The 69,305-nt window shown below is 47.6% G+C and overlaps 3 protein-coding genes and 11 non-coding genes across 15 annotated transcripts; 8 read left to right on the forward strand and 6 right to left on the reverse strand.

Moving 5' to 3' along the window:
* Nucleotides 1-5,134: 5,134 nt before the first annotated feature.
* Nucleotides 5,135-5,207, reverse strand: TRNAK-UUU (transfer RNA lysine (anticodon UUU)). The gene has a single exon. It is a non-coding gene; the product is annotated as a tRNA-Lys (tRNA).
* A 706-nt stretch (nt 5,208-5,913) lies between these two features.
* TRNAA-CGC (transfer RNA alanine (anticodon CGC)) lies at nt 5,914-5,985 on the forward strand. The gene has a single exon. It is a non-coding gene; the product is annotated as a tRNA-Ala (tRNA).
* Nucleotides 5,986-6,548: 563 nt separating this feature from the next.
* TRNAI-AAU (transfer RNA isoleucine (anticodon AAU)) lies at nt 6,549-6,622 on the forward strand. The gene has a single exon. It is a non-coding gene; the product is annotated as a tRNA-Ile (tRNA).
* A 962-nt stretch (nt 6,623-7,584) lies between these two features.
* On the forward strand, nt 7,585-7,656 carry TRNAP-AGG (transfer RNA proline (anticodon AGG)). The gene has a single exon. It is a non-coding gene; the product is annotated as a tRNA-Pro (tRNA).
* Nucleotides 7,657-8,771: 1,115 nt separating this feature from the next.
* On the forward strand, nt 8,772-8,844 carry TRNAK-CUU (transfer RNA lysine (anticodon CUU)). Its single transcript has one exon. It is a non-coding gene; the product is annotated as a tRNA-Lys (tRNA).
* A 408-nt stretch (nt 8,845-9,252) lies between these two features.
* LOC129063863 (ameloblastin-like) lies at nt 9,253-10,878 on the forward strand. Its single transcript, XM_054564949.1, is given in 5 exon segments — nt 9,253-9,297; nt 9,599-10,229; nt 10,232-10,786; nt 10,789-10,835; nt 10,837-10,878. Coding segments are annotated over 5 exon segments (1,320 nt in total).
* A 1,822-nt stretch (nt 10,879-12,700) lies between these two features.
* TRNAY-GUA (transfer RNA tyrosine (anticodon GUA)) lies at nt 12,701-12,788 on the forward strand. Its single transcript is given in 2 exon segments — nt 12,701-12,737; nt 12,753-12,788. It is a non-coding gene; the product is annotated as a tRNA-Tyr (tRNA).
* A 1,082-nt stretch (nt 12,789-13,870) lies between these two features.
* On the reverse strand, nt 13,871-13,943 carry TRNAA-AGC (transfer RNA alanine (anticodon AGC)). The gene has a single exon. It is a non-coding gene; the product is annotated as a tRNA-Ala (tRNA).
* A 1,674-nt stretch (nt 13,944-15,617) lies between these two features.
* On the forward strand, nt 15,618-19,804 carry ABT1 (activator of basal transcription 1). Its single transcript, XM_054564830.1, has 3 exons — nt 15,618-15,893; nt 16,903-17,108; nt 17,261-19,804. The coding sequence occupies exons 1-3, from the start codon at nt 15,653-15,655 to the stop codon at nt 17,639-17,641; spliced, it is 828 nt and encodes a 275-aa protein (XP_054420805.1). The 5' UTR covers nt 15,618-15,652; the 3' UTR covers nt 17,642-19,804.
* Nucleotides 19,805-22,688: 2,884 nt separating this feature from the next.
* On the reverse strand, nt 22,689-33,530 carry ZNF322 (zinc finger protein 322). Of its 2 annotated transcripts, XM_054564822.1 has the most exons (4): nt 33,401-33,530; nt 26,572-26,646; nt 25,974-25,988; nt 22,689-25,887 (listed from the first exon to the last, which is right to left on the reverse strand). In XM_054564822.1, the coding sequence occupies exon 4, from the start codon at nt 25,805-25,807 to the stop codon at nt 24,581-24,583; it is 1,227 nt and encodes a 408-aa protein (XP_054420797.1). In that variant the 5' UTR covers nt 25,808-25,887; nt 25,974-25,988; nt 26,572-26,646; nt 33,401-33,530; the 3' UTR covers nt 22,689-24,580. The 2 variants fall into 2 exon arrangements, with proteins under 2 accessions (XP_054420797.1, XP_054420798.1); XM_054564823.1 differs by lacking the exon at nt 25,974-25,988.
* A 9,096-nt stretch (nt 33,531-42,626) lies between these two features.
* Nucleotides 42,627-42,699, reverse strand: TRNAM-CAU (transfer RNA methionine (anticodon CAU)). Its single transcript has one exon. It is a non-coding gene; the product is annotated as a tRNA-Met (tRNA).
* Nucleotides 42,700-46,266: 3,567 nt separating this feature from the next.
* TRNAM-CAU (transfer RNA methionine (anticodon CAU)) lies at nt 46,267-46,339 on the reverse strand. The gene has a single exon. It is a non-coding gene; the product is annotated as a tRNA-Met (tRNA).
* A 539-nt stretch (nt 46,340-46,878) lies between these two features.
* Nucleotides 46,879-46,951, reverse strand: TRNAA-AGC (transfer RNA alanine (anticodon AGC)). Its single transcript has one exon. It is a non-coding gene; the product is annotated as a tRNA-Ala (tRNA).
* A 15,004-nt stretch (nt 46,952-61,955) lies between these two features.
* TRNAS-GCU (transfer RNA serine (anticodon GCU)) lies at nt 61,956-62,037 on the forward strand. Its single transcript has one exon. It is a non-coding gene; the product is annotated as a tRNA-Ser (tRNA).
* Nucleotides 62,038-69,305: the final 7,268 nt, after the last annotated feature.

Consider the following 69,305-nt stretch of genomic DNA (forward strand, 5'->3'; position numbering starts at 1 on the left):
AAACTGACCTTGGTATCTTGGGACAAATCCAACCTCCATCCCCAACTCCACCAAATTTTTCTTCCTCAGGCATGTTTGGTTATGCTTAGCTAGACCAACAAGCTCTAAATCAAGCAAAACAAAGTGCTGGAATTTTATTGGGTTTGTATTGAATCTGTAAATCACAATGTTGAGTCTTTCAGTCTATGAACCTAATATAGCTCCATTTATTTAGGACCTTTGAATGTCTTTCAATAAAGTTTTATAATTTTCTCCATAAATGTCTTATTTTATTACTATTTCTTAGGGACCTTATATGCACTTTTTTATTCTATTTTATACAGTATATTTGTAGTTACTACATTTTGTTTTTAGCTGAAGTTGATGTTTGTATCCAGCAACATTGCTAAACACTCATCAATTCTTATATTTCTAGGATATCAGGTGGATATCCTAGACAACCATAGATTCTGTACATGCAAACAATTTTGTTTCTTCACCACCTGATACCATTTTTCCTTTTTCTAATGCTAGACATTGCCCAAGTGCCCGGGGAGTGGGGAGGGGGTACAGTAGCGAACAAAACAAAGTCTCTGCTTTCATCAAGCTTATATTCTACTGGGGGTGGGTGAGGTAGAAAACACACACATTTATGGGACGGAGATAAGTAAGTGTGTGGGTGGGTACTACTTAAACAGGGTGCTTAGGTGATATTTCAGCAGAGCACTCAATGAAGTAGAACAGGAGATGTGACTGAGGGGAAAGCATTCCAGCAGAGGGAACAGCAAACGCAGAGGTGAGGCAGAACTAGACAGGCTGAGGACGGACTGGGAGGCAGGAGCCGCTGAATTGGTGTGAGGGCAAGAGCGAGAGCTCATATGATCGCAGAGATGACCAGGGGCCAGAAAATGGGTGACTCTCCAGGCTGTAATTTTTCTCTGAGGTGAGATGCCATTAGAATTTTGAACAGAGAAATGATACAATCCAAGGGGTCTGTGTGTGGCCGATGCACTGGCTATAGACTGCAAGGAGGGAAGAGTTAAAGGAGGAAGACCGGTTAGATGGCGGTCACAACTGAATTGCTGGAAACACCACTATATCGGGCTGTATCACCATCCTTCTGCTCAGCTGTGCCCATCCAATTTTATTCTATAAACAAACATTTACCTGTACTTTTTTTTCCTGAACACATCAGGATTAAAGATAAGCATTCTCTATTCTCAAAGTCTAAAGTCAAGTGATACATATCACCACATAACCATGGGCTTCGCGTCGTGATAGTGCTGCAGCAGACCTGACCCGGAGGCCGCAGCCTGAAGAGCTTTAGGAAGGGCTTCCGGGGGGCATTCTGACGCAAGAACAGCAAAATGGAAACAAACAGAAGTTGGTCGAACAAGGAGTGGGGAAAAGGCTTCTTGTAAGAGTAATAACACTTGCAAGGATGTGAATATGCTGCATAGCAGATGTTTAATAAATTGTTAAGTCAAAAATTAAAATGCACAACCAAGTTATGTTAGTTTTACAGTATTTCTTGTGTTTGCCAAAGACTTACATGCCCAATGATTTACATGTATTTTATTTCCATGACTATGAATTCAATAATATTACTATCTCTCTTTCCCTTCAAATGCATGTAATAAAAATATTCTATAAGCTAAACAGATATAATTTCCAATGACGAAGAGTAGTAACAAAAGGACAAGCTGCGGGGGAAAGCGGTCGTGGAATTCACTGCGTTAGCACGTCTCCAGCAGCATAAGGTTAGAAGGCCTGTTTCTCTGCACATTCCCCAAGTGGGGAAGAGCAACTTAGGAAACGTAAGTCAGCCTTTTAAACATCCTCGCCCACCTTCCCGATCCATTAGGCACTTAACTATCCTAGCTATAAAGTCACACACTAACATCATAGTTTACAAACATTTTGAAAATCCGGGTGTCCGATCTGAAATAGCCCGGCGATCCAGAGCCCCCTCTCTCTCAAATCCATAACCCTCAAAACGGAGGCCTTCGCCCAGAAAGGGTTGGGAAGAAGACGAAGGGCACATCTCCCCGTACCTGCCCCTGTCTCTCTTCTTTCCGTTCTCAACTGTGGTCACAGCGATCCCGTAAACCAGACCGCAATTCTGTCGAACACCCTCCAATGGCTCCCAGGCGTGGTCACACGAATGACGTACGAAAGCGCTACCGGAAGTCCCGGAGGACACACCGCCCCACGCGGACGCACTTCCGGCCCTCTCTAGGCCGCTAGGAGGGCCGCCTTCTCGGTGACCCGCGCGCCCGCGGGCCTGGATTGCGCGCTGATTCCCAGGCGGTTGGGAGGCTGTGAGCGTGAAGTTCCCTCCCTGGGTTGTCCCTCCGACCCCTCCGGCCTCTCGCAGACCTCGCTTGGGCTTCGGTGCCAGGCTCTAATGGCACCTGCCCTTCAGAGAAATTCGGGCGGGAGGGGACTGTCCACACCAGGAGGTCGCCTCGGGGCGGGGCGTGGAGCCATTCTTGAGATGACAGTTTACAAAGCATCAAAAATCCAAGACACGGGTAACAAAGAAAACCAAGGTTACTACGAAATAGCATAATTTGCAATATAGTCATATGTGTACATCTTCATTCATGTAATGCATTAAATATCCAACATCAAGACCCCTCGTTGGACACCGTCGTTTAAAAATAGTTAAGTAGAAGAAAATTTCTAGCAATGTGTGGTGACATGATAATATCTGCGATTGTTCTTCGTAACAAAGCCGCAGGTACTTCTGCTCCGACTGTAATTTGTTGCTTACATTTATATGTGAAGGATCTGCTAAATTTCAGTTAGAGGTTAGAGATTTTAAAGATGTAATTTTTTAATTTTTTCTCATCCAAGTTAACCAGTCCCCAAGTTAAAATGCTTAAACCCTGTAAAAATGCTTAGCACGGTGCCCGGCACATGAAAAGCCTCTCCTCCACAATGTAGATATTAGTAATTTTATTACTTTTTTTCACCTGCTTAAATTTCTTTTAGGTGACACGATGGAGTTGATTACATGAAGTGAGAAGCTGGAACAGAGATACACTGAGGTCAGCCGATTACTTCAGATATGTTAACCTAAAAGTAAAAGGCCAAAGTGAGACTCAACAAGTATTTATTTGAGATCAATAAGAATAGCTATTTGGGATGCACTGATTCAGGCAGAAGCCCAAATTGTTCTGATTAGGAGACAAAGGCAAGGGGTATTTATGAGGAAGGGAAGGGAAAGAATTATTGATATATCAACAGAAGGAAGGCTTTGCCGTTGGTGCTCATAAACTAATATAGTGATGTTTATTACAAACAATGCTTTTAATTTTCAGTCCAGTGATCAGTAGGCCAGCAGTCATTACATCTGCTTTCTCGTTATCTTTGCAAGCAGTTCTTTGGGGCACAATGTCGATTTAGGCCCGGTCCAAAGGGTATTTTGTCCTGTTTTAACATCCAAAGGTTTGAGACGTCAGATGTGCAAGGCAGCTCCTCCGGGACGGCAGATCCGACTCCATTTTGAAGTGACTCCGTTTGAATTATTTTACTTTCTCCCCCACTTTTGATTAAGATCTCTCCTCGAAAGCATCACCGATCAATTATTGGAAAGCAGCCCTCATCGGTTATTAAAGCAACATCGGTTCTCCATGGGCAGGTGGCTCGTTTTGGGTACATCATGTCATTGTAGGTCTCTTGTCGTCAGGAAGGCTCATACATGGTGGGCCATATCCCAAGCAGGAAGGAAAGTGGTTTTTTAGGAGCCAGAGCCCGCATTTGAGCAACAAGAGCAACAGAACGGAGGAAGGCGTTTCCGTCAGGTTCTTTTAGGGGCAGGACAATGTCTCCTGTATTTTCTTTTTCTTTTGTCTTCTGTTTGCTTGTTTCTTCTGTAGTTTCTTAAAGTTTCTCACATGAAGTCTCATAGACCTTAGTGATTACCTCAAAAATGTTGAGTAACCATTATCAGAGGGGTGTCTTCGTAACACCGAGCTGTGCAAAACAAACAAAAAGTTGTAACAGCAAAATTTACTGTAATAGTAAAATGCTAAGTACACCTTGAAGAATAGATTTGAACCAGAGGGCAGTCAATTGAAGATTTATCTTTACAGTTAGAATTAAGGGGGAAAAGAAAACAACTATTATAGTGAATATTGGGCCTCTCATTTTATCTGTGAGATGGGAAGGAACTAAAGTAAGAAAAAAAGGAAAAATAAATGTACAGATTACACAGGCCTGGTCCAGAACATTGGGTTAGTTGTCCACAACAGATATCATCTCCTTTATTTCCTAGTAATTTTAATTTCAAACCCCCTATTGGCTGGTCGGTCCAGTTAGGAGGTGTTCTTTTTTTCTACAAATTTAGTGCTCATTTGACGATTTTTAACAGCAAGAAAAAAAAATCTAATTTTTCTGTTATCTTCTGGATCCACTGGGATGAAGCTTCTGTTTTGAACAGTTACCAAGCGAAGTCTCAGTCAAGGGCTGCCAAGCAAGGCAGGGAAAATGCCCGTGCCCGCGGGCACTAGGTGACTTGAGTCTTTGGGCCACGCCGGGACAGGGGCCTTGGATTTCAGAGAAGGGGTGGAGCCGGCAGGTCACTCAGCGCAGCACCCATCGCTCTGTACCGTGTTCCATTTCATCTTCATCGTTACCCTACAGCCCCGTGCTTTCCAAGGAGGAGAACTTAGAAATCAGCTTCATGGTGGGTAGAAACCAGCATTTGAAAGACTCCGACTCTGAAATAGCACAATGCAGGGCATGTGGAAGAGTTTGCAACCTTTGTGTCTGTAGCCTGTGTATTCCTGGTATAGGAGTAAACTAGACCTCAAACTGGTCCTGGCCAAAAACGTTTGGGAGCCCCTAGGCCATGAGCTCTGAGCGGCGGCCCCACTACCAGTGTGCAGTTTACCCGGACGTCCCCAGAGCTGAGCAAAGCCGGCGATCAGAAAGGAGCTCCCTCATGAGCGCGCGAGGGAGCAGTTTCACGCTTTTGTTGCCTTTGAAGGACGGTTTGACTTTTAATAACAGATGAGCGCTGTTAATATAGCTTTTACTGATGCTCCAGATGAAATATTTTGTGTGCTGTGGCTTCCAATCACTTTACTAAAAAAAAAAAAAAAAAAAAAAAAAAAAAAAGCCTTATATTCCAAAAAGAAAAAGGAAGCGCCCGAACAGGGACTTGAACCCTGGACCCTCAGATTAAAAGTCTGATGCTCTACCGACTGAGCTATCCGGGCTCACACAAAACCTATCGCTCACAGCAACTATGTTTAATTTAAATAGAAAAAATAGAAGAAACACGTCATTTCAGAGGATTTATCTGTGATCTTTGCATATGTATATGTGTATATATGCGCTAAAACATATGTATAGATACTGTATATAGTGCATATAAATACAAACTGGACTGCGTAGAATTCAGGTCAACAACTGCCGAACGCCGGCCTTCAGTTCCTAAGCTCTACTGAGAAATAGCTCAAACATTCCACACTTGGACCCCGGCAGAGCTCTTTCAAAAGGAAGCCGATCCTACGATGTGCTTTAACGGTTTCTGTAAATCGCCCTCTCCTCGGCACTTTGGACACCTAAAGAGGGACGGAGGAAACGGTTTTATTTTGTCCTGGGTTTCAGTTGTCTTTGGGGAAAAGAAAAAACACAAGAAGTAAGTTTTTAAGGGAGAGCTCCACTCTCTTTTTCCCGGGAGGTTCAGGCGTTTAGTTCTATCCCGGTGTCTCTGGGTTAAGCATCGACAAGAGTCCGATGACTTCAAGGCCTCCTCCACTTAGAATACAGATAAATGTTGTCTTGCCAACCATTTTAAAGATTTTTCTGACTAAATAAAGGAGAATTTAGCTTGAACACACGGAGATTATTAGAACTGCAGAGGGGGGAAATCGGCTTTAAAAAGTTGGGGAGAACAATAAAACGGTCACCAGTAAGGCAGGGGATGTAGCTCAGTGGTAGAGCGCATGCTTCGCATGTATGAGGCCCCGGGTTCGATCCCCGGCATCTCCAAGCCTTTTTTTTTTTTTATTTTCGTGCCTATATAATCAGAAGTTACGTTCTTAAAATATCTGATTATTACACGCTGTATCCTCGTCTTCATTAATTCCCTACAATGACTTTTTTTAGTGTCTACGTATAGAACTATATATAGTGAAGGAAATTAGATTGCTTTACAGTATTTGGGGATCTCTTTTTCTGATACAAAATTGAAAGAGAAAACACATCTAATGGAGAGGCCGAAGAGGGGCAACCTGGAGCTGTATCCCGGATTCATTAATTTGATTGTCGTCTCTGGTGTCTGCCAGGCTTTTAGGACGGAAATAATCTCATCCTTAGAACACAGAAAGAGAAGAATGCCAATTTTTGTCCTCTGGCTGCTGCGTGGCAGCACGAGAATATAGGGCCAACACTGGAAAGAGGAGGAGGCCAACTTGGTGTGGTCCAGTTAGCTGCTGGGATACGCCCCAGTGTTGGCAGCTAAAAAATAAAAATTAAAAATTAAAAAAATAATAATAATAAGGTCAGGACCAAGATTCCCCTCTACTGAGTTTTGGCGAGAGTGGTAGCTAGTCGGCCGGTTAGCTCAGTTGGTTAGAGCGTGGTGCTAATAACGCCAAGGTCGCGGGTTCGATCCCCGTACGGGCCAAGGACACTTTCTTTTTCTCTTTTGCACAGCTACGCCTCTTCCGAGAGAGCCCAGAACTCGCTCGCAGCGTTCGCTCTGGCTCAGCAAAGAAGCCGCAGGAAACCTTAGCAGTTATTAAACTCATCAGGAGGAAAAAGTGCCATCCTGTTAGTGGCCAAACTCTTCTCTCCAAATACTACGACACAGATGCCTGTTGAGCGAGTGGAACGAACGCCCGTGGTGAGCAGGCAGGACTCAGTATCTCCGATCCCAGTGAAGGGTTTCCATCGGGGTGATCATCAGAGGAATTCCACCTTGAGTCTTTTTCCAGAATCTACCTGGTCCTCTGGCACCGACCTGTCCCCCTCTATTCTGTCATTTCCTGAGGTGACGTCTGTCGAATCAGCCTCATTTTCCACAAAAACAGATTTTCAGCGCCCTATGTATCTCCTTGTTCCTCACAAGGCCCATATCCTTTACTTATTCATGACCTTACAGTTTCTTAACCTACCGAGTAAACTTTACCTGTTTCTACTGTTTTCCGTGGGAGATCCGAGGCCGAGTCAGGAGTTCCCCGTGGGTTTGGGAATGCAAACAAGGCCCGGTTAGCCTCGCACTTACGGCTTCAGGCGCCTTAGGGATCTTGTCAAAATGCAACCTGTGGTGCCTCGCTCCGGAGAAATGGCAAAGGTTTCTGCTTTTCTGACAAACGCCACGGTTGCTTCTTACAGAGGATGGGTCAACGACTTTTGAGAAACAGTGCTTTACACAGTCTTTAGAGATTCGGGTTGCGGGAGAATCCGCGGAAGTTCTGAGAGCAGTGCGGGTCTGGTTTTCCAAAGAGGAGCGAGGGAGGGGGAGAAAAAGAAAGTATCAGCCATAATTACACTCATTTACAAATGAAATGAGGAAAAAAAAAGAGAGAGAAGAAATCCAGAAATTTACTATATATTTAATATATTCAGGAGGAATATCAACTATGGGGCTCGTTGGTCTAGGGGTATGATTCTCGCTTAGGGTGCGAGAGGTCCCGGGTTCAAATCCCGGACGAGCCCAGCTTTTGTTGCCTATTGGACCTTTGTCACTCCGTTTCTCTCGCAGCACATCTGGGATAGCTGCCTTTTAATGGAACCAAATTGTTATACCTCCATGCAGGAAATGTGAGGCTTGAGCCCAGCAAGTAACTTGGTAACTCTTCTACAAAAGGGACAAGTAACTGGCCTATTTTGTCTTGTATTCAATTTTCCATCAGCTGCACAGTAACTCTTGCAAAGGCAAATGTTTCTGCTCTTCCTGAGGTTCAACCTCCACGTTTGTAATCATATAAAATGTACAGGAAGACCATGGCCACATCTCAGTTCAGTGTTATCTATAATTCATTCACCACATCAGACACATGGATTTTAAAGGGAAAACTTCAACACTGAACTACAGAGTTGGGGTGCTGGAAACCTTTGCATAAGCAATTTCCTCGTGTGTATGGATTTGAGTATTTCCCATAGTTCAGGAGACAGGATTCTGCATCCTTACTGAGAAGGGCCAGATCCATTATATTCAATAAACGTTTGCGGTCAGTGGTAAATAAAAAATACAAAAATCACTGGATTCGATATATTTCAGTGGTTGTCAAGTATTTTATAGTAAAGTAAAATTGCAACCTCCCTCCCACCTCCCTTTTTCTGTGTGTATCAGGCTACCGTGTTAAGGACAACAAACAAGCAAAGGGCGCCTGAAAAGGAGGGCGAAAACCGCGGAGATTTTCTGCACAGCCATGTCCACGTAGCGTGGCTGGAGGGGCGAGATTTCACAGGCAATGGGCACAGGAGAGGGGGCCTCAGTGGTCTGCATAGAAGGCCTGGGGTTGTGTCTGGGCGCCAGGACCTGGGCCTCCTACGCTGTGTGCGCAGCCACCTTGGCAACCAGGCTGGAGCGCTGGGAATGCGAGAGCTGGGGTCCCTCAAAGCGTTTGTGGTCTGTCACACTACAGGTTGGTGAGAGCAGGGCAAAGAGGGAAGATGTAATCAAAATGGGTGTAATGCACGCTAATAAGGTCATAGAATGTCTGCCTTTGAATTTCGTGTTATCTTGCCTATAAAGCAAAAATAGGCAGTTAGAAATAGTTCTAAAAGAATTCTGATATTAGAGTATATGGGCAAGAGGCACAACAGGCGCCCGGCTAGCTCAGTCGGTAGAGCATGAGACTCTTAATCTCAGGGTCGTGGGTTCGAGCCCCACGTTGGGCGAGTTGTTTTTAGTTCACTTGAAAGGGTTTTCTCCTTGATTTCTGCACACGCATTCCTTCCTAAAAGGGTCCCTCACCGCTGTCAAATGAGAAAGTGTAGAGTCCAACACTCAACGCGTGGAATTATGGGCTATTGTTGCTGAACAATTCACTCCTTTCCCTAGCTCCAGGAAGTGGCTTCATCGCCGCCTGGCGAGACCGCACTTCTCTGGTCCATTGTCTGTGTTCATACTTGGTCTGTAGCAGAGAGTTCACTCTGTATAGTTAACCTCCTCGGATGATTATGAAGCACTAAGTCAATCAGAAAAGGTCTAGGGTGAGGAAAGGAGGTTCAGAGATACTGAAAAAGGTAGAGAGTGAAGGTGGACAAAACAACCCCAAGGGAACAGCTTGACGGTCAGCAATGACCATGGAGAATCGGTTTTCTACGGCCGCTGCCCCCTACGCCCTTTCGGTGCCTGATCACTCACACCCAAGCAGCACAACGGACCAGCAGAAAATGTTTCCTACCTCTCTTCCCTCCCTGTGGCAAGGAAAAGTACCAACCAAGCCACAACAGTTGCAATTGCCTACCAGATAAAAATAAGGTTTTAAACCTGTTTTTCAAAATCTAGAACGCATTTCTACCCCAACTCCTCTCAATTTTCTATCCTCTAGAAAATAGACGAGAGATACAGAGCGAGTCCCAGGCACACACAGTCCAGAAAAAAAAATTAATTTTCTTTTCTTAGAACTATCTTGGTTGGCATCACCAGGCCCTGAGAGCACAGTGCAGGCCAGCATTGAAGATTCCACTTTTCAAGATGAAGAACCTGATACTGATCTGGTGCCTCCTGGAAATGAGTTCTGCAGTGCTGGGGTTTCCTCAGCAACCTGGGACACCGGGCATGGCTAGTTTGAGCCTGGAGACAATGAGACAATTGAGCACCTTGCAGGGATTAAACATGCTTTCGCAGTACTCAAGATTTGGCTTTGGGAAATCATTCAATTCTTTGTGGATGAATGGTCTCCTCCCACCACATCCCCCTTTCCCATGGATAAGACCAAGCCAACACGAAACTCAACAGTATGAATATTCTTTGCCTGTGCATCCCCCACCTCTCCCATCGCAGCCATCCCTACATCCTCAGCTGCCAGGACAGAAGCCTTTCCTCCAGCCCACTGTTGTAACCTCCATCCAGAACACAGTCCAGAAGGGAGGACCCCAGCCTCCGATTTACCAGGGACAGCCACCCTTGCATCAAGCAGAAGGACCAATGATTCAACAACCGGTGGCACCATCAGATAAGCCACCAAAGACCAAGCTACCAGGAATGGATTTTGCTGGCCCACAAGATCCAACAATTTTCTCAATAGCCCGTTTGATATCTCAGGGACCAATTCCACAAAAAAACCATCTCCACTTTTTCCAGGAATGTTTTACATGTCCTATGGTGCAAACCAACTGAGTGCTCCTCCCAGGCCTGGTACCATGAGTTCAGAAGAGATGGTGGGAGGCAGAGGAGGTCCCCTGGCCTTTGGAGCCCTGTTCCCAGGATTGGGAGGCAGGAGGCCAAGCCTTGGAGGGTTGCCTCCCCACCCCGGCCTGGGCGGGGGCTTTACTCTGGAATTTGACACCCCGATCACTGCAACCAAAGGCCCAGAGAAGGGAGAAGGACTTGTGCTAGGCATCCCGGTTCCGCCAGAGGCCAATCTAGCCAATCCAGAAAACCCAGTTCTGCTTCCGGAAGCAGTGGTTCCTGGTGCCCTCGGAGGGCTTCTCGCTCTCCCGAAGGACAATATTCCCAGCCTAACCAGAGGCCCTGCAGGGCACAGCAAGGGATCCCCAAGGGTTACCCCAGCAGCTGCTGACCCACTGATGACCCCTGGATTAGCTGATGTGTATGAGCCCTACAGTGTTGATATGACTACACCCTTGGGAGAAACGACCATCGATACCACAGCGACCCAGACACAGAGCAAACATTGATGCCAGGAGACAAGGCCCAGCAGCCCCCATATTGTGCATAATGCCTGGCATTTCCAAGAGCCCTGAGAGCCTTGAGAGATGAGCTACTACTTTCTGTAGGCACAAGCTCCCAGGCTTTGTCCCCACAACCTGTCTTCTTCCCAAAACACTTACTACCCTTCTGCAGCAAAGCCGTTAAAAGTGCTCATCATATATTAATAAATTCAAGTGGCAGAAATAGTGTAGGTTCCCTTCTTGCTCTCATTCTCTTATTGAAATAACATGTGTTGATTCTGTGACATAGAAATACTATTAATCTCTGCATTTGAAAATCACTGTTTCTTAGCTGTCTTAGGCACCATAGAATTTCTCTTACTAGTGTGATACTGTTATATCTGGAAAATGAGACACTGCTTTGGATATTTTTCTCTAAGCAAAGGCACATATTCTCAGAATTGTAAGCTATTTCATTCAAATGTTATTAAATGGGGATCAGTGGACTCTAGCTGGTATTACTGGGTTTGGTATGATGGATTTTAAGTTCTCATTTGTAGAGTATTTTATTTAGTAAAAACATCTAGCCTATTTTAAATAAAGAATTTTTCTCACTGAAAAAAAAAAAAGAAAAAGAAAATACTGCTCTGTCCAGCCTCTGATAAGTTCCCTTTGTACCCACCACGTACCTTTTTGTTCACACGAATCTAAGCTGGTTGTGGAGCAGACCATTTCAGCCCTGTGCTTCGCCAACTTCATCCCAGATAGGAGCAGATTTGGCTGTCATTAGAGTGACTTGAAAATCCGCCCCTTGGTCTAATTGACCAAGACTTTTTCAGATTTCCCCACCCCTCTGAGAAAAATCCCTCTGTGCATGTCTTCCTTTATTATTCCTTTGAAGCTTTTGTAGGTTCATCGGTATGTGTTTCATCAAAAGACCCATGACAATGAGTGGAGAAAGAAGACATGTATACCTCTCCTTTGATAAAGCCCAATTAACCACACACCATTCAATGGAAACACCTGAGTTTGAGTATCCAGGGTCTGGCTGTATTGTGACACACCTGAAGAGTTTCTCAAATTTCAGATTCCTGGGCTCCATCTCAGACATAGTCAATCTGAACCTCTGATGGTTCAGAAACCATTGCTTTTGGTTGAGGCTGCTATTACCAAGTTTAACATGGTGGAGAGCAAGTTCCCTGCCTATTCAGGCTAGAAGAACGGCAGAAAGTCTACACCAATGGGAAACACTATTCTTATGGCCCTGTCGGCAAAAGTTGGTGCCACCAATCCCGTGTCAATAGTAATCCCCAATCTGGGGTGCAGTGAAAGGAAAAACTTAATTCAGTCAAGTGGCTGCGTTGGGGCTCAGGCGTTATTTTAAGTCATTACATTACTGAAGACATGATAACCAATGTAATGGTGGGCTGTGTGTTGAACTGTGTTCTGGTTCCAAAATCAATACAATAAAACTTATTCTTGGGATAATTGGAGAAATTGGACCATGAGCTGATTATTAGATACAGTGGAATTATTGATACTTCTCTTAGGGATGATAATGATGGGATATGTAGAATGCCCTCACACACAGTGAAATGTCTAAAGTGTCTAAAGATGAAAGTCGCGATGTATACAACTTATTTTCAAATCTCACAGCGCAAGAAATGCGGACGCACACGAAAAAGAGAGAAGGGGAGAGTAAGGAGAGTGGCAGGAAGTAGGGACTTCTGTGAATGGTGTCAATCTCCTTTTTGCAAACCAGTGGGTGCTCCCTTTTTTTCTCCTTGGTCCACGGCGGTGGATCTTTGAGGGTCAGGACGGACTTGCCCACGACACGGAAGCGTGAGGCCGCGGGGGCACCTGGTGCTGTGAGCACAGAGTTGGCACCCGCAGATTGGAGGCAAGCGTCGTGCTTCCTTCGATAGCTCAGTTGGTAGAGCGGAGGACTGTAGTGGTACTTGCCGGTCATCCTTAGGTCGCTGGTTCGAATCCGGCTCGAAGGAACAAACCTTTTGGGTGGCTTTTTATTCCCCGGTCCATCTCAGTTCTGTAAGTGCTGGATGGGCATTTCTCTAAGACTATCCGTATTGTGCAGCGAATGCATGTTTTTGTATCATTATTTTCCGTAACCATGACTAATACGTACAATCATACTTCACCCCCTCGGCTCACACGGAATCGGTGCGCAGAGAAGTACGGAGTCCCTACCAGGCGGACGAGCGGCGGCCCACCGGGCGGGAGGTCCGGAGTCCAGAATCCGCCCGCCTAGGGAACCTGGAGCCGGGTGAGTGAGGCCTGGCCGACCCACCGACCGCGAAGCGCCGGTGGAGCACGTGCGCCCCCCTGCTGGTCTTAGGATCCTGAGCCTCGGGAAGGATTTTCCCAGGTGATTTCCACTGCCCCGCGTGGGGAACGACACTCGGGCACTAAGCCCTCTGCTCCCTTTAATTAAGTAACGGCGGTTCTCAGCCCTGGGTGAGAACGGTTGGTGAGTAACAACATGGGCCTGGGGAGATTTTACAGAGCGCTTCTGCTCGGACCACTTTGCAGGTGGGCCCCCCACGTTAGCAGTTTTAAAAGCTCCCAGGTGATTTTAACGTGCTGCAAGGTTTGAGAACTGCTACAAGAGTAAAACAGTCATTTTAGAAGAAAAAAAATAGAAAAATGAGTATGATTTTCTACCCGCTTTGAGGATTACAAGGGAGAGATCTCTTAATAGAAAGCCTTTAATAAGTCTGTGCGAATCCCATTTCTACCCTGTCTCAAAAATGCGATCCCAAATACCTATTGAAGAGTCCTCACCTACGAAGATACAGATCAAGGTAAGGAAGAGTTGCTGAGGATTTTGTGCCTGGAAATGTCCTCTATCTTTCTTCTCAACTTCTTATTCAAGCCTGCAAACGTGAGAGAAATCGCAAAAAGTTGACTCTTGCTTATCCTGTCCTTAAGATGAGGTAGCCACCAGTACGTGGCTCCTGACGCGATGTCTATCCCTGTCATGAAATGTGCAATGAAAAGTCCGAATCCTTGACCCGGTCCGGGGATCTGTTAGCCGAGAAAGTTTTAGCAAAGTTATTTATAAAATTGGAGAATGCGGGCATCGATCCCGCTACCTCTCGCATGCTAAGCGAGCGCTCTACCATTTGAGCTAATTCCCCGCCCCACGCGCTACAGTTCTTCTTTACTCGCCTTAATATTAAGAAAGAGTTTAGCCTTCTCGGATGCAATTTACAACTGGTTTATTAACCAGTAAGACCATGAGCGGAACTGCGAATCGATGGTGCTCAAACAGCCCCAGCACAAATTCAGGCTTCCAGCGCCACCTGTAACCTGCGCCACCGAGCTGGATCCTGCGTGGAGGTAATTCGCAGAGCGCAGCTGGACCGAGCCTGGAATCATCAGAAACACCTACGTAGAAAATGGACACCAGTTTATTTAAAACTGGAATCCACCTGCAGTATCAAGGAACAGAAAGGGAAGTGCAGATACATCCAGGAGGGAAAATCAAGTTTCTCAAGTCATATGAAGGTTCCCATCCAACATCTACACCTTCAGCCACTGATTTATCTGATATTGGAGGTTTAATGTTATTTTCTAATCTTACTGAAATTGGGGCAAGAGGATCAAAACTGAAATGCAGAAGATGGAACATCTTATTTGAGAAAGTGACTGTCCCTAGACTCTGCAGGGCATGCAGGGCGGACCTTGCCAGCTCTTTACAATATCCTTAGTGCTTGCTCTCTCTCCTTTTTTCACTGCAGTCGGGGCTGACATAAAGTACATAACTTGCTGTGGGAAGAAACCCTCCCCTCACACCCCCGTTTTAGATGAGAGAGTTCAGAAATCAGGTGTTCTCCGCGCACCTCAAGGTCAGCCTTGCCTTGATTCTCACCACCACCTGGGGGCTCTCTCCATACTCTTTCCTGGACAGACTTTGCCCAGCCTCAGAACTCAGTCTGGCCTCCGCTCGTTTATTTATGTTCCGTGGCTCTATCGGAGCGCAGGTGCAGAAGCGGAGTGAAAGAAAGTAGCCCGCCCATCCCGTCGCTCAGATCCACAGAGCTTTATCACGGCTGACTGTGAGCCGTATGAGATCTTCACTCCCCAATCCCGGAGAACATAGGGGGCATTGACATTTTATAAGGGCAGACTTGGCAAACTTCCATCGGGGAACTCGGCCTCTGAGTACGAGTAACCAAATCAGTGCTGAGAGGCAGTGCCAACGGGGAGCCCATTAAGGGAGCCAGGGAGGATGGCGTCGGGCAATACCGGTTACGGGGAAGGCACACGGAAACGGTCCAGGAGCGCCATCGTGTGGGCATCGTGCGCCCTGCACACAGCGCCTCAGAGCACAGTGAGGCGGGTAAGCCCGACGGCTCCTAAAGAGTGACAGTGAACTATAGAGAACCGAACAGGTGCCGCCTCCTATTCTTGCAGCCGTACCTAACACTGCCACCACAAACGACACCTCAGCCACTCCGGAAATGCCGGAAAAGCCTGCGGCATCCCGCCATTTTGCGCCTCCCGAGGCAAGGAGTCCTGCAGGGTGTGTTACACTAGAGAGTCGGCCTCTTCGGTGCGCCTCTTCGGGTCCGCATTTTCCGGGCAGCCTCTCCAGCCCGGAAGTCAGGCAACTTGAGCCTGGCTTTCCTGAGCCCCAGACCGGCTCTCCCGGTTTGAATCTCCCGCTGACTTGGGTCCTGCTTCCCCCCTCAGCACTAGGCCTGTACCGCCCGTGCCGCCCAGCGTCGTCCTTTCATTGGTCAAAACCCGCATTGACCCCGCCCCCTCGCCGCAGGCTGTCGCACACAGCGCGCGTCAGACGGCGCGGCGCTTTACGGCTCTAGAGCTTCACGTCTCGGCAAACATGGAGGCAGAGAAGTCGGAGAAGGAACCGGTAGAGCGGGAGACTCTGGAAGGCGGAGATCGGGAACCAGAGGCGGCAGAGGAGCAGGAGGAATCCCGAGAGGCGGCTGGCGGCGCCAAGAAGCGGGTGGTGCCGGGCATTGTGTACCTGGGCCACATCCCGCCCCGCTTTCGGCCTCTGCACGTGCGGAACCTATTCAGCGCCTACGGCGAGGTGGGGCGCGTCTTCTTCCAGCCCGAGGGTAAGTGCGCGGGTCCGAGGCGCTGGGGGTCAGTCCGTAGTGTGTGCAGGCCCCGGAGGGCCGGGCGGTAGCCCTTTAAGCCAGTCCTCGGAGAGCTGATTTGGATTTTAATTTCACCTCCGTCCTCGCATCTTTTCTGGCCTGAATTTACCGCTTGGTTAAATGAGTATAGCCGCCTGAATAAAGTTTCAGTGACTTCACAAAACTGAAGCCATCCCTTTGTCATTGCGGCCCAGGTGGGGAGATAGTATTGATCAGTCGCCCCCAACTCCCCAGGAGGCACTAATTGGAATTGGAGTTGGAGGCCTGTGCAGCTTTAAAATAGAGCATTCAGGGTAGACCTGATTAAGGAGTGTTAACCCCAAAGTTAAAAGCCTTTCAAAGTGAGAGGTAACAGGCGCTTATCAGTAAGAACAGCTATTCGGAGAAGCACTGATTCAGGCAGAAGCCCAACGAGTATTCTGATTAGAAGACAAAGCCAAAGGGTATTTATGAGAAAGGAAAGGAGAACAATGGCATCAGTAGGAGGGGGATGTTGCTTTCGGTGCAGGTAGCATGACGTCGTGATGCTAATTCGTGACGCTAATTCTAACCAAAGTTTTTAAATTTCAGTCTGGTAACCCTCAATCCAGTAGTCATGATTCTTGTTATCCTTGCGAGCAGTTCTTTGGGGCACAAAGTTGTTGTAGGCCCAGTCCATAGGTTATTTTGCCCTGTTCAAACATCCAGAGGTTTGAGGCATAAACATGCAAAGCAGTTCCTTTGGGATAGCAGCCCGACTCCAGTGTAAAGGGGCCCCTTTATATTTTGACAGGCGTTGACACTGAGAAAGGATTGAGTTAGACATGGGGCGGGAAGGACTTAGCAGTTCTCAACTCCCTTCCCGGCAAAGACCTTGAGGTGGGACCTTGGCACGGGAGCAGACGTTGAGAAGGCGGCATGTGGGCGATGCCGTAAGCGGGTGCTGCGTCCGTCTCCATGACCACCACCCTCTGTCTTCGGCCCACAGAGGGGTTCGTGCGGCGGAAGAAGAAGGCAGCGGCATCCTCGGCCGCCGGAGGGAAAAAGCGATCCAAGTACAGCAAGGACTACACCGAGGGCTGGGTGGAGTTCCGGGACAAGCGCATAGCCAAGCGTGTGGCCGCCAGCCTGCACAACACGCCCATGGGTGCCCGCAGGCGCAGCCCTTTCCGTTATGACCTGTGGAACCTCAAGGTAAGGGGAGAGGCTTGTCTCCTGCGTTCTCCATCTTCCTACCGTCCCAAACCCAGAGGAGGCACCCCTGTGACCTCTTGTTAGACCTGCCCCTTCGCATTTTATTTCCATCCCTGACCTACGCACATCGTTTCTTGTTTTCCTGTCCACAGTACCTGCACCGTTTCACCTGGTCCCACCTCAGCGAGCATCTTGCCTTTGAGCGCCAGGTGCGCAGGCAGCGCCTGAGAGCAGAGGTCGCCCAGGCCAAGCGTGAGACTGACTTCTATCTTCGAAGTGTGGAGCGGGGGAAGCGCTTCCTTGCGGCTGATGGGGACTCCGCCCGCCCGGATAGCTCCTGGGCCTTTGCCCAGCGTCCTACTGAGCAGGAGCTGAGGGCCCGGAAGGCAGCTCGGCCAGGGGGTCGTGAACGGGCTCGACTAGCTAATGCTCAGGACCAGGCCCGCTCTAACCGAGGGCTCCTGGCCAGGATCTTTGGAGCCCCACCGCCCTCAGAGAGCATGGGGGGACCCTCGGTGGTCAGGGACTCTTGAGGGGCAGGGAGACCCCTTCATCCCCTACCTAACCCAGCCCAGAGCTCTGTCTACCTGATAATGGCTTGTGGTCTCTCAGACCAGGAGTCTCTGGTGAGTATCCAGGCATGGTTTTGTGGGCCTTGCCCTCCAGCTCCATCCATGCCAGGCTGAAGCACCTAATTCATACACGTAGCGTGATTATGACTCCTGCAGGTGCTTGTTTTGTCTCATTTGATTCTTGGCTGCCTGCTTCTGCCCATTGCTGCGCTCTGCAAACCCCACTTCCTGAGCCCAGGAGAAGCCTTACACCCAGGAGGCCACGGGTACGGGCAGCAGCGACGGCCTTTCGTTTAGGAAAGATTCACGGGGATGGGGCTTAATGGGGTGGGACTGGCTGGGGAACCATCTTCCAAATGTATTTATAGAAAAGTGTGTGTTTGATACAGCGTTGGACTCGGGGGACAGTCATTAGATAACTTAAAACTTCCATCTCCTGTGTCCCATGGACTCAACTGCACTCCATCTGCTCTGGTCTCAGAATTCATTGAACCTGGACCCCTTTCTATCTGCCTTATTAATTTTTTAGCCCATTTTGTCAGTTACCTCACTATTTGCTGAGGCACTGGATGAGCATGTGAGCAACAGCACGTAACACATGGTCCTTGGCATTGAGAGGCGTCTGGACCGCTAGGAAAGGGGTGATGTTTCAGGGATAAATGTGCAGAGGTGCCTCTGGCCTTGTGGTGGACGTGTGGTGTGTAAGGGGTGGAGTGGGGTTGTGGGAGGGTTGGTGACACCAAATGGAATGTGAAAAAAGCATTTTTTTACCAAGTTTTCCAAGTCCTTCCTGAAAGGTGAACAGAAGTCTGAAGAGCCTGGTGAACTACAGTTGGAAACAAAGTTCCTTGGATGGAGTGTTGGATTGGAACCATTTCAAAGGTGTGGGCACTGTGATTCCTTCAGGTGCACCTCTGTGTTAGGGCTAAGACAGGAGGGCCACAGACAACACGCAGATCAGCCCAGAGACAGTCGGTGTAAACCGCTGACGTCTAAAAGGGTGTCACCGTAGCGAAGAAGTCAGCACGCCGCCTCATAGAGACTGGACTCTGGTCAGAATCCAGATACCATAACTGGACAAATGTGGTAAAAGATCGAAGTTTAACTAAATTTAATAGTAATGAAAAAAAACCTTTAGTAATCCAGTAATAAAAATGTTTCTTTGACCAAATGAGGGGCATCCAGATCATGTTACAAATCTCAAAATTAATTGTGAAGCTTTAAAATATTCTAATTAAAATCAAGAATGAAGGGAGATTATTACAACTATTCATACACTTTTCAAGAAATCCTGGTGATTCAGAGATGAAAATGAAAACAAAAGAAAAAAAAAGAAATTGATATTATTTGCAGCTAATATTTCAACATGTCTCCAGAAGATTGGTTTTGTTGCTTATTTGCACGTTAACTACATAAAAAAAGTAGCATCCTGGTGCACCAGGTAAGATGCCACCTACACGAAAGACTACATTCAAATAGGAACCTGTGGGCAACGAGCATAGCAGATGCTCCCAACAGCTGTACAGGACTGGGCGAGCATTCACTGCCGTTGTATGGACATCAACCCGAATTTGCACCAGTAAGGGCATGGGTAAGTCGATGCTATGTAGTAGAGTGCTGTACAAGTGTTTAAAAGTTTACTTGAACAACAGGTTCATTTTTTAAAAAGATGCAAGTTTAAGAAGTCTGTGAACAGTGTAGTATCTGACATACTGAGCGTAAGTATCTTCGTAGGATTCCTGTACCTACATACTCAGTGAAATATGCCATTTCTGGGACTGGTAACCAGGGTGGCAGAAAGCCGAGGTGAGCGGGGCGTCTGGAGAGTCCCATGGAGGGCGTCCCATGGAGGGCATCAGCTCTGGCTGGAATTTATTTTCATTAAAAACAGGTGGCAGGGGACAGAATGTTACGGTACAATCTTTAACTTGAATACTCACATACGTCATTTTGTGCTATTTGTCAATTACAGTATTTTACAATAATTTTTAAATGAGCTATTGCCAGGAATAAAATATTTTTATTTACTGTTTATCCAGTGCCTAAATGAAACTTCATTAGATGATTCAGTTGGTTACTTGGTCTGTAAAACCGGGGAAGATCCTAGTCTGACTCAGTGAACACAGTGGAATCTAATGTAAAGTCACTTGATAGAATAAATTTTCTTGTCGAACTATAAGGCTGATTACCAGATTCTGTTTTCTGTGTAAAATAACCTGGGTTTATCAGAAGTGTTTTAATTCCAGATGCACACGAATACGTTGGGATTTTAATGCTGCAGTTAGAGCAAGCGCCTGGGAGGCAGTGCTTCTGTCGGAGCAGGTCTAGCTCTGCTCATCAGCACGGGCTGGTTATGTGTTAACTGTTGTGCACGTCACTGATGGATGTCTACTTACTCCTCCAAGACATTCCTGTTAGATATCACCAAGGTAACCAAACAGCTTTGTCCTTTTTGAGTTTGCCAATCATGGTATTTTCCACCTTTCACTGGTTTTACTTTGCCCTTAGGCCCCAAAGAACCACATAAAGTTTTATGCTTTTTCAATCACAGTCATTTAACTGGTTTCCCTGGGCCTTCCACTCTGCTGTGCTCATTACAAGTGGCTGCTTCCCACAGGATACCTCGTTTACTGAGCCTCTGCACATTTTCAAAGTGCCACCGAGCTCGGTGCAGAGCTGCGAGTTTCTAGCGACCGCCTAGGACGGTGGTCACTCCAAGCCGTGTTAGGGAACATCGGAATCAAAGAACTCAGAATAAATTTTAGATTATAACTTCCAGACATGTTGCAATCTAAAAGACATTCTAGGAATCGCATTATGAAAGATACCAGACATAACTGCACAACCTCCTTCAATGAACTGATGAAACAAGTTCAAACATAAACCTGTCATAAATTTAGTAGACCTGAAAAAAAGTGACATCCGCACACACACAAAAAATCATTGTTATTAGAGTGTGTTTGGGTCCTCTCCAATCAAACATCTGATGTGTTATAAGATTGCTAAAGTTTTCAAGCTTGCTTTGAGGAATCTGCACAGTAACCAAAAATCATCTGGACCTCAACGGCTACACATGGTTAGTGGGGGTGGGGTGCAGAGTCCTTTGCAGCTTTACTGTTATAGTAACACAGCGGAACTTACTCTAAATTAGAGGTTAGCTGATGGATTCTGAGAATCCTGCACAGTTTTGAACCTCAGTGGGAATATTTATCCTGCTACTCAAGATCACAAAAGACACAACAGGGCCTACCACCAGCTCCCCTGCCTCAGACCAGAGGCCTGAAAGAAATGTTTGGGCAGGGGTGGGGGGCCAGGTTATATATGTTCACTGGTTATATTGGAAAGGCTCTTTAACCCTTTCCCCACTCACGCCTGAAGGTCTCTACCCTCTCACCATGGGCACGTTCTCGTTTCCATACCGAGGCATTGGTGCCAGCACTCCTGCCAGGGAGTGGAGCAGAGAAAATCACAGTTGAGCAAAATTACGCTGCTCTGTGGGTCAATATTGTCCCAAGTGCCTTTCTCTTGGAAACCTGGATGTATTTAATGTCTGTGAGTAACAAGAGCACCGGACTCCATGTGGGTCACTGATGGAGCGCTAGTCGTTACTGACTTCGCGCCCGTACGGTCAGACGAAGCTACGACTCCTCCCTGTGCTAGTCTGCTGTGCCGGGGGCGGGGGGGGGGGCTCCGAAAGGACCTGCTGTCCAGAGAAGAGCACAGACCACGCTCCTGGGTTTCATTCTCTCCCTGCCGGAAACTCCTAGGATTCTAGAGATGGTCCAGTGCCTGTCACCTCACCAGAACTGAGGAGTGAATATCCACTTTATTCTTTTTTTTCTTCAGCTTTATTCAGGTATAACTGAAAAATAAAATTGTAAGATCTTTAAAGTGTATATTATGATGAATTGATGATATACACGTACATTGTCAAAGGATTCCTGAGTATCTCCTTTATTCTAAGGCAAGTGTACGAGGGAATGTTTTTTTTCTTAGTACAGTAGAGACAAAATGTTTTTCAGAACAAATGTTTATTTAAGAATTAAGGGAAAACAAAAACATTAAAGCATAGGAATACATTGAATACAAGTGTCTCGTTTGGTCTGAAATCTTGAAAGTTACTCTAACTACTTACCTGAGGTAGATCTAGGTTGGCACTGTTTCAAGAGAACCTCCATCCACCCTAGAAGTTACCTTCCAGTTTTGGTTACAGGCTCCCAAGTGGTCCTCCCCAACCTCAGGTTATGCTCTATGAGTAATACCAACACCTTTTCCCCCACGGTTAAAAGACCTTGGACCTGTTTCATACCCACAAAGTTCTGCTTGAGGGATGGTCCATCCTTAATTTACTTAAAGACTAGATACAGTTAGTTACCACGTGAGATCAGCCAGAAGAAGGGTCAGGTCATTACCCTGCCAACGACGCCAACGCTGTCCCCTTCTGCAGGCCCTCTCTACTGACTAGCAAGTAGCCACAGGACTAATTTCAGCGCTGCCATGCCATACACCCATACTATTTTAGTGTTACAATTATCAAACATATACTAGCGATAGGCATGATTTTCACCAAAGAAAAACAACTACATCTTGTGTGTTTTACCACACTGGGCAACTTCTCATGGTTTGAGAGCTATTTATGAAAATTATCAATAGTAAAACATATCAGAGTGAATAACCTTCCAGGATCTGTTTGCTAAAAGAAAAAACACCTAGAACCAGATTCCTGACTGTCACTACAAGCCATCCCCTGACCCCAAGATTATCAAGATCATCAGCCAGCCCTTAGGGTCAGAGACCGGAGCCACACACAAAGCGGCCACTGGCTACCTCCATGAGTCCGAAGGCCGACACTCCTGGAGTTCAAGGGCTTGCTGAACTCAACTAGACTAATCAGACTCAGGCTAGCAACAAAATATTTATTCACCAGGTTAGAGTCCCTAATATTGCAGGAATCTTAAATATTTTTATTACACATCTTTTGAGGGGAAAAAACCCTCACAATTGTTCATTTATAGATCCCTGAATTACAGTACGAGAATGTTAAATATAATAACTTTTTGTTAAACTGGAGATAAGTGCTTATCCTTAAACCTCTGATAAATTTGGCAACTACTTTTCCCTTCTATTATTTAGAATCCTATATTCCAAGCCAAATAAATACCTTATATTGTAGTGATTGCAATCCTTTCCCTGGGAATAAAAAGTAGTCTCTCTTTTCTTGGCAGAACTGAAATAAATGAAAGGCGTATCATTATGGGACTGAATTAAACAGCAGGACAATGGACAGAAAAGACCACGAGCTTTGGAGGCAGGATACTCAAAAGCAGAAGCATGGCTCCTCCCATTACCAAAGCGTCACCATGTGTCACCTGCCTGCACAGGCCTAATGTCCTTCCAGTCCCCCTTCATCATTCTGCACAGAGCTGCTAAGGAGATGTTATCACTGGAAGGCACGGCACGTGATGTCACAAAAACGTGGATACTAGCTACATCGTAACTCTTATCCTCTACCTGGCATTTCTGAGTTGAAAAGAGATGAGCAGAAATGTCAAATACCAGTGATACCGAGACTATTTCTGGGTAAGGAAACCTTTGACGGCACGCCTCCACTCACAGAAGTAAAAAGCTCAGTGCCCTGCGCCTTTATGAGGTTGGCCCCGCAAAGGGAACCCTTCTGGGAGTTCTGACCCAGGGTAACTGCTCCCTGGCTGATGAGTTGTTTCCGCCACCAGCAAGCTTCCCAAATGACTATCAAAACACCAGTCCCCAATCTGGCCAACAATTTTTAAAAGCATAAAAACCACCACGAGGCAAAGCCAGTCCTCTCCTGTCCCCCACAGTAACACAGGCCACACCGTCTGTCACAGGGCGCAGTCCTTTCCTTTATTGGGTTTCCACATTTTAAAACGAGAAAGTAAAGCGATCATTAAGTGGTTCAGATAAAAGAAAAGGATCTCTACCTGAGTTTCCCATCAGGCCTGCTCTGACCTGCCCGAGCTCCTCCCACAACAAGCCTCTGGGCACCTAAGAACCATTCACGTATCGACTCTGAAAGTCACCTCTACCACACGGATCGGCTAACGGGAGCATGGTTAGTCTCATACCTACAGTACGTACGCCATCCCCAGTTAGATCTCGCGCTAGAGCAAAATTCTCTGCAGAGTAGGTTCTTTGGGGCCCACAGGTGGAGGTTTCTAGCAAGGCTTTTTTAACACTCAAGATATTTAGGGGTTTTTCACGTGCGTGAGTTCCCTGGTGTGCCAACCAAAGGAGCTGATCGCTGACAGCTTTTCTCCCTCAGACTTTGTAAGGTCTCTTCTCAGATTGGTTTTGTTGTTGTTGCTGCAAACCCGAGAAGGCTCTCCATCAAATGCTTTTGCCACACTCAAGACAAATACCTAAATTTTCACCGATATGGCTTCTTTGATGGTTAAGAAAGTCATAATTCTGTTGCAAGTTTTTATCACACTTGCTGGGGGTTCTCCCGAGCATGGGCTCCCTGACGTCAATGAGCTGGGCGCACCGTCAGACATGCTGCGCACACCACGGGCGTTGTCCTCTGGTGTGAACTCCCTTGGAGGGAGAGGAGTGAGCGTCGCTAGGGAGCTCTGTCATTCTTGGCATCTGCAAGGTTTCCCACTGGTACGAGTCCTCCTGTGAGTGATCAGATAGGAGCTCAGACGAAAGGTTTTCCAAACCTCAGGGCCCTTCAAGGTTTCCCGTTGGAGTGACTGATAGGATTCTGTTAGGGCAGCTCTCTGGGCAAACCACTTCCCAACTTCCTACAACTGCAGATTCTCTGGTCCCTACCCAAGTCTGAGCTCTTAGAAAAGTCTAAGATTTGCCTAGAGTTATTCATTTTAATGAGTTCTCTGACTCGTAAGTATTTTTTTTATGGTGTTACAGCTTCTTGTCTGGCCAAGACGTCTGTGAGGCTTCTGAGGTGTGGGGGGCGCTGAGCCCAAGCCCCTTCTCGCCCACGCTGCAGAGGCAGGGTTTCTCGCTGGCGTGGACCGTCTGGTGCTGAAGGAGGGCCGAGCTCTGGCGGAAGCCTTTGTCACACACACTGTACTGATAGTGCAGCTCCTCTGTCTGAGTTCTCATTTTCGGTTGGGCAACAAAGCCCATGCCGAGGAGGAAGCCACTCTCGCATGCGGACCACTGATGTGGCTTCTCTTCCATGTGAATTCTCTGATGCACAATAAGGTCCGAGCCACAGCTGAAACTTTTCTCATATTCAAGGCATTTAAAAGTGTGCGTGTGAGTTGCCTGGTGCCTGATTAGGTTGGCGCTGCGAGTGAAACTTCTCATACATTCCAAGCATTTATAGGGCTTCTCCCCTGTGTGGACCCTCTGGTGGACAATAAGGTCTGATTTCTGGCCAAAGCACTTCTCACAGGCACCACACTTATAGGGCTTCTCCCCAGTATGAACTCTTTTATGAACAATGAAGGCTGAACGGTGTCGGTAACTTTTCTCACACTTATTGCATTTGTAGGGCCTTTCGCCAGTGTGAGTTCTCTGGTGGCTAATGAGATCCGATTTCCCACTAAAAGCTTTTTCACACTCTAGACACTTAAACGGTTTCTCGCCGGTGTGAGTTCTTCGGTGCCGAATGAGATTTGTACTTCGACTGAAGCACTTATCACACTCGCTGCACAGATACGGTTTCTCACCTGTGTGGCTTCGCTGGTGGACAAGCAGATCCGAGCTCTGTCCGAAATTCTTGCCACAAATGTCACATGTGTAGAATTTTTTACCTGCATGCGTTCTCTGGTGTCCTGAAAGGGCTAAGTGGTGCCAGAAGCTCTTTTCACATTTGCTACATTTATAAGGTTTCTCATAATTGTGGATCCTCTGGTGTGAAATAAGATCTGAGCGTTGGATGAAGGTTTTCTCACACATATCACATCGATAAGGTTTCTCCCCAGTATGGGTTCTCTCACACATAATAAGAGCTAAGTTTTCGCAGAAGTTTTGCTCACGTTCAAGGCACTGGTATATTGGATCATCTACTTGAGTAATCTCATGCACATGAATAAAAATCTTTTGACCCTTCTGAGGGCGCACATGGTATGTTGTCCTTCTTTGAGTTCTCTGATTAGGTCTCTCTTCTGAAGTGTACATCTCTATGGCTCTCTCCTAGGGCATTTTCCACTGGTCGTCTTGACCCATCATCTTCTTCATTGTCATTTTCCTGGTAAGAACTTGAAAGATACACCTGTGTTAGGCCTTTGAGTCATGAGCTGTTCGTCTCTACAGGTTTCCAGCATCATATACACTAATTCCTTACTTGGTATTTCCAACACTGTGAGACAAAGAAGAAGTATTATTTATAATCCTATAACTAAGAAAAGAGTGCTCAGAATTAAAATCACTGTAGAAAAGATAAAAAATCTGCATCGGTCTGTAAGTGCCCTAGGTTTTGCAGGGGCTGAGACCAGTTACTTTCCCTTTGCCAATATAAAACCAATCAGCAATACATGTGCAAAGTACTAGGGATAATTATTTCTTTCATGACCCGGGAGATCTCAGACCCAGGGTCCTCCCCTTCCCTCCTCACACCGGCTGAGGGGTGCCTGCCTGGCTTTGCCTGCCCCCTTGGCTGCTTCGTTTTGCTCCACAGCCCTTATGGTCCAATACAGTGTACACGAACTCACTGTTTTGCTGTCTATGCCTAGAATATTCACAGAGGCTATTTTGATTGCTGCTTTTCCCTTAGTATACAGAGCAGGCATACAGTTGGTGCGTAATAAGCACCTTACTGCAGTTCTACTTGGATCCGTAGCTGGTAAAGGACAGGGCTGAGTGCCGCAGGGTGGGAGCTGGTCTGATGAGATGTGGTCTGGAAGAAAGCTGCGTTTCAGAAGACTGAGGAAACTGGAGCTCACCTGGAATGTCAATGGGGGAAAAGGAGCGTTCACTTCCTGGTCCCGAGACTTTGATTTCTCAAGGAAGGTTGCTTCCTGCACAACAGAAGGACAAGAAAAAGATAGACAGTCATCAATGAAAGGACTTAGCACTAGGTCACTTTGCTCAAAGAACCTGAAAACGGGTACAGTTTCCTTCAGAAGAGCTGATGGGTTTTCCTACACAATCCCTTACGCTCAATTCTGAGGGGAATACTCACAGTGCTGTCATCCCACAGGACTCTTTGAAGAAAAAGGACAACAGAGAGTCTCCACACCATCTTGGGCCTGTAGCAGCAATGCAGGAAAGGGCCTCTACCTACCCTCACTGACCCCCCGAGGCACCGCCTTCTCCAGGAGCGCAAGCTGCCCTGGTCTGAAGCCCACCGGGTTCCCCCCCGCCCCCCCGCCCCCGAGTCCCTGGGGACAGGCGACACCACCCCCACCTTCTCTGCCGGGCATGCCATCGCCACCACTGGTTATTCACAATCTACAGCAGATGGAGTGGGTCTCTATTTCAGCCACAATTCAGGATGCAGTCGATCGAGGGTACAAGGAGCCTGACACCCAGATGTGCCCCTGATTTCTTCCCTCAGCAGCTCTCGCCCGCCTGTTCCAGGTCACCAGACTTTCAGGTCCCTCCACAGGCTTCCTGCCACTGAGGACCAGGAGGGGACACAGAACCGCTCAGACGCACACTTAGCCCACGGCTGCCAGAACTCACACGACACGTTCATGGTTCTGGTTCCAGGGAAGACGGAATGCACGCGTGCCAGCCGGCTCTCGGCTGAACACAGCGCTGAACCCTGACCGGACGGCACAGGCAGTGCCGGCCTGAGAGGCGGCGCGCATACCCTGGGTGCACGAACCGACCTGGCAGCCCTTTCTGTCCCTTCGGCGTCCCTTGGCCTGACCTCAGTACAGGCTGAATCGCAGAGGCCAGAGAAACTGTACACCGCAATTCACCTGGCAGTTTTTAGAACTTCCACGCCAAGGACTTAAAACTGACTTCAGTCGGTGGACAGGAAACCGAGCTCGGCTACTGGTGGCAGAACCAGCCTGAAGCTCGCTGTCAAAAAGGGGAAACCCGCTCTGAGTACAAAAAACACGTGAAAAGAGTTCTGATCAGAGTGCACGTGGAAGAGACTTGGGAGCGCGTGGGACTGGAAGGGGCGGCCCTGGCAGGGCAGCTGCCAGGAAAGGCGCGAGTGGGAGGGGAGGGGGGACCCTGTGACCGCCCAGCCCACGAGAAAGGGAACAAGGGACATTTGAGGTCCTCCAAGATGAAGGAAATGTTTTAAATGCACAGTCTGTCTCTCCAGTATCTTCTAAAAATGCCATCCAGTTTTAAAACAGAAGCAAAACTTTACCACAGGGCAAAGTGGTAACGTGCTGCTGAAGGAGCAATCTTGTAGAATATTTTATGTTCTAACAAAATCAAAATAATTCAACCAAAAACTGGGAGAAGAGGAAGAAAACAAAGTCAAATAACCTCACTGCTTACTGCATTAATGGGGAAATCAGATAATTAAAGGTTAAATAAGAAAATGGGGCTAAAGGCATTTAAAAAGGTCTATTGCTGGTGGGTGGGGAGGGGTGGAAGAAGGCATAAAGGGAATAAATGGTAATGGCAAAAATACAATAAAAAGTTACATACAAAAAACTTTTTAAAAAAGATCTAAGTACAAAGGTAGCTGTAATAACAAAAATCGAACATTCTAAAAAATGTTCAAACACTGGACAAATATTACATAAACTATATGGCAGTGATGAGACCAAACACATCAACCACATCAATAAATGTGAATGAGTTTAACTCACCTATTAAAAGTGATTTTTAACATGGCTCACAAAGCAAGACCAAATGCGCTAAATTCAAGACACCTAAGACAAAATGACCCAGAAAGGCTAAAGATAAAAGGATGGAAAGGAACACCAGGCAAACGGAAACAGTAAAAGGAGGGCTTCTGTTCATGATATCGAGCAAAGTGGAATGCAAGCCAAAATGCATTAAACATGACAAAGGACACTTTTTAAATTGTGAAAGCCATCATCACAATAAAGCTTTTCATTATCTATGTACCAAATTACACAGCAGTCAACTCCTTAAAGCAAAAATTGAAAGATACCAAGAAACAGAAATAAAAACATTAATAAGAAAAAATATGACTCTCAGTAAAAAGACATACAAAGTGAACCAAAAATAAGTAATGACACAGAAAGCCTAAATAATGTGATCAGCGAGTAAATCTTACGGGCATCTGTTGAAACTTACCCCCTTATACTAAGGAATAAACTTTCTTCTCAAGCACACATGAATGAGTCATATATTACTAGGTTATTAAGGAAGTATCAGTAAGTTCCATAAAGGGACATAAACAACACTCTGTAGTAAAACTAGAAATGTAGTAGAATAGCAAATAACAAACCACTCTCCCTCCAGGAGGAAAAATAGACTATTAAAACAACTCTTCAGTGAATGAGAAAATGGAAAATTAAATGAATTTCTAAATGCTGATAATTGACTATATATTATAATCTATAAAATAAATTTAAAGCAGTGATCAAAGGAATAGTTATAGTCTTAAATAATTTTCATAAATAAAAATAAAATAATTAAACTAAATTCTCAGATCAAAAATCTAAGAAAAAAGTAAATCAAAACAAATACAAAAATAAAGATATCAGTGAACTAAATAGAAAAATAATGAACCTAATTATGTATCAAAATCCTACTTATTGTGATAAATAAAGTACTAGATAACATGATAAAGGGGAGAAAAAGGAGAAATCACACATTTACAAAATAAGAAAGGATAAGGAATAGCCACCAAAACAGAGAAGGAACAAACAAACCCATATACACATGAGACGACTTTGTAGATTTCTACACAAATAAATGTGATAACCTGTGAAATAAGACTGTTTCCTTAGGAAACACAATTTACCCAAATCAACTCCATTAGAACCAGAAAGTTTTAAAACACCAATATGCACAGAATCAATAGATAAAGTTGTTAGGGAACTATCCCACAAAAAACACTAGACTTAGATTGTTTCATAAGAGAATTCTAACAAACTTACAAAGATGCTTCATAACTGTTTTCTAGAGCACTAAAAGAAAAATTTCTAATTCTTTTGTGAAAAAACTTTAACACTGATAACTACATCTGATGAAGAGAGTAAAAAAATTTTACAGTGCAGTATCAGTATCATTGTGAAAACTACTAACAAAATCCACCACCACATTCTTATACAAATTGTAGCATACTTTTGGGTATTTTTTTATATTGTCGCATGTAATATACATCACTACACAAAATGTAGCATACCATTTTACACTGTTGCTTTTTAAACTTCACCATTCATCCTGGAAATCACTCCACATCAATTTGTAAAGATTGTCTTTATTCTCTCACAGCTGCATAGTACGCCCTTATATGTGGAAATATCAAGTTCGTTCAGCCACTTTCTTACATACGAGTACCTCAGTTGTTTTAAAAATGTTCAAATTACAAACACTGCTACGATGAGTAAGTTATGTGCGTGTATTATCATGTTGTTGGGGGTGAATCTTCAGAGTCAACTTCAAGAAAAGGGATTGCTGAGTCAGGTGTAAAGTGCTTATCTATGAGTGTAGAGAGAAATAAGCAAACAGAATCATAAAGCAAACGTGGTATGGTGTTAACATTTAGGAACGATGGGCAAAGCATGGATCGGCATTCTTTGCACTATTTTACATTTTTCTAAGTCTCAAGTTATTTCAAAATTAAAAGGAACTTCATTTTTTTTTTTAAAAAAAAACCATGGTATCAAGAGCTGGCATACTGTGCTAGTTAAAATTAAATGTTCAAGCTCTGAAATCAGATTTTGGTTCAAGTTCTCAGTAGGCTCCTTTGTAGCTGTGAGAACTTGCGTAGTGGCTTAAGGTCCTCCGGCTTCGATTTCCCCTTCTACAGAGCAGGTAGCTACAATTACATGCCTCAAGGAGTGGCTGGAGAACTGAGACAGAGGCAGCAAAGGACTCAGCTCAACGGCGCTCCATAAATGCCAGGTGCTATTTGCTTAATCTGTCTTCACGTGCACAAACCCCCTAGTATCCACTGAGACCACCCCCCAGTGCCTGTCTCTTGCACAAAGTCTCGTTCAAAACCCATTTAAAATAATTAACTAAATAATAAAATAACTCAGCAAGCTAGTGATTAATATGAAGACTGTGCAAAAACTACAGAAGCAGTTGTGTAGAAATATTAGGAGGGAAAGAATCCAGAATCGCCATGAGCTACAAAGATGTGCAGGCATCTAGACAAATAGCTAATATAAGGTGTTGGGTTTATGGGAGTTTTGCCTTTGAAAATGTGTATTACTGTTAAGGTCAAAAGGAGAATAGAGTAGAAAGAAAGGATTCTGAGCTTGAAAATAACCTGGTAAATGAATCAGAGTATTTCCTAAACTTATCAGTCCAGGGTATTATATTTGCCATAAGTAGCTAACAACTGTGGGGCACAAAGAAGAAAAAAAAATGTTACGTGAGAAAATGATTTCCTTATGCACATCTAAGTCTTTTAGATGTCAGCACCTGGCAACTTTACATTCCAGCTGTCAAAACTCTACGGAGGTAGGCCGTAACACTTCCCCAGTTCAAAATACTGTAATTGTCTCCTATTGCTTAGAATGAAGAAAATTTTCACAGCTCTATGTAATGTGGCACCTCCACCTACCTCCAGCCCCACAGGCCACCTCGGAACGTTTGCTCTTCTTCCGCCTAGAATGCTCTTGCCCCAGGTAGCTTGCTTCTTTATTTGATTCAAGTGTCTGCCTGAAAATTACTTCCTCAAAAAGAGGCACATTTGGAGGAGTTTCTCTAACACTGTCGTGTCCCCTTATCCTGCTTTACGTCTCTGCAAAGCGCTTATCACCCAACCACGTCGCTTACGTTTTACTTTTGTCCATTTGTTTCTCTCTGCTACTAGAATATAACTTCCATCAGGGGTAGGACTTAGTCTTTTGCTGCAAACGGAATACATTAGTTGAATGAATGAAAAATGTGAATGAATAAATGCCAGAACCAAAAAAATAAAAATTCCATCATCATCCTTGCCGCCCCCACAGCAGTGCAACCAGCTAGGCCAGCAGCCCTCGCTGGTGCATCTGAAAAACCTGCATGGACCCTTCAAATCTTAGATTCAGGGGACCGTCCTCTAGGAAGATACTGGTTCTCTTTTCCGTGACTAGAGCCAGAGGCAGGCAATAAAAGTCCAAGCACACAGGCTGAGTCGAGAGCTTCAAAGCTGAAGGTAATCCTTACAGTTAAAGGCTATATGGGACAAGCAAAGTCTATACAGCATTATCTAAAAAGCAGATAATTCTTACCCTTGCAGAACCTAGGTTAGGGATTATCTTACTTATTTTTCATTGATTACATGGATTGCCTCATTTAATCTTCCCAAGAACGCTGTGATACCAATGTTTGCACCTTACAGACAGAAAGCCTCATGCTTAGGGCACTTAAATAGTCACCCATCACGTCGCAGCTAGCAGAGCCAGGGTTTAAATTGCCCGCTTCTGACTCCTGAGTCTCCCTAAGTCTTGGGCATGCTGCCTTTTGCGGGGGCTGCAAATCAACCAAGAAGCAGTCACTACAAGCCTATTGTGAATATGCATGCTGGAATGGAAATACACTTAAATTCGCAGAAGAGGACTCAGTTTTTATCACCCTGCGACCTCACAACTAAAAGAGGATCTTTCCTCTTTTCCATGTATCTTCTCACATTCCTACCTGTCCTGCCCCTCCGAAATCCACCACGTTTATTTAGAAACACACAGCCTGGAATGCCCCTTGCCATAATAACAAAGACCCAAGACTGTCTTCCTTTTGGCTCCCAAAGGTCGCTAATCCGTAACTATTCACAACACACAATTCCTCCCTCTCCTACAGGGGAAAAAAAAAAAATCAATGTTGAAATTCATAATTTTTGTGAAGTTTGTGGTTTTTCTGAAGCCGGTCCCACTTTCCCCACCGCTCAGCACCTTTCAACCGTATCTCACCTTTTCCCACGTCTGCTTGCATTCTGCCACTCCTGCAAGAAGCACCTGCCGCGGGCAGCCCGCGTTCCTTCCCAAATTCAAGACAAAATACCCAGAATCCTTCTGGATTAAACCTAACTCATAATTAAGCCCCAAGTCCTGTTTTGCTAATTGTTTTTTGTTCGTATTATCAACCTCTAAGGTCAAGGACCCATCCTCCGACCACTGGCAAGTATGTATAACAAACTTACATATAAAGCAGTTCCCCAAAAATGGCTATGGAGTGACTAAACCAACCGGATTTTCCTGCATCTAGATTCGAAAGCAACATAACTAATCTCTGCATTAAAGACGGGGGTGGGGGGACTCATTCAAGGAACTCGGGTTTCTTCCCCCAAGACACAAGGCACAGGTCGCTTAGAAAACTGCCCGGCAGTGTTCACTGTTAGGACCTGCAGGAACCACTGCGCTGAGCTTCTCTTCTTTCAACTTTTCATTGACCACCTTTCAGTCGAGGGTTGGAGGTTCCCGAGCCGCCGGGGCGCGCGGAGGAGGGCAGCTCCCAGGGTGGAGGCCACGGGGTTCCGGTCCGCCACGCCCCGACCCGACCCTGCAAGGCCCCGCAGCCCAGGCCCGCGGCCCGCTCGCCCCGCGGCCACCCCGCCGCCTCTCGGCCGCCGCACTTCCGGTTACTCGCGGACATTCGGTCCGGGGTTCCCGGCGGCCGCAGGCTCCGCGGCCGTGGACCGAAGGGCCCACCCTCGGGCAAGGAGGGAAAGCAAACCTGGGGCCGACGAGAGCCAGGAGCAGCTCCCTCTGCGCTCCGGGGCGGGGAGCTGGGGCCGGACCCTCCGGGGCGCCTCCACGCCGACCAGGCCGGGTACGCCTAGCCTTTTCAGCCCGGCCGGAGGCGGTGGCGCAGCCCCGCCCCGCAAATCACGTGGTCACCCGCCCGCGGCGACAGCGCGCCCCGCCCACGCCTCTGCGCCAATGGGGCCGCGTCTAGGGAAGGGGCGGAGCCCGGGCGCACGCGCGCTGAGGCCCTAGGCGGCGGTGGACTGAGGCAGCGCCGAGCCGCGGCCGGGCCCAGGCTGTGGAGGGCCCGGATGTGGAAGCAGCTCGCGGTTTGCGTGGCAGTTTCCGAATTTTGCTCTCTCTTCAAGGCTGTGAGAAGGGCAGTGAGAAGGGGACTGGACCCAAAAATGGGACTGGAGTCGCACGTATGGATGCCGCCAACCCTGAGAAAAACACCTGAGGGACCCGGAAGAAATGGACGATCCCAAAATGCTAGATAGGACGAGGGTCTCAACATCCGGCCGTTCTTACTAAATGTTGTCCTTGCTAAATATTATAATGGACACCAGGATTTTGTGGACGCAACTCTAACCGGATGAGCTTGACCAACCAGCTGAGGGTAGCCGACTGCGAAGAAGAAATTAACGTGCAACTAACCAAACAGCGTCCAGGAGCCGAGACTGAGCCTCTCCTCTGGGAGAGGCAGCTGGGAGTGCACCCCGGGCCCCTTCACCTGCTGCCAGTCAATAAAGCCCCCTTGTGGCAGCCACGCCTCCTTCTGGGATACAGCACGCCGAGCCGCGCGCCCTCGGAGTGGGTATCGAACCGCAGATGGGGCTTCTCTGTGGCGTCGGTCGGTCCCGCAGGGCTCGCTCCGGGGTCCCGACCTGACAGGGCGGGACTCACCCTGAGCGTGCTCCGGGCGCCGGCCGCAGCTGGGCCGTACCGACCGGCGTCAGCGATGAAGTCAGGCGGCCACCACAACCTCTTTGTTTAGAACGTGCAAGAGGAGGTGTTTGTAATTGGTGCTTCTAGTCCCGTTTGGGGTACAGGGTTGTCAGAAGGATAATTTCATTTCTGGAGCGCACTTAGGTTCTGGGACTTTAGAGGGAGGAAAAGAAAAACAACAACAAAGCAAACCCTTTGTCAGGATGCCTACTGAGGGTATTTATGAAGAGGATTTTCAGGGGAATTGAAGGTAGAGAGACCTGAGACAGCCCAGAGTCCTGCCTGGTTTGGTATTTCTGGACCTCCTGTGACTGGCCTTCCTGTAGAATGAGGAGTCTTTGCGTTTGAAGACTCCCTGAGGGAACAAGAACAGAATTCAGTGATGCATGGCAGACCAGACCCACAAAGTTTATTTAGTTCAATCAAAACAGCAGATTTTAGAAGATAAATAAAAAACCCTTCAATTAGACTGTTACTGTAGGCTAGGCAGTGCTGAGTTATCTGAGAAGTTGGAAACACCTCTTAAGAAAAATGGGAAATCAACCTTCAATTCCTGATTTCAGTCCCTTGGGATGCATCCTGAAACGCTGGACACTAGCAAAGAAACAACAAATTTTCTTTTGCAATGTTACATGGCCCCAATGTGTTTTAGGGAACCCGGAGCACTGGCCAGAAAACAGCTCTTTTAATTATACTACAATATCACAACTGGAGCTATTTTGAAAAAAGGAAAAATGGGATGAAATCTCATACCTTCAAAATTTTGTGGTGTTATGTCAAAATCTCAGCCTACAAAAGAAATGTTAAAGAGGATCCAAGGATTAGAAATTGAGCTGCTAGCTTTGACATAGCCAGTGCTTGAGGGCCCCTGAGAAGACCTCAATTTCTTGCCTTCAGGAGCTCCCAAACAGAGAACCCTGCGTCCCTCCTGGGGAAGTCTGTTTCTTCTGAGTTCCCTTTGGCACCCCTCCCAGCTCTCAGCCTCCAGGCTCCTTTGGTCTCTTTAATCTGTGAGGGACGCCTTTGAGAACTTCCCCAGAACAGGGAGCCAATACTCCCATCCTGCACCCTCCTTGTCCGCTCACTGAGTCCACTACCTGTCAAGGTACCAGTCTTTACCCAGAGGCCGCATTGGGTTCTGAATGGGGAAGGAGAAATGGTTATTGTCTATGTTCTTGTCTTGACATCAAATCTGTATAATGGGAAGGGAAATACTGAGGGACTTCAGGTAGACCCGGAGGAGTTTTTAGCTTGATTAGTGCTATATTATCACCCATAATTCCACCTGGGGAGTATTTAATCCCTCCTTACTATCCAGCTCACTGCCAAAGATAAAAACCTTTGTATTGTTAAAAGCCAAAGAAGAGGCTGACAAAAACATGCTACTCAGCCTAATAATTAGATCTGTCAGACCCCAACGACTGAATAGACAGGGCTGCCTTGGTATTATGGGAGCTTCCTGCTGATGGTCATGAAGGCCATCGGTCATCCTACAAATTGGGGCAAAGTTAGAAACATTCCACAAGGGACCAATGAGAACCCTTCAGCCTTTTTAGAAAGAATGCTTAAGACAATACACAACAGTAGACCCTGAGTACACGGGGAGAGCCGATGTCCTGAACACCCACTTCATACCCCCAAGTGCTCCAGACATCTGTAGGAAGTTGCCAAAGATAATGGTGGGTCCTACCACTCCCACCTCCCAATTCCCAGAGGTGACCTTTAGGGTTTTTCACAGCAGGGATGTGTTGTGTAAAAGAAAGGAAGGGAGAAGAAGAGATGAAAAAGCAAGCCACTTTTCTGGCCATTTCCCTCCAGGCTTGGGGTAGTCTAGGGAGGAGAGGAGAAAGGCCACCTTGGCTGGGTTACCCTGGCCTCCACCTTGGGACCAACCAACAGCGTCCAGCCAATCTGGAGTCTAACCAATGTGCATATTGCAAAAGAGGAACACTGGAGGAGAGAGGGCCCCAGACACTCCGAGAAGGAAGGAAAGGGAAGCCCCTGAAGCTTTGTAGCTGCCCAGGTAGAAGATGAGGACTGATGGGGCGGGAGAAGTGCCCTTTTGCCTTCAAGAGATAACATTTCAATCTCCTATGAGGAGCCTCAGGTCACTCTTACTGTAGAAGGGAGGGAAATTAAATTTCTGTTAGACACTGCAGCCATGTACTCTGTTTTTACTACCTGGAGGGGCCCCCTCTCCGAGACAGAATGTCATATTAAAGGGATGTCGGGAAAACCAGACACAGAAATTCTTTGAGCCTCTGACATGTGAAATAGGATTAAAACAGCAGTCACACTCTGGCCTCTATGTACCTGAGTGTCCTTTCCCCCATCTTAGGAAGGTGCCTGATAAGTAAATTGGGGGCTGCCATATATTTACCTCAAAAAAAGTTGAAGTACTCATTCCAAAGGATAAAAAAATAGAGTTCATGGCCCTACTTCACCCAAATTTCAGGGTGCCTGTACCCACAGAGATTCTCGATCGGGTTGATCCAGCTGTTTGGGCACAAGAAAAAGTCGGAAGTTTAAAGTGTGCCCTACCCATTAAAATAGTACTACTCCCAGGAATTTTTGCGTTTGAATGGGAAGACTGACACCCATCTAAAGTCCCAGTATCGCTGAACTGTGTTACCACAAGGTTTTAAAAGCTCCCAAGCCCTCTTCTGCGACCTCCAACTTGAAAATGAAGCTGTTCTACAATTAGTAGGTGTCATTCTAATTGCCAGTCCTTGTGAAGAACTTCAGGCAGAAATACCAGCAGAAAAGGAATATAAAGTATCCGAGAAAAGGGCCCAGATATCCCAGCCAGGAGTTAAGTTCCTGGGTTTTCTTATTTCCCAAGGACAAAGAAGCCTACATCAGAGTAAGAGGCCATAACAACCAGTCCAGCTCCACCGCAGAACCGGAAGGAATTGAGAGGTTTTCTCGGGATGACAGGATTCATGATCTGAATCACTGATTTTGGTCTTACAGCCAAGCCCTGTACCATACACCGAAAGGAGACCAGAATAACTCTGCAGTGGGGTACAGAGTGCCAGAGCGGTTCTGAGAAACGAAAGAGAAAGGGACAGGTAGCTCCTGCCCGGGACTTACTTGGTTTGGAGAAGCCTTTTGAATTGAAGTGTCTGTGCTTGAGACTCAAGGAACTGCCCCAGGGGGTTAGTTCCTCTGCCGGGGCCTCTAAGCCAGGCAATTGCCTTTTTTTCTTAAAGCAACTTGATGTAGAGACACAAGGATGGCTGCCCTGCCTGAGGGCAGTGGCTACAACTTACAGGTTAATTATAAAAGCTGGAAAAGTTAACTATGGGACAGTCTCTAATTATAGGGGCCCCACATCAGGTAGTGAGGTCCTTGAAACCAAGGGAGACAATTGGCTAACAGGAGGAGAATGATTCAATACCTGGCCATGTTCTTGGACAATCCAAGCATCACTATAAAAGTTGTCACACCCTCAATCCTGCTGCTCTACTTCCAGCCTCCTTTGTGGCCCCAGGTCACAGCTGCTGAAATAATTGTATTCTAGTAAGAATAACTTTAGGAGTGAGCCATTAGCCAACTCAGAAGAAACATGGTTCACCAGTGGTTTTATAAGCAGGGGAGTCAGGAGGTCAGGGTATGCAGTGATATCCTTGTTCAACACCGTTGAAACAGGAGCCTTCCCTGGAACTTCTGCTCAAAAAACTGAATTCATAGCATTGGCCAGAGCCCTGGAATTAGGAGAAAACTAAATTGTAACTATATGTCTTTAAAACTAGAAAATAGAGCTTCCTGTGTACATCACTCTCAAGTAAGATCAGCTATACTACCCAGTGAGAACAAGGAACCAGATCCACAGTACTCTCATGAACCCCTGTCTGACCTCAGGTTGCTCTTCAAAGGATGTCTAATAAGTCTACTCTTACTTCTCATGTTTTTCTAATATGTTTTTTTTATGCACTCTTATTCTCAGGAATCCCAGAAGCTAGGGTATCCCACGACTTTGATAAGTCAGGCGGTTAGAGAATTTCACCCCTGTAGTTCAAAGACATACTCCAGCCATGTTCAGCAGGAAGCATTTACAGAAGGGTATGACCCTGTCCCCATTCCCTCAAGAATGAGGAGCGGAAACCCTTGGGGGTGGGGGCATGGGCGGGGACTGTTAGATAGGACAAGGGTCTAAAGAAGTGGACATTCTTGCTAGATGTTAAAATGCATACAGTATTTTGCAGATGCAACTGGAACCAGATGGGCTTGACCAGGACCCAGCCAAGGTTAGCCAACTGCAAAGAAGAAATCAACAGGCAATTGACCAAATAGTCCATAAGCCTTGACTAAGCCTCCCTTTCGGAAGATAGAGCTTTGGCTATGAATCCCATCTCCTTTACCTGCTGCAAGTAAATAAAACTACATAATGACAACACATCTCATTCTTGAATACAGCACCCTGAGCTGTGAACCCCATGAGTTCGGCGACGAAAGCACAGGAGAAGCATTCAGTCACTGAAGATGTGTCCAGCGAAAGGGATGGAAGGCTATAGGAGGGGTAGTGGTGGCCTTGTGCGGGCAGAGACAGGTGGAGCTGAGGATGGGGCTGCTCCCCCCTCAGGAGGTTCCCCAGTCATCTATGCTTATGTTTCTGGGCTGGAATCAACTGTGTTTGAGTTGCAGCAGAAATAGGATTTCCTTCAGAGTGAAACATATACATATACTTTCCACGCTCAATTGGTACATGAAACAACATTTTTAAAAAGCCCTCAGACATCAAAGGGAAAGGATGAGTACTAAGTACACAGAGGTCAAAAGCCTGGGCAAGGCGACCAAGGAATGGGATTGTGAGCAAACCACTAGGTTCAGGGAGAGGTGCGAGCATCATGGGGTCTCCAACAGCCACATTCCAAGGGTAGCTAATCACAGGCTCTAATGCTGGAATTCTTCTCCAGAGGAGATGCAGCTCAGTTTCATGTTTGTTCTTGATGAACACTTCTAAGTAAAGCCAAAATACTCTATCCAGAGTCTTCTTAATATTTGAAATAACAGAGTTCAGTAAGTTTAGTTTTGAGTATGTGATGTGTTTCAGGCGCTGTTCTAATCACTGTCATTTATCATCCCATTAGCTTGTAACAGGCATTCTGTGAGATGTGTATTATTGTTTTTATCTTAGGAGAACTTGGTGCACAAAGAGATAAGTAACTTGTCCAAGGTCCCATATTTAGTAACAGGAAGCTGAAATATGAACAGTCTGATATCAGAACCTGTGCTTGCAACCACTGTGTTTGTATGCAAGCTCAATGGCGGTGAGCATATTGTGGAAAGTAAAGCAGGTACTCGAATAACATCATTTTGTTCAACATATTTTCATCATAACGTTGACGAGATGATGTAGGAACCCAATTCTTGTTCATATCAGTTAGCCTGTGGTAAATTTGCTTTCATTATATATCATTTCACTCACAGTCGCAGAACCTATGGATGATGTTCAGTGAGGACTTACTGTGCATGTAAAAAAAGATCTCAGTAAGTGTTGCCTTGAATTCTTCACCCTTGTCTTTTAAGAGACATTGACCCAAGTAAAGTGCTTATTTTCTTCATCGTTTCATTCACTCATCCAATGTTTGTTGAGCTTCTCGAATTCACTTAACAGGTATTATCAAGGTAAAGGCAGGTAAGAGCCAGTCCCATTCCTCTAATGGCTCCCAGCCTAGCGTGGAGACAGCAGGGTCACCGTGGTGTAGCACAGGTAGAAGTTACCTACGGGAACTAGGAGCACAGAGAAGGAGCCTGGGTTTGCAGGAACTGGCTGCAAGGCTGGGTCCTGAGGGGCTGGCCTGGTGCTGGGGTGGGTCCAAGTCCTGGGTCTGGTATTTGGGGAGTAGTGAGCCCCACCTGGGAGCCTGGGTTTGTGGGGCCTGATTGGGGCCCGCTGCTTGAGCCACCTTCCAAGGTCTGACGGCTCCATTGGTTGATGGGGGACGGGGTGATAGAACGCCCTCCACAGGCCACAAGGGTGGGCCTGTTGTGGTGTTACTTTGGCAATGAAAGACGCTCCTTAATATTTTGTATCAAATAACATATTTTTAGAGTTTTTATGCTTTTATGTTTTAAATATCAGGATTAACAGTGTTTTCGACATGACCATTACAGTGTTAAATGGTTCTGTACTTGTCTATATATGTACTTTTATCAGAAAGCTTTATATTTTTGCTCTTGTGAAATATTTTGCTTTATATTTATGCTTTTGTGTTGCTGTCTAGCATCCTTTTATTCCAACTTGAAGGACTCCCTTTAGCATTTCTTGTGTGGCAGTATAGTGAACTCTCTGTTTTTGTTTATCTGAACAGGTCTTTATTTTTTCTTGAAGTGTGAAGAACAGCTTTTTCCAGATATAATATTCTCAGTTGGCTGTTCCTTCTTGCAGCACTTGGAATGTATCATCTGGCCTCTAATGTTTCTGCTGAGAAATCCGCTGATAATGTTAGGAAGCCTCCCTTGTCATGATGAGTCACTTTTCTCTTGTTGCTTTCAAGGTTTTCTCTGGTCTTTGACCTTTGACAGTTTAATTATAACGTGTCTTGGTGTGGGTGGGTTCATCCTAATTGAAGCCCTTTGAATGTCCCTTTCCCTCTTCGGTTTTGATAAGCTGCACTTTATCAAATAAGCTCTCTGCCCCTTCCTCTCCCTTTTCTCCTTCTGAGACTCCTATAATGTGTATTTTAGTCTTTTGATGCTGTCTCAAGTCCCTTACACTTTTTTTTTCTTTTTTCTTCTTTACCTTGATAATTTCAAATTACTTGTCTTCACATTCAGTAGTTGCCTGTGTTCCCTTAGAGCTCACGGAGCTTTTTAAAGATGATTATTTTGAATTCCACCTCTGTTTATTTATAGTAGGTTTCTGGATATTAATTTATTTTCTTTTATTGGATCAGGTATCCCTGTTTCTTCATATGCCTTGTTATTTTATGCTGAAATTTGGGCATTTGAAAAAATTGCTTCTTCCAACCTTTACGGATTGACTTTCACCTTCGCCAGTCAGCCTGGCTGGAGTCTGAAGACCTCTCAGAGTTGCGTCCTGTCTGAACTTGTACATGTATAATAATTTCCCAGAGAGGCTGTCAGGTACCCACCTCCCCAGCCCTGCCCCCGCCAAAAAAACAAAAACAAACAAACAAAAACCCCCACCTTATTCATGATCTCTTGCTTCCACTGGTGTTCCCGCTGTTGCCGCGGGGTCCGTAGTGCAGCCGAGCCCCTCGTCCTCGTAGAGGCTCCCGACGGGCGTTGCTGATCACGTGAGACAAAACCCAGGTCCGCGGGCGGCCCCCACCCCCCACCCCCCACTCCCAAAGCCAGAACGTTGACCACACATTCCTCTTCTCTTTCCTTCCCGAAAAGTGGCGAGTTGGACACTTCCCCTGGTCTCGGTGAGCTCTGCCAGCACTTAGGAAAGTCTGCAGCGGGTGAAATGCAATGGTTTACCCATTTCAGTGCGGCTGTTCTTGGTTTTGCCCTTGCTGGGGGATCTGCGACTTCACCTGTGTCTGGAGTTCTCATAAAGGATTTGGGGACCCTTTCTTGAAGTTAAATTTGGGTCTCTGTCAGGGAACAAGGTCTGTGGCTTCCCATTCGGCCGCCTTGCTGACTCCACTCCGCGCCGGCACAGCAGGGGTGAGGCTGAGGGGGTGAGGTTTGGGGGACAACATGATTTTCTCATCTATCAATGAAGCTGTTTGTTCATTGAAAAACAGACTCTTCCTCTGAAAGCGAAACGTGCTACCGCCCCACTCCCCACTCCCTTTACTGCCTGATGACCGCCCCACGGAGACATCTCCTCGTTTGCATATGCACTTTCTCCTTTGCTTCCAGCTGGGATGTAGTTCCAGGACGGATGGACATTTTTGCGTTTTATTCACTCTCTAATCACTGCATCCAAAACAATCCCTTAATAAGGTTAATTAGTCAATATTTGTTGGATGACGAAAAAATGAATGATTTTACCCTTGGTCCTCCCGTTCAGTGCAGTTGGCGACCCTCAGAGCGCGAAGCTGGAAGTGCAATTTCTGCTTCTTCCACCAGAGGGAGGGGAAGAGCCCAAACAGGTGCAGCCTGTGGTTTTTGGTGTATTGTGAGTTTCCTCCCTAATCATTTGAATCAAAGCCCCGGGAAGCCCAAGGAAGTTCAAAAGTGATTTCCCCGTGCAAGGAAAGGAATGTGGGACCAGTTTGAAACGGTTACTTGTGAACATTAGCTAGTTTTCCTTAGTGTCGCATACGGGCGGCCGGTGACCAAAAATGTGCCCTCTCTGAGGCTCGAACTCAGGACCTTCAGATTATGAGACTGACGCGCTGCCTACTGCGCTAAGAGGGCACGTTGGCACAGTTTTTGACATAGCGAGTGAAATAGTAAATATTACGTTCCAAGTGCCGTCGTGTCGTCAGTTTCTGGCTGTAACAGAGCACAAGAGAAGCTACTTGGAAATCACTCCGCAGGAGCCGGTGTGCACCCAAAGGACTCCACCCAGACACCGTGGAGTCCACGCCTTTCTTGTTTCTCCCAACGAAGAAGACCCTCTGGGCTGTGGGACCAGGAACAACTGTGCTGTTTTCTGCTGCTCTTGTGTTCCAAAGACGTGGTTTTTCATGCCCATATAGAACTCGTATAGAATCGATCCTTGGCCTTCCACGGTCTCCTTTGTTTAAAAAAACGTAGAAGGTGCCCAGTTAATATTAGTTCACTGACCGGCTGAGTAAATGAATGAATGAGCAAACAAATCGTCCTCAAATTAGTCTCCAGTCCGCATTTCTCTGTCTTGCTCTGTTCCTGGTATAATAACCTTTAATCTTATATATAACAGTATACTGAGTTTCTTAAACTCACCACATTTATTTTTAATACATTCTAACAATCTCTAATTTTAGTTGGTTTGTTTAGAGCATGTGCATTTAATGTTATTATTGATAAGTTTGCATATAGATCTACTAATTATTAACATTAATGGTTTGTTTCCTTTGCATTTTATTCTTTTTTTGTTCCTCTTCCTATCTTCCTGGGCTTATTTCAATATTGTTAGTAGGTGGTCTAGTGATTACCATATACATACTTAACATTTCACAGTATACTTAGAATCCATAAACTATTGTTCAAATTGAATAAAAAAGCCTTCCCGCCATTTAGTTCCCTTACTATAACCCCCTTATGTTATGTATATAGTAGATACAGTGAAAGCTCCATCAGAAAATGTTATGATTTTCACTTTCAATCATCAAATATACTTTAAAGAACTCGAAAAAGAAAGAATAGTTTATCATACTTATCCAGATATTTCCTATCTCTTTCTCCGTTCACAATATTCTAAGTTACCTACTGGTTCATTTTCCTTGTCTCACAAGTTCACTAACTCTTCTCTTGTCCTTCTTCTAGGAATGGATTCTCTCAGTTTACCTTCAAATGAGAAAGTATTTCTTTCACCTTTATGTCTGAAGGATATTTTTGCTATTCTTAGCATTCTGGGTTAACAGGTCTTTTCTTTGAGCATTTAATAAATGCCATTTCATTTTTGAAGGCCCTAGTGTTTCTGATGGGAAATCCACAATGATTGAGATAGCTAGCACCTTCCTTTTCATTTTTCTCTTGTTGCTTTCAAGGTTTTTTTTCCCCTTGTGTTTTCTACAATTTAATTGTGATATGTGTGGGTGTGGGTTTATTTGTGTTTATCCTACTTGAGATTTGCCGAACTTCTTGAATCTGGTGTATGTCTTTTGCCAAATTTGGGAAGTTCTCAGCCATTCGTAATTAAATGACCTCCCCACCCCCATGAAAGCCCTCTGTCTCTTCCCCAATGTTGTGAATATAAGATCTTTGTTGTTTTCCTATCTGTCCCTGGGGCCTGGTCCCTCTTTTAGAGCACACTTTTCTCTCCATCTTTTAGACTGAGTAGGTACCACTAGTCTCCTTATTCACCGACTTTTTCTGTCATCCCCTTCAGCTAGTGCGACAACCCAGCGGTATTGATATTTATAATTTTGGTTAACACTCTTTCAGTTCCGAAGTTTCTATTTGGATTGATGTCTTCCCATTATTTGCTAAGTCTTTCTAACATTCCATTAATTTCAAAGAGTTCTTGCCCCTAATTATAGGAGCATTTGATACTCATTGCTTGAAACTATTTATCAGATGATTCCAACAGCTGTGTCATCTCACTATCAGTGTCTGCTAAAGTCTTTCTTTTCTTTTTTTTTTTTTTTTTTTTTTAGTGAATCAAGATTTTCTTGGCTCTTCATGCGCTGATTAATTTTGGATTATAACCTGGCCATTTTCCTGGCCATTTTTGTATTATAAGATTTTGTGTCTTGTTGAAATATTGTGGAGAATTTTCTAGTTTTGTTTTTGCTGGCACTTAACAGTCTTGTGTTCAAGTTCCAAGTACCGACCGATATTTTGTGCGGCGGTTTCGAAGTCCATTCCGTTTTCAAAGCCTTCACGACAGCAGCTGGAGATCGCTGGAGCGCGTGCAACCCGCCGGCCGGCGCGCACAGGGCATGGCCGGCGCTTGCTTCTGTTCTCAGCCTGTCGTTCAGGGTCAGAGGCTTTTGTCACGGCTGGCGGGGCTTCCAGGAGTTTATGAACAACTTCCCGTGTTGCTGCCCCAGCGTTGGTCTCCGGCTGCCTGGGAGAAGGCCGTGGGTGATTTCTCCCGGATTCTGGAAGGAAAAGGGCAACGGCACCTGTTTCCGTTCAGTCTCAGACCAAGGACCTCTTGTGTGTTGGACGAGTGTGGCGACCACTGCGCCCCAAAGCCCACTTCTCACATGTGAACGTGTTCTATGTTCTTGCTGTGGGGTGTCATGCAGAGGTGCCATAGCCACACCGCATGGGATAACAGCAAACTACATATATTACAGGCCAGAGCCACAGGGAGTAAGAGGCGGGGTCATACCGGAATGAGAGATAAAGAAGGAACATTTCGTGTCCAGAGGAGGAGTGAACACAGGGGGAAAGGAACAGGTATGGATGTAGCAATTCCTGTGTTGAGAAGTACCCCTGTTCAATTGCAGTGGCGTGTGCGTGAGTGTGCGCATGTGTGTGCATGTGTGTGCGGTAACACGGAGCGGGCAGTGACTGACGAGCCTGGACCACACAGGCGAACACACCGGGCGCAGCGTTGCAGGGGCTTAAGAACCTCTGATAACATTCCAGGCAGGTGGCTTATGTAATCAAAGTAACATTTTAGGAAAACTTTTAAATTTTGAGTGTCAAAGGGGTTGGAAAGGGGGAAACTAGGGTTGGAGAGAAAGGAAAAGAAGTTACAAAGACACAAACGGGTCCAGGTTTATCCTGTTAGCCCCTGCGATGAGCAGTAGCCTCAGTCTTTCTGCGTCTCCAGGGCCCAGAACCCTGCCTGGCATAGAATGCATCCTCCTGACATCCTGGAGTGGATGAAGAAGTAGGTGAATGAGAAGAGAGATTTTGCAGAAGTTGTGCGGGAAGGACCCACAGTGTTGGCCATGGCGCAGGGTACAGAGAACTGAGCGGGAAGGAAGAACGGAAGGCACATGGAAGCCTTGGCCGAGGCCCAGACACAGAAGAGATATTTGAGTTAACGTCTGATGAATGGAAGAACAAATGCACTCATTTATAAATATTTGTTGTTGTTTTTTTAAGGAAGGAGGGAAGATTGATATTAAAAAAAAGACGGTGAGACTATACAATAGGTTAAAGGGAAAACTCACATTTTTAATGTAGGAGAAAAACAGCTTTCTGCATGTGGTTTTGGTCATTACAGCTCTGCGACCTGAGAAATAGGGTGCAGCGACTCTGAGCTTCCGTTTCAGCTGTATTTACGGAGGACCACGACTTCGTTTTTCTTTCTGTTGTGGTTTTGGGTGTACCGAAAGCATAGTTCCTTTAACATGGAAAAATGGTAAGCAAAACATGTGCCCTCTCTGAGGCTCGAACTCAGGACCTTCAGATTATGAGACTGACGCGCTGCCTACTGCGCTAAGAGGGCAGGTTGTCGCCGTGTCGCGCATTTCAAGTCAAACAGCAAATGCTCCTGTGGCAAGCACCGCTCTGTCATCGTCAGTTTGCATGTTTAAAGAGCACAACCGAGCCTACTTGAAATTATCCCGTATGAGTCAGTGTACTTTCCCTTTCATTTTCCTCGGGCAGCGGTTAGGACTTTTCTTTAATCTTTAACAGTTTGATTGTAATATGCCTGGATGTGGCTTTCTTTGGGTTTTTCTCCTGCTGAAGGTTTGCGGCGCTTCTTGAGTCTGGGTTATGCGTTTTGCACATTCCAGGCCTGTGTCGAATTCAGGGCCAAGCTGCATGGAGAAAAACAGCAGCTTAGTACACCTCACCCTTGAGGAATCGGAGCTCCTCCGGGGAAACAGAAAGGGACCTCTGTCGGCCGTGCCCGCAGGTCAAAACCCGAAGAACGGCCTAATGACTGCTGCGTTCTGATATACCCTCATTTTGTCCTTTCCTTCCACGGGGCAGAAGATTGGAAGGTGCCACCTGGGGACCCGAGGCCGGGGCAGCAAAAACTGGAGAATGTGGGCATCGATCCCACTACCTCTCGCATGCTAAGCGAGCGCTCTACCATTTGAGCTAATTCCCCGGCTGCGGCATGAGCTCCTCTCTCGCTGTTTTCTTTTATAGCGGGTGTGCGGGCCGCCTTTCGCAGTTTCCGGCAGCTCAGGACGCGTGGGCGCGGAGCCGGGACCACAGGCGCCTGCTCCCGGGACGGCTGGGTCAGCACGCGGGCCTCCGCCTCTGCTGGGGACGGAGGAGGAGAAAGCCACCAGGAGAAAGCTGTGGCACCACCAAACCTTCGTGTTACTTGAACACAACGTCCAGATCGTGCCAGTCACCGTGCGAGGGTCTCAGGGCTCGCGAGCTGCGTTTCCTCGCTCGGGGCGCTTTAGACCCTCCCGGATCCGCGCGCCCTCCGCCCGCCCCGCCAGCGTCTCTGCCGCGCGAGTCCTGCCCGCTTTGTCTGCGGGCGGACTTGCGCCGCCAGCGGCGGAGAAAATGCAGCCGGATCCGCTGAGGGTTCTGTTAATTGTCTTGAGAGCGTTAACAAAGGGGTAAGTGTTCCCAGACGGAGACGGTTTCGTGCAAAATGGCTGGTAGAGAGGATATTATGGATAGAAGAGCCCCAGAAGGATGTCTTGATGCGTGCGCGTTGCCAGGCACCCGCCCGCGCCGTCTCCCCGCCGGATCACCCCGGAAGAGAGGGCGGAAAGGCGACCCTGCTCCGGCCAGCGGCGGACCCGGCACCTACTGCTGCGCCGTCAGATGTGCTGCCCATCGCCCGCTCGCCCTACCCGCTCTACTGCCTTCTCAGTGACTGATGATTCGCTCTAATGAGGTTCTTGAACCTCTGGACCATGGAATTCTGGGTGCGGCTGATGTGCACTCAGCCCGCCTCCGGTTGTCTGCCCTCCGGTTCTCCGGCTGAGAGAACACCAGCCTTCGCGGCCTGCCTCGACGCGCCGTTAGTGCCTTGTCCCTCCAGCCTCCCGTCCTCGGCCTCGCGGTTGCGGGGCCTGGGAGCGGCAAGTGACGAAGCCTGTGGGACTTCGCTGTTGGAGACCAGAAGGGACCCGGGGACCAGGGACCGGCGTGAGAAATGGAAAACAGGAGACGCCAACCTAATCGGGGTACTAGCTCTTCCCCCGTTTGCGTTTGCCCTGCACTTTTCTTGCTTTTAGGGTGCAGAGACACCCCTCAATGTGGCACTTATCACATGTGTTGTAAACAGCTGTGTGCTCAGCGGGTTCCCCGCTCAGCCGCACACTCCTGGGGGCAGCACCTCAGCGTCTGCAGTCGCTGGTGGCACAGGAAAAGCCCGCCTGCGTGAATGAGCAGCTGCGTGAGAAGAATGCCCGTGAGCACCGGGAAAAGGTGCGTCTGTGGTGCGGGCAGGATCACACGGCTGAGGTTCCACCCGCCGCGTTTGCACGGAGGAGCAGTGGAGCGCTGTGTACAGGGGGGCGTTCTCGCTTCTGAATGCAGCTTCGAGGCTCAGGGTGGCTGTTTCCCGGCTCAGGGCCTGCGGCTGGGCCTGCGTCCGTTAAGTCTCCAGCCAGTGACGTCAGACAGCGGGGCTGGGCTGGGCTGGAGCCAGGCGCTGGGAACTGGGCCTCCTAAGTGACCAAACGTCTAGTCTGCTGATGGGAAAGAAAAGGCAGTGAAACAAGTGCGCGGCAAACCGTTTGTCCTCAGGAGCACTTAGGACGCAAAACGTGTACGACCTCCAGGCAAAGATCCCTCTGCAGAGCAGGAGGCCTTCAGCGAAAGCTCCCCGGCAGTTGCAACAACATGCAACCGGCTTAGAGCCGGTTAGTTACCACACCTAACAAGTGCAGGGCGTGGGGACGCTGATGTCCGGTTAATTCAGTGGCTCCTTGATGTCATCAGGATCCAGATTTTATTTCCAATCTTTGCATTCTGTCATTCTCAACATACAGATTTCATACTCCGGCTGGTTCCTCTGCGGGGCCTCAGATTTTCACAGACTGGAGAAAAAGTCCGGAAGAAAAGCCAACAGGCCTGTCCTTGTATCTCTGGTTGAGGATAACTAACTTCCTCCACATGCTCCCCTCTCATTGGCTAGATTTGTATCAGACACTCCTAAGGCTTCCAATTACTGCCAGGAGTGGATGAGATCCATAATTCTGCTCCTAGAGCTGAGGACGAGGCCCACCTCCTCCAAAGCCAAGGTAGAACACAGGAGGTTTGTGAACAAAATCACCTTTCTGTTGGGAAGGGGAGGTGGGAGCCACGGTGCCGGGGACGGGTCCTGGTACGGGCCAAGCGGTGTAGCTGCCACACCCAACTCCATCCCCGTATTTGAAATAAAATGTAGGAAGTATTTTTAAGCACTTCTGAAAGCTGAGAGCTCTCTCTGTTCCTCCTATTAACCCACATTAGACTGTAGCCAGATTTCCAGATCTAACCATCATAGAACTGCTTTGACCTGTTGCTTGTATTCAGTACATGACATTAATTGTACCTGATTATATACTGACCTATAAATCAGAGTGGTATACGCTTGCTATTAATAATACCATACCTCACAGACCTTTATGACCGCATAGTAAAATGACACCCCAGCTTCTGGATCTGGAGTCGGGGCCAACATGTGCATCACAGTGCAGAGACCCGGAATCCAAACCAGCTGCCTCCACCCCTCTCTGCAGGACGGGGCCGGAGTCCTATTCTCTACCCGGAAAGCGGTAATTTGCACTAGCTCAATTTGTCTACGAAATATATGACTCTCACTGGCTCCCACACTTACTTTGCAGCTTTTAAAATAACCATTGATTTTTAATTTGTTTCATCACCATAATCTCCAGCATAACCATAGTTAACATTTTCTGTCCTAACTTTTGCCTTCTGTTCTTGCCATTGACCACAGGGCAGCACCCTGACATGCAAAGAGCAGGCTGAGAGGCCCAGGCGAAAATCTTGACCTGCCCCTGACGAGACACAGGCATTTGGACGAACCAATTTTGAGTCGCTCTGTTCCCTTATTGTCAAAACAGGGATGACACTCAAGCTGCAGTGTGTTGAGATTAAATGACATAATGCGGGGAAAGGCCTGGCACGTATTTCGGGTGTCAGTAAAGCATGGCCATTATTGACGGACGTCCAACTCCTTCCCAGTCTCTTAAAGCTTCGCCAAAATAACTCAAGGAGCATTTGTTAGGTATCCATTTACCAAGCAAAATGGGAAACCCTAAAAACTCAAAGGGAAATAAAGGGCCCCAGGATTCGGGATGTGCAGGACTAGACGGTACCACAGGTGCCTGGCAGAATTAAGGGACAGCCGTTCCCAGAGGAGACGAGTGTGCGCTGGCGGGGCTCACCACGAGGCTCAGACACACCGGCAAAATTATTTTTTTCTAGGTCTGATGGTTCATTTCTTATCCTTCCAACTCCAATATACGTTTTAACACTTTTTTCACATGTATGACATGAGTCACAATAAAAATATTAAAACATTTTGAAAGGTAGGTTGGTGTCAACTTGTAAAGAACTTTATTTATCAAGACAAGGAATTTATGCCGAGGCAAAGGACAAGGCAAGTGGGTTTTTAAGGAGGACATTCTCAGCTCTGCGTTTCACGCAGATGGGGTCGGCCGCAGGGCAGGGGCAGACCACAGAGGAGAGAAACCGCACTCAGCAGCCCCCCAGCCTGGCGAGGGCGACGAAGGCCTGGCTGGCTCCGACCGGGAGCAGAGGTCGGGCTGAGGTGGAAGGGACAGATTCGATGACTCACTGAGAGAGATGAGCAGGGGACTTTAGAATAGCGCTTGCACTTACGGGGCAGGAGGTCCCAGTCACCTTCACTGGGCAGTGAAATAAAAGCATCCTCGGGAGGGCGCCCTGGGCCCCGCCTCCGGCACCCAGTGCAGCCGATTCTAACACAACGTCCTCGGAGGCCGCGCGCGCCGCCTGCATTTGTCCCGCAAGCTCACGCTTCTGTCGCACTTCAAGGTGGTTTGGATGAGGTTTTGGTACCTGCCACAGAGTCCTGAATACTATGACAGTGAAAAGATTCCACTCATAAAATTGTCTGAGGGCAGAGAATTTATACCAAAACGCAGGCTTTCTAGGAGGAGAAAGAGCTTTGTACTGTTAGAAAATTACCTCCACGTTACAAGAAACACACGAGAGGGTGCGGTGGGCCGTGGGCGTCTCCACGGTGAGGAGATTTTCATTCCAAGTCCCAAAGACTCAAAGCAGACTCCTCGCTCCCCAGCCCCAACTACAGCTTCTCTCTTGTGAGAACCCACGTCCCGGGCCTCCTAATCCTCATCGGAACAGTGACCAGGTGCAGGCCAGCTCTTTCCAGGCCCACGCGGAGATTAAACATGAGAGCGTGCGTCGCTGCGAAGCCCCGGATTAGCAGCCGGCCGGGCCGTCTCTGCCGTCGGCCTCCTCGGCGCCCGCCCGCCAGCTGTCGCTGCCCCGTCTCCGCTCTGCGGCCGCGGCCGGGCTCCCGTGGGCCGCGGGTGTGTGCTTGGGTTTCACTTTGATGGGCTGCTGTAGAACGCACTGGAACCAGCAGCGGTGGGAGCTGAAGAAGCAGAGGATTCCTGAGGAAAAAGCGATGACATAGAAGATGAAAACGACTCAACATGTGACGTTCGGTAAGAAATTCACCGTTTTTAAACAGGCTCAGCAAACGTGTGTGGAGTCGGCCCGGGTCACTCTCCGCCCAGCCCTCGTCCTGCGACTGTCCTGCAAACTCTCGGACAGGCTTCTTACGAATGCGCAGGGGAAACGGGTTCTGTTTTTCTATGGAGGCAACATTCTAACATAGAGTAAAAGCAGCTGCAACAAGCAAATGACATGTCTTTGTACCACATCCAGAAACGAACAGTACTCAAGGGAGATCGATGAAACCCATAGGCATGATTGTTCTGGATGCAGGAACTACCCCAAGAACTCACAGATCAACAAGAACACTTACCAGATAAGAAAAACAGTATGATGCTAAATGAAAGGATGAAAGATGGGTAGAGGAAGGTGATTTTTGCTTCCTTGAATATCTCAGTCTCTTTCAAAATATGCAGACAGTAAAGCAGTAATGCAAGGAACATACAGACACCTGTTGCCCGGGAAGAAAAACGGGGTGGGCAAAGGTCAGTCTGGTTCGTTTCGTACACGGCCTTCGGGCTAATTCCCAAGACCTCAAGTTGTCATTTCGGCTCTTCTACTCCGTTTCTTCTTACTGTCATTAGATTGTCTTTTGCCTTAGCCGTCCTTGGACAGTTTCTAAGGAGAAACTGTGCCCAATGGAACGTCCCCCTACCCCAGAGCCAGGACAGCTGAGGGAACCCTCTTCCTCCCATCTCTTACCGATGATGAAGAAGGTGATCGTGAAGACAAAGTACTGTTTCCAGGTATCAGGAAGGGCATGAGGGAAGGCCAGGAGTATAATGTTCAGGAAGAAGGAGAGAAGAAGGGCGCTGATCATGAAAATTCGACCAAATATGATGCAGTCTGAATTAGGGAGGGAGAGGGGAGAAAGGCCAGCAGCTCCCTCGAGGGCCCCCTCCCTCCTGGGCCTGACTCCACAGAACACTGAGGCGGCAGTGCGGAGACTTTTAGGAAGGAACCAGCATTTCGGGGAGTGAGCCGCAGAAAGGCCTAGACAGCGGTTCTAGCTGGGCTGGCAACCCCAGAGCCGCCTGTTCCCTGGCTCACCCTGGAAGGAGCCAGAGTTACCGAGGGGAGTACAACTGCCTGGTCCACGTGAGTTGGGGCAGAAAAAGAGGCTGGCAATTCCCAGAAGGGACAGGATGGAGCAGGGCCCTCCCTTTCCAAGCCAGGACTTACTTGATTTGGATTGAGGAGCCCAACACGTGACCTTGCCACCGCAGATTGCGAAGAGAGCGCTGAACTGGACTTGGGAGCTGCCGGGGCCTTCTATCTTCACCCAGGTGGGCAGGCTGAAGGCCCACCACAGGAGGGCAGAACCCGTGAACGCGCAGGCGAGGATGACAATGTGATAAGGTCTAGTTACTCCACATTTCACACAAAAGGGTGCTGACTGGAAGAAAAGGGGTGCAGTAAACGGGTGGGGCTCCCTCAGTTCCTCTGGGGTTTCTCCCCATTCTTAGACGCCCGTGTAAGCCCACCCCTCTTGTCTCTACTCATACTCAGGTCACAGGTTCTCCCTCCTACCCTCTAACCAAACCCTCTTCAGGCCACAGACTGACCTGGGTCCCTTATCCCCACCCCCCCTCGACCGAGATCTTGCTCTTCGGTCTTCACATCCTGTCTGAAACCCCGCCCGCACGCACCCGCACACCGCGTACACTGGTGCTGTGCTTTCCCCCCACGTCCTGCCCCACCACCTGGGTTAGATGCCCCTACAAGACAAGGGCCCTGACTCCTTAATCTCCCGCCACATTTCTCCCGCACAGTCTTTACATGTGGGAGCGGCTCAGTGGCTACCTGTTCTAGAAAGCGGGGAGAACCAGAGTGTATTCCAAGTACATTCCTTGGTGGTGTCAAGAGAAGTAAAAATTTTGGATGCCCTTGCAGTCTCCGCACGCCCAGATCCCTCCTCCTACTGTTAATGGTCCCAGCGAACCTTTTGTCTTATTTCTTTTTTGATCCTTTCTGTTTCAGCGTCCATCTTCTGGTTCCCTGTTTTCTGTGGCGCCTTCTTACATGGAGGCTCATCCTGGCCTTCTCCTCAGCAGTAGAACATTGCGGCCCCTTCCTGTTCCATTGCCAGGAACGTTTAGTGACATCATAAGTATGTGAACTCTGCCTCCCAACAAAAGTGTGAGATCCTACCCTGTTGCCCGTTTTTAAAAATGTGGCTCGTCCCATGCCCCCGCACCCAGTAATGTCTTTATTTTCCTAGGCACATGTGTGCTTCAAAAGTCATGGCTTGTGTCCTTCGCTCTAACTTCTAATACCAAATGGGAAGAAGCACTGTATTCCTGTACGAGACTGAAGGACACTTGACGGAGAGCACAGGATAATCAAGATAGTAACCGGGGAGACCAGCTCGGTGTTAATGGTAGAGTGGGTCATGCTACACCCTTCACATTCTTGACCAGAATGATGTTAAGTCATGTAATGCCTTCTTACCCCGTTCTTATTGTCTAGCACGCTGGTTGGCCAAAGGTGAATACGCTGCATGTTTGCTGATGAAGGAATTAATGAATAAATGAATAAAAATGACGAGACAGGCCTGGCCGGTGGGACTCAGTGGACCGAATGCCAGCCTGCAACTGTAGGGTCGCCGGTTTAATTCCCAGTCAGGGCGCATGCCTGGGTTGTGGGCCAGGTCCTCTGTCGGGGGCATGCGAGAGGCAACTCATGGCTGTATCTCTTGCACATCGATAGTTCTCTCCCTCCCTTTCTCGCTCTCTTCTTCTCTAAAAATGCATTAAAAAATCTTATTAAAAAATGAGACAAAAAAGCAGCAGGTTGCTAAGAAGTTTCTTAAATGTAAACTGTGCGAAGGCAATGTTTAACTTTGTCTATTGCATTCACTTATGCATTCTGAGCACTTACAACATTGTCTGGCATAATGCAGGTATTCCATAAATGTCTGTGGAATGAATGAATGAATGATCCAGGAACAAAAGGATTATCCTTGGAACAAAGAGTTGGCCTATCTGTCAGTTTCCCCAACTGACCATTTGAGTTGGGTATATACTATCTCCAGGACTGAAAGGATGTTTGCGTGTGCAACAGTAATGCATTGCCAGCGCAGCACTATAAGTTTATGTGTTAATCTGTTGTACTGTTGAAAACAGATAGCATGGTGATGCCATTGGCTGGAGAGAGAAGAAATATTCATGGCAAAAGTAACTCACCAAGATAAGGATTGCTTTAAAAAAATTTTATATACATGTTTTTAGATATAGAGGAAAGGAAGGGATAGAGGGAAATATCTGATGCGCGAGAGAACTGTCAGTCACTTGCCTCTTGCACACACCCCAGCCGGGGACTGAACCCACAACCCAGGCATGTGCCCTGACTGGGAATCAAACCGGCAACCTTTTCCTTTGTGGTTCGATGCCCAACCACCTGAGCTACAACGGTCAGGGCTAAAGATTGCTTTTGCCAGTTGTGTGCACACGGAAACCCAGCCAGGAGACTTCGGAAGAGCAGGAATTTCACGGCAACATCTTTAAGTCTAAGGTTGGTGGGAGCCCTGTATTTCCTCCTGAGCTTCGAACTGACTCAGGAAAACAAAGTATATGGGCGAACAGATTTCTGCTGAGGTTAAAAAAGGATAAAGGGAAACTATAAATACATTGACAAGCAAATTCTTCACTGTGAACATTGGTCACTTTGGCTGGGTGGCTCAGTTGGTTGGAGCGTCCCCGCCCCAGAAGGTTGGAGCCATCCAGCACCCCTGAAAGGTTGAGGGTTTGATTCCAGGTACAGAGCAGGTACCTTCAATCCCCAGTCAGGGTGCACACGGGAATGTTTCTCTCCCTATCCCTCTCGTATCAAAAAAAAGTACAAGTGTCCTTGGGTGAGGATTTACAAAAATAAAAATAAAATAAAATGGCTTGGAAAAGGAATCAAGGAGAAGCTGGAGGTAGAGAACATGTATTCAGATACTTGCTTTGTCACTGTTTGGCTGAGTAACTTCTTATGGTAAGGGATCACTGCTACATTTGCTGAATGTGATAATGGTAGATAACTAAAAGAAAGTGAAATAAAGAGTTCATATCTCTAAGATAGACAAACTGTAGAATTTAAGATGATACGATAAATCTAGGCTTTACTTTAAAATAGTCCCTCCCCCACCCCCACCTTTCCCATCCCACAGAACAAAGTAGTGAAAAGATAGAGGAAACAAAATTGATAAAATGTAGATGATTGCAAGACTGATCACATGCGAGTTCATTATCTACTTATGTCAACTTCCATGTTTGACAATTTTCAAAATGTGAAGTTTAAAATACATAAATTTGACATGTTACCTAAAGGGCTAAATGCTAATTTCTTTCTTTTGTAAACATTCTGCTGACATGATTGAAAATACTGACTCTAACCCAGCTATAAATTCACAAAATGTATTTAAGTAATAAAACCTGAAAGTTGAAATTATTCCTTGACCCGCAGGCTACAGAATGGATGTTGTCAGCAGCCGTGAGAACATCACAACGTAATATCTGCAAAGCATAATAAAGCGCAGCACAACAAAATAAGCATTTTATGTAACTTTATTTTTTGTAAACCTGTTGCATTTTTTATAACCTGAAGGTTTGTGGCAATCGGGCGTCGAGCCGCTCTATTGGCACCATTTCCCAACAGCATTTGCTCATTTCATATCTGTGGCACATTTTAGTCATCCTCGCGACACTTCAAACTCTTTCGTTATGATGTTTGTTATGGTGATCTGTGATCAGCTACTTCGTGTTACTATTTACTGTTGTAATTGTCTGGAGGCACGATGATGGTTGCAAAGTTTTTGTCACATGTGTACTTTCTATTGTACCTCGCCTACAGTATTAACAGGTAAATCTACACCACTTTGGACGGTTGACTGAAGGTGAAAGGCATTAATTGTCTGAACTGTCCCAAGTCCAGGACCTGAGTGTGCTCATCGAGACTGGGGCAGGTTTAGGGAACGGGTGACAGCGGCTTTGCGTCCTTTGGCAGAGCCACTCTGCCGAAGCCGTGAGTATTGCTGGGTGTCGATTTCCTAGCTAAGACTGTTACACGTGGGAAAATGTAACTATCATTTGAAAAAAAAGAGTCAACGCACTTCTAACCGATTAAGTAAATCATCAGGGATGGTTCGAGGTGTGTCTTTTCAAAAAAACATTATTTTGAAACGCTCCCCAGGTTATTCTAACGTGCAGATAGGAATGAGAAACACTGGTCTCCCTGGGGCCCGCCTGCCGGTGGGATTCTCACGTCTCACCACTGGGCCGGCGGGAAGACTCCAAGAATGAGATTTAAAGGAACGGCAGAGCGGGTGGGAGGGAGGGGTGGGCCGGTCCCGACTGCCCGAGTCTCAACACCCGCCAACCCACTAAAGGGGGCGCCCTGCCCAGAACAGCATTTCCCGCCCGCGGGGGCGCCGAGGCCCAAGAACGGACGCGCGACCTTGGCCCTCTTCCCGGGGCCGCGGGGACCCCGGCGCCTCCAGCCGCTGCGGAGAGGCCTGGGGGGGTCCCGTCCATTCTACTCCTCGTTCCTCAGCCTCCAGCGGTACTTCGTCGCGGATCCGGGATCTCCAGCCGCAACCAGGAGCCCTGAGAGCGCGGACACCCCAACTTCCGCCGGGGAAACGCAGCCGCCCGGCAGGGGCGCGAGTGAGTTGCCCACTTCCGATCCCCGGGCGCTTACAGCCCCTGACGACAGGGTTCCGGGGCCCGCGCAGCCCCGGCAGGCTCGCCCGCCGCTCGGCCCCTGCGGTCCCCCCAAGACGCCGGACGCAGCGGGGGTCTTTCGGTCGCCCTGGAAGTGTCCACCCCTTTTTCCGAGGGCAGAGCGGCCTCCGTACCTGCAGGAGGAGCGGCCGCCGGGGCCCGCGGCCGGACCCAGCCCGCCTTTGTACGCCAAACGCAGCCCCCGGGGTCCGGCGCGGCGGGGACCCTGGAGCCAACGCCACGCGAGCCGACGCCGGACGTTCCTGCGTGAGCCCAGTAATGAGTGACCGGAAGTGCGGACGAGTGTTCCAGTGGCGCAATCGGTCCGCGCGCGGTACTTACACGGCTGTAAGGGTGCGAATAATGTCGAGGCCGGGAGTTCGAGCCTCACCGGGAGCATCTTTTCCAACCGGAGAGCGCATCCCTTTCCTCGGTGCTTCCCTGTGTACTCCTAGAGTTTCTGAAGAATTGATACATTTCCTCTTTAAATGTTTATTTCATTAATAGGACCACCTGGGTTTGAGCGTTTCTTTTTGAAGGATTAGTTACCGGCTTTAAAAAAATGTCTATTTTCTTGTGTTCATTTCCATAACTTACACCGTCTGGGAAATTTTTCATTTCGTCTAAGCTGCCTAATTTGTTAGCATCCTTTATGATGCTTTCAATATAAATTTTCATATAAATTTCCTTCAGAAAGAAAATTTAAAAGTATTTTTAACTGAATTTTTAAAACCCATAATCAACCCAAGCATCAAAACTATGGCATTCCAGTGAAGGAGTGGAGGCATATATTTAAACACTTGTATTAGAGAAGAAAGACCTCAAGTGAATAACCCAAACTTTTATCTTTAAGAACTAGAAAAAGATAAGTAAACTAAACCCAAAGCCAATACAAAAAAAAAAAAAGAAAGAAAGAAACAATAAAGGTTAAAGTAGAACCAATGCAATGGAAAACAAAAAAACAATAAAGCCAATGCAATGAAGAAATAGGTCTTTTGTATGAGTATCCATGGATTGCTGATTCCCTCAATTTCCTTCATTATTGACTTCTAATGTGATCTTACTATGATCAGAGGACATATTTTGTATAATTTCAATCTTCTTATTTTTATCGAGACTTTTAAATAATACATAGCCTACCCTAGAGAATGGCCCGTATAGTCTTGAAAAGGATGTGTATTCTGCTGTTACTGGGTGGAGTGTTCTATAGATGTCAGTTAGGTCAAGTTGGTTGATATTGTTGTTCAAGTTTTTATATTTGCTGATTTTCCATCTCATCGATATTTATTGACAGTGGAGTATTGAAGTCTTCACTTATTACTGTTGAATTGCCTATTTATTCCTTTAATATCTAAATTTTTACTTTGTGTAGTTTGAGCTGTGTAGTTAGCTACATAGATTTATAATTGTTAGATTTTCCTAATGAACTTTTTGTCCTTATAAAAATGCCCTTGTTAAGGTTTAGTTGTGGGTTGTGGTTTGGTTTTTTTTGGTCTTATCTATTTTGTCTGATTTTCACAGCCATCCAGGTTTCTAATGGTTATGCCTTGAAAGGCATATTTTTCCATTATTTTATTTTTATCATATTTGTGTCTTTGAATGTAAAGCATATCTCTGGCAGACACATGAAAAGATGCTCAAGGTCACTAATCATCAGCGAAATGCAAAATAAAACCACAACGAGGTATCACTTCACACTTGTCAGAATTACTATTATCAATAAATCAACAAACAACAAGCGTTGGCGAGGATGTGGAAAAAAGGAACCCCTTGTGCACTGTTGGTGGGAATGTAAATTGGTGCAGCCGCTGTGGAAAAGAGTATGAGGTTCCTCAAAAAATTAAAAATGGAGCTGCCTTTTGACCCAGAGATTCCATCTCTGAGTACATATTCAGAGAAATCCCCAACACTAAATTGAAAGAATATACGCACCCCTTTGTTTACTGCAGTGTTATTTACAATGGCCAAGCTATGGAAGCAACTCAAGTGCCTATCAACAGACGAGTGGGTAAAAAGTTGTTGTACAAATGTACAAGGTAATATTACTCAGCCATTAAAAAAAAAATGAAATCTTACATTTGTGACAACATTGGTGGACGTGGAAGGTATTATCCTAAGTGAAATAAGTCAGAGAAAGACAAATACCATATGATTTCTCTTATATGTGGAATCTAAAGAGAAAAAATAAAAAAGAAACAGACTCATAGATACAGAAAACAAATGGGTAATTGTCAAAAGGGGAGGAAGGTTCGGGGCTGGGCGAAAAAGGTGAAGGGATTAAGGACTACAAATTGGTAGTCACAAAATAGTCCCAGGGATGTAAAGGACAGCCTCGGGAATATAGTCAATAATATTGAAATAGCTACATATTGTGCCTGGTGGATACTTGAAATATCAGGGGGATCACTATGCTGTACACCGGAAACTAATACAAAATAATATTAAATATAAACTATAATTTTAAAACATTTTTTAAAAGAAGACCTCTCCTCATTTTTAGATTTATTTTCTTGGTGGCTGAACAAACATGCAGTTTTTTTAAATGCCATTCATAAATCATGGCGTCTCATCTGGGTTGGTGAACTCTCTGCTTCATCTTGGCTAGGTTATTTAATAAAAACCCAGTCCGGATATTTGAGAGGTGTATGGCAGGTGGTGAGTGGAAGGGGTCCGCTGGCCACTGTCTCGCTCACTCTCTGCAGCAGGCCGGCTCCTACCCAGGTGCTTGACATCTCTAGGGCCAGAAGCGTGTGTTCCCACCCGTCTGCAGACCCATCCGCAGAGAACGCGCTACGCGCTGGCTCTGTGCCGGGAGCAACGTCCTCGCACCGTCGGAAAAATAGCAGCAGCAGCTACAACTCACTAAAGCGTTCCTGGGTAGCTCTTTAAAGGTCTGGACCTTGCCTGAAAGGATTGACACGTGCTAACTCATTTGACGATAGTTAAATTTAGTCATAATTATAGTAGCAGCATTGCAATCCCCATTTTCATGTGAGAAGACTTAGGAGGGAGCTGTAGTCACAGATTTCAGGGATTGCTCAGCCAAAAGAGGGAGGGGAAACTTGGACGCAGGTGGAGGCCTTCCTGTCGGGAGCGTGTTTCCTCCATTTCCTTCCCTCTGATGTACCCTGTCCGCCGGCTTCCACATCCTCTGGTCCCTGCTCACTGGTATCGAAGACATTCATTTCTTTGGGCCAATGGGCACCTGTCTTCCCCTGAGATTCCACTAGAGGCTCCACATACAACCCTTAGCTCAGTTGCCTGAGTCTGTCACTGATTTTATGTCTTCTTTTATGTTAGGGCTCATTTAAAGGAGAGACTGCTTCCTCCACTTGAATGTGTCCAGAATCCAGGTTCAGAAGGGATTTGGCCCTATAGTGGATGCTTAACTATTTGCTGGATGATTAACTATCATGAAGCAATTAGAAGACTGGAGGAGGGAAAGCACATTCTGCTCAACTTCCCAAAGAAGGAGATGCTTGGGCTAGAGTCGGGCAGATCCAAAGCCCTCCTCTCTCCCGGGGCTGCCTGTTGCAGTTGTGAAAACGGGGTGACGTTAGGCCGGACGGGGCAGGTTGCAGGGATAGGCAGTGGCGCTCACAGCGTTCCCCACAGCTGGGTTAAGTGCAGGTAACCAGAGCTCTCCAGGTGTGGAGGAGACTGCACCCTCTTCCGGTTCTCAGCAAGGACTCAAGAGGCCGCATCACACAGGAAGTGGCTGTCCCCCTGCAGTCGGGAGGGTCTGACACCTTTCCCCGCGGCCTGCGGGTGTCTGGAGGGAGACTGGGGCCCTCCTCCTGGACGTGTGTGACGTGGGACCTGGCCAGGAGGAGTGGGACGGCTGAGGTCTGCGGTGTGGGGAGACAACGATTCAGGCAGGCGGACTAGCTGGGTAAGGACCTGGTGTCCTGGGAAGGGCTAGATACGACTACACACAGGCAGACATCTAGTGTGATAAAAGTAGTACTTCACATCATTGAGGAAAGGCTTTTGGGTTTTAATAAAGGTTGGGATTAATTATATAGTTATTTTGAAAAAAGATAAAATTAGCTCTATCCCTCACACCATACGCAAGAACTAACTTGGTCCTATAAATATAAATATTATCTTTGGGGGCTCCGTCCTCCCTGTCGCCTCCAGAAAACATGCTCCTCAAGACTCACCTTAAATGTCACACCTTCTTACTCCAGGCAGTTACGACTCAGCCTGATGAGTCAGAGTTAATCCCGACCCTTCTTCCCTCGGAAGAGGGAAGGAAAATTCCATCGGGCGTCCCTCCGCGTAGAAACCACCCGAGAAGCACACAAGTATTCAGAACTCACGGTCCCTCGGGCGCGGGGCCCCGGGACGCGAGCCGTCCAGGGAAAGGCCGCTCCGTGCGCCCCCCGCGCCATCGAGGGGCGTCGCCGCTCAGACCCTCGCGGCTCGTTTCCAGAGGCGATTACTCACCGCGCGGCAGGAGTCGGGATGCGCCGGGTCCCCAAGGTCGCGGCGGGGACTCCGAACCCCTGTCGCCCCCGAGGGGACCAGAACGCCCGGCAGGAGCGAAGGCCACGCACACGTGTTTCCATCGTGTCCCGGCCGCTTCCCACTCCCCCCCCACCCCCCGGTTCTTGTCCGTTGTGCGGGGGGAAGGAAGCCGTCCCCACGTCCCCGGACAGATCCCAAGGTCTCTCCATTCGGGAGTCCGGTGAGTTCCCCGGCATGAAGGCAAGAGCGACACGCTCCAGTACGTAGGCCCGTCGGGACGAGGTGGCCGAGTGGTTAAGGCGATGGACTGCTAATCCATTGTGCTCTGCACGCGTGGGTTCGAATCCCACCCTCGTCGAGGGCGCGGGCTTTTGGGCATGAACTTCCCGGCGGGAGGCCGACTCTCCCCAGGATCGCCGCGACCTGCGCGTCCCCTGTTTCTTGCCTCTGAAAGCGGCTGTTCCTGCGCTGCCCCGTTCCTACAGCCCTCGTGGATGGAACGGACTGTTTTCTTGCAGAGGCTTTTGGTGACGACCAAGTCATAATTAGAAGAATTTATGAGGCAAAAGCTTTGAACTTTAGAACTATCTTAGCCGACTGACCCTTTGTGTTTCCACATTTACTGTTTCTGTGCGCAGCGTGGCCGCCACACCGCACGAAGCCAGGTCGCCCGGGGCCGTCCTACCGGCGGCGGTCCCTGCCGCTGGCGGCGTCCCCTCCGAGCGCCCCCGCCCGGCCGCTCCCCGCCCCGCGCCTCCGCAGCCCCGACGAGTCTCGCCCGCGGCGGGCCCCTCCGCGCGCGCGTTTCCGCCCCTTCCGAGGGCGAGCCGGGCGAGCGCTCGGCCTTCCGCGGCCGGCCCGCCCTCCACGGCGCCGCGCCGCTCGCCCTCGCCCTCGCCCGCCTTCGACAGTCGCCCGCGGGAGGCGAGGCCCGGCCGCTGCGGGTGCCGGGTGGACGGAGCGGCCCTGCGCCCGGCCCGGGGGTCAAATCGGCCACGGTTCGCTCCCGGCCGGGCCGCAGACGGTGGCCGGGCGCTGGCGCCGCGCTGCGGGTAAGTCGGCCTCCGCGACGCGCCTCTGGCCGGCCGCGCGGCCTGCGGGTCACGCGGGGTTGGAGGGCGCGCGTCCGCCCGCCGACGGCCGCGCGCCGGGCCCCGCGGCCTCGCGCAGGTGAGCCCCACGTGGGAACCACCCGCACCTCCCCGTGCACGCCTGTTGGCCGCCGGCCGAGCCCCCGGAGGGAGCCTAGCCGGACCCCGACTGCGTCTCACGTCCTTACATCCACCCACGCCCCGGAGGGCGAGGCCTGGCCAGCGCCCGTGGGACCTTCCCGAAGGGCGGTATCAGAACCAAATTCCGTATTTCTGTATTTCAACTGACGTAGAGCCGACTTGTTTTGTAGCTCTATGATAATAAAGAGGCTGATTGCGTTGTGGGGCGTGTCGAGGCCTTTAGGAAGAGTGGCCGGACAAAAATCACAACCTATTTTTCAAATTAATTTGTGTGTTCATTTTAAATAGATAATGCCCATGTTTAACAAACCAGAAAACAGAAAGGTATAAAATGAAATTCTACGTGCCATGCCTTCATTGGCCTGGTCTCTCTCAGAACAGGTAACCACCTTTGCAGGTTTAGTTTTGTATTCTTCCAGAGGTTCTTCGTGTACATCGAATTCCACATACTTTACTCCTATATCAATACTCTAACTCTCACATTGCTTTCTTTGTATTAAAAGCTACCATGAAAGTTATGCCACATCAATGCCACATTTAGAACTCCCCCATTCTTTCCCAAATTCCATAAAATCCCTTTAAGGGATGGATCCATATGGATACTTTCAAATAACTAGAAAAAATAGACTCTTTGGCTGGATATATAAGCCACTTTAAAAATCACTCCAATGTGTACTATTTTTCCTACTGTTATTCTCACACAAGCAATTATATCTAAAGAGCAGGTCGTAGAATGGAATTACTGGGTCACGGAGGAAATGCTCTAGTAATTTTGTTAGACTTTGTCAAACTGTTTATCTGTTCCTTACAACTGGAATCTTCACGCTGAAAGAGCCGTGTTACAAACAGGGTAATTTAAGCTACAGCTGCAAGGCCGCAGGCTGGAGGATGGGATGGTGGCTGCGTCCCCGCGGCTTCCTGTGATCTCTTCTGTCAGCGCAAGGCTGAAGGCCCCCAAGTTTTTTGTATGAGAATAGATGTTACATTATACGTTTAAACATACTTGGTATATGTTCAAGCTACCATACTTGCTTTATTTTTCAACACAGCACAGCAAACTAAGTACTGCGGACTGCCTTCCTGAAAGGATTGATGCAATAGACATTTTTTTTCAAGTTACATTGAGCGTGTCAACGTTTGGTCAACTCTCTGTCTCTGTGAATTAGCACAAACAGGCTGAGAATTGAATAACCAAGGATTAGACATTGTAGAGTACGTGACATTATGGAACTCCTTTTTTCAGGGGGAATTTAAATATAAAGAAATGATACAATCTACCCAGTAAAAGAAAAGGAAACAAATCATCAGGTAGAGAACACTTTTGGCAGCTCTTATCTCAGGGGCAGTTTGGTAGAGGGTCCCAGTGCCCTGCAGGTAGAGGACATGCTTGCGGTGCTCGTACAGAAGAAATGCTAGGTAGACACGGGCCACGCCCATGAGACACAGGGACAGGGCATCCCGCAGAGCCATCAGAGTGAGGGAAATCCACTTTGTTTTCTGAATTTCTGGTAAAAGAAAACAATCCCAGTCAGGGTTAATGTTTTGTGATCTGTTTACGCTGTTGACGTTTCTGATGTAACAGAGTAAGTTCACACTTATCAAGGAATTGAGTATCCAAAAAAAGAGAAACAAGGACAGGATGTGCCACATGGATGCCGGCTTGAACCTTGCCCACACGGAGGCCCTGGGAGAGATGGCGATGGCCTGGACCACCTCTCTGGATAAATCGCCACCTTACAGCCCGTGTCTCCCAGGAAGTTTACCACACCAAGGGCCGTCGGCTGTTGTATGCCCCTGGAAACAAGTAATATGGTGTTTGTAAAAGCCAAGTGCATGAGGATTAGATGTACATGTTTCTTCTCAATGACTGAAAAGAAAAGGCACATATAATTCACAAAAACAAAGATGTTCCCCACAATTCCAGATACAATTATACACAGGAATAGTCGTCTAATATCGATTATACTCATTTTTCACTGGATGGACAGAAAGATCTTTGGATCCAGCAAATACCTCTTGAAGACAGTCACAGTAACAATGATATGAATCTGCAAAAAAAAAAAACAAAAACCCAAAAAACTTGTATTATAGGCTTTTCTGGTGTATCAGCGACAGTAACCCAAGTGTCATGATATGCGTAATGGAGCAGATCCGTGTCCACAGAACTGTGTAGCTTTCCCTGTGGGCAATGCTATGTGGCCTGAAACACCATATTGGGGACGAGCACACAACAGTCTAAATTTGCAACGCAGATTTTCCCCAAAGTTCTATGTCCACTAAACCAACCTGCTTGTTCAAATCCCGATAGAACCCATCCTATGTTCGTTCTCGGCATGTGCTGAATTAAAGTACACATTTCCCAACCTGAATTTAAGCCTGTATTTTCTACTTCATTTTATTATAGTTGCATCAGTCAGTTCCCCAAACCAGGGCCCCTCCCTAACTCCTCGGCCGGCCCACCCCCCACAACAGACCCTAACACGCCCTGCCGCTTCCCCTCTTCGGCTCTCAAGGCTGTTTGTCGCTTCCCATCTTAGGCTCTCAAGGCTGTTTGTCGGGGTTACCAGCCATTGAACATCGCATTTTGATTAGCATAACAGTTTCCTGGCTTGTCACCTAGTTCCAATTTGTACATCCTTGATACGTACATATTAATATTTCCGGAGTTGTCTTTTAAAACCACAAGCCTTTTCAGTGAGTTCACTGCTTACAAGCTTCCGTGGCTTTTCTCCGAGGAGACGCCGAGGGAAGCCCGGGCCAGTCAGCGTGCGCGGGCTAGTGCTTCCCAAGGGGGGTCGGGGGAGCCGACTAGGATGGGGTGCTGTCCCGAGAAAAGAGCAGTTTAGGAAATGGGGACCCCAATAATGGTGGGGTACAGCAAAGCGGGCTGGGGCATCTTCGGTCGGAAAAGAGTGCTCCCTGAAGCAGGTGGTTATTGTAAATAACCTTGGGAGAAGCAATTCAGGTGATTGATTTTGTAGCAGCTTTACCTGTCTGTTCTCCCAACCTGGTCAGCAACAGGACCCGTTGCATCTTTATCAGTCCTGGCTGCTTGTCACTGTCATTTCTCACCTTAAAATTTATATCTAACTATGACAATCTCCCTCAAACAAAAGTACCAGGTACCCTCACGACCTGGGGAAACTGGTCATCGCCTTTCAGTATCCACTTCATCCCTGAAAATACGGACACTTATCTGCACCAAAGTGTTAAACAAAGCATCGCATGATCCTAAATGCTTAGCACCTTATGAAATAAAGTGCCAGCTCATTAGCGAGAACATCAGCATTAACCAATATTCTGAAATAAGAATTGATTAAGTATTTAGCCAAAGCCCTGGATTCTGTTCAAAATGAGGACACTCTAATACACCTCGATGCCCTGACACCTTATCAAATATATTTCCATTTGGTTTTCTTTATCTCTGCCTAAAATTTTCCTTTTCTCCAGCCTTCCCTTCACCTTTCCCAAGTTTCAAAGGTCTGATCAGAATAAGGACCTGTTTCTGTGTCATCTAATAAATCCCTTCTCTTTCTTTCTTACTGAACAATAGGAACAATGACCAAGGACGGAGGGATGATGATCCTCCCAGATTATTGTTGTACATATTAAAATAAACTACTTAAAAAGACATGCTTCGCATTCAGATAATGTAATGCCCAATCTGGGTCTAGCACCTACTAGCTTAGTCAGGTAAGTGTTTCCTTCTCAGCTCGTTTTCTCAAATAAAAATGAGCTTGGTACTTTCTGCTACAAAAGGCTATGGTAAAATTGAAGCTAATCGTCTCAGGTTATAGATCCCACAACCCGGCAATTTAAAAATAGAGCAACTATAATTTTAATCATAAATGTTAACAGGGGCCCTATCAAGCTGCTTTCAGTGAAGGAAGTTGGCTTATACCTACGGTACAAATTGTATATCAGGGTAGGGACATGGGAGGATGGATGCAGGAAAAAACCTTCAACTTAAACACATGCATTTCGGGAATTTGCAACATCGTGAGAAAGACAAAGTTGGCTCATGGACAAAACACAGAAATGCACCAGAAATGAGGTGTTCACATTTCACAAAAGCTAGTGATGCTGACGGATTCCTAATGCAGGTGCAAAGGGGGCTGGAAAGAAACACAGCGGAGCTGTTTGTACAGCCCGAAAAACTCAGCATTCCTGGCTGCTGAGCTCGAGGCGGTGGGAACGTTACGTGAGAAGCTACCTGTGACGCCGGGTCCTGAACTCAGGGACAAACTGCTCCCGCCTTTCCGGAGCCCCGTGTGCTGAAACTGGTCGCCGCCCTCTTTCTGGCGCCAGAGACGCCCCTTCGCAAGATCAGAGGCAGAGTCCAGGTCCTCGGGCTGACCGATCCCGCTCGTGAACTCGTGCACTAAGTCAAAGACGGAGGCAAGGCCCAGGCCCTGGAAGGGAAGGCGGCGCGCACGGCGGCGGCGCGGATCGGCTGGCGGGCTCGCGCTGGCGCGCGCTCTGCCGTCGGGCTCCTTGTCAGGCCCCCGGGCGGGCGGCCCAGGCCCCTCGGCCTTACCTGTGCCTTCTGGATTTGAGGAGCTCTCCGCCGTCCTAAACTGTAGCCAAGACGTCACTGTTCAAAGCTGTCACCGTGTCAGGGAAAGGGGAACCCTCTGAAGAATCTCAGTCCCTAAAGTGCCACTTTCCCTCTCCCTCCACAATTACCGTTGTTTGCTTCAGAAATGGTCTGAGTTTTAATTAGGGTTTAATAATATTAATGGGAAGGGTGTGCAGTGAGAAAATGAACTAGTCAAGTTTTCGTATCAGTATTTCCCGCCCACCCCCACCATCAGAACTGCCATCAGAACTGGCAGCTGCTCCTGGGACACACAAGTCACTTTGCTTTCTTTTTCAAGGCCTTGTTTGTGCGCAGGAGAGACTGAGCGGCGCCTGGCTCCGGGGGCGCAGCGCTCTGAGCCCGTCCCGGCTGGGGATCCCGAGGGGACAGCGGTCACCCTGCCCTCCTGAGGTCCAAGCTGAGATTCCCAAAATAAAAGACAGATTCACAAGAGAAAACAAGCAGATACTTATTATGATGTATACCCTGTGCATACCTGGAAGTTATCCAGAGAAAAGTAACTCCCTGAGGTGACTTATCACCTCGGGGTAAACACCACGTGAACAAGGAAAGGGAAGGGGGACGTGGGGCTCTTGGGGGAGAGCAAATAATTTCTAGGAAAAGCGAATGAGCCGTTAGGGAGAATCTGGGGAGTCTACTCGGTCACAAAGTTTGTCTGGGTTTGGTGCCGACTTCCGGTGCCCTCCCTTGTGACAAGGGTCGCTCCTCCATGGTCTACGAAACTACTTGGGGGGCAGCTTATGGTGGTTGATTAGAAGAGTTCAGAGGAAACCTCCGTAGCCTTTGCTGGTTTTCAAGACCACCGATCCATCGAAGCGGCGTGTTTGGGGGTGTCCTGTCCTGAATTTCTAAGGGAATGAAATCTTACCAAGGAACAAATTTGTAGACTAGACGAGATGATTCTATCCACGTCTCCTCTTGCTAACGACGGCGTCAGTCATTGGCGAGCGGCTCACTGGTCTAGGGGCGCGATTCTCACTTTGGGTGCCGGGGGTCCCGGGTCTAAATCCCAGACAGGCCCATGTCGTTTTCAACAGACTGCATTTAAGGAATAACAGTCACTTAGAAAGTAATTTCTCTCATATTCTGGCTGAAAAGGTGGCGTGGGCGCCCATACGCCATCCAGCTGTGGACCCTAAGGAAGGCCCGCGGGCCCGTGGCCGCGCTGGTGGGGTCGTGTGCCCTGGTCATCCCGGGCCTTCCTTCTCGCCAGGCTGTGGGGTCTCATTTCCACCGTGACCTGCCCCCTGCGTCCCCAGGCGTTCACCCCTCCGACAGCACCGACCTCCGTGACAGTCACCGCTACGGCCTGTTAGACCTTGTTCCCTGTCCGATGGAACGTTACAAATTCCGGGACTTGGTGTGTCCGCCTCAGCCGGAGGCTAGGGAGGCGGCGGTGCGCCGGGCCTCCACGGGGTGCGATTTCCACGGAATCCAGGATCAGGAGCGACTGAATATTTACAGCGATCAGCCCTCCTGCGAGGACTGCATCGCGGGCGAGGTTTGTCCACCGGGAAAAAGGAACCAGGAGGAGCAGTCAGCACCGGAAGTCGGAGGTTGTCCCCGCTCCGCGCCCCCAAATTTACCAGCGCTTTCTCCTCCGCGGCAGGACTGGAGGGGAAGATGCCAACCCAGTTACTTTGCTCCCTCAAGATAAAGGAAGATGTGTCCTCAGAGTAACCTGTCGTTTTGTGCCCAAGCCTGAAAGCGGACGCAGGCCGCCGCAGTTTCTTCTTGCGTCGCCTGGCCCGCCTGGCCCTGCTCACCTCCGTGTCGCTGTCCTTGCTCCTTCAT

Source organism: Pteronotus mesoamericanus, unplaced genomic scaffold, assembly GCF_021234165.1.
Source record: "Pteronotus mesoamericanus isolate MK-2021 breed Mesoamerican mustached bat unplaced genomic scaffold, CSHL_Meso_final scaffold_99, whole genome shotgun sequence".
NCBI lineage: Eukaryota > Metazoa > Chordata > Mammalia > Chiroptera > Mormoopidae > Pteronotus > Pteronotus mesoamericanus.

Excerpts from the sequence above, each read along its gene's own strand:
- ABT1 (XM_054564830.1), top strand. The coding sequence starts at position 15,653 with ATGGAGGCAGAGAAGTCGGAGAAGGAACCGGTAGAGCGGGAGACTCTG. Across the intron at positions 15,894-16,902 it reads CGTCTTCTTCCAGCCCGAGG|AGGGGTTCGTGCGGCGGAAG; the intron begins GTAAGTGCGCGG and ends TTCGGCCCACAG. Across the intron at positions 17,109-17,260 it reads ATGACCTGTGGAACCTCAAG|TACCTGCACCGTTTCACCTG; the intron begins GTAAGGGGAGAG and ends TCCTGTCCACAG.
- ZNF322 (XM_054564823.1), bottom strand. The coding sequence starts at position 25,807 with ATGTACACTTCAGAAGAGAGACCTAATCAGAGAACTCAAAGAAGGACA.